This window comes from Eubalaena glacialis, chromosome 4, assembly GCF_028564815.1.
Source record: "Eubalaena glacialis isolate mEubGla1 chromosome 4, mEubGla1.1.hap2.+ XY, whole genome shotgun sequence".
In the NCBI taxonomy this organism is placed as follows: domain Eukaryota; kingdom Metazoa; phylum Chordata; class Mammalia; order Artiodactyla; family Balaenidae; genus Eubalaena; species Eubalaena glacialis.
The window spans coordinates 25,507,531-25,579,619 of NC_083719.1; positions in this window are offsets into that span (position 1 = coordinate 25,507,531).

Consider the following 72,089-nt stretch of genomic DNA (forward strand, 5'->3'; position numbering starts at 1 on the left):
CACCTGTCAGAAAGGTTATCATCAAAAAGACCACAAATAGCAAATGTTGGCAAGGATATGGAGAAAAGGGAACCCTCGTATGCTGTTAGTGGGAATGAAAATTGGTGCAGCCACTGTGGAAGACTGTATGGGGGTTTCTCAAAAAACTAAAAATAGAACGACCATATGACCCAGCAATTCCACTCCTGGGTGTATATCCATAAAAACCCCAAAACACTAATTTGAAAAGATACTTGCACCCCAGTGTTCATAGAAGCATTATTTACAATTGCCAAGATGTGGAAACAACCTGTGCCCATCAATAGATGAATGAATAAAGAAGATGTGGTATACACACCACACACACACACACAATGGAATAGTACTCAGCCATAAAAAGGACGAAATTTTGCCATTTGCAGCAACATGTGTGGACTTGGAGGGCATTATGCTAAGTGAAATAAGTCAGAGAAAGATAAATACTGTATGATATCACCTATATGTGGAATCTAAAAGATATGTGGAATCTAAAAATACAACAAAGTAGTGAACATGACATTAAAGAACCAGAATCACAGATATAGAGAAGAAACTAGTGCTTATCAGTGGGGAGAGGAAGGGGGCAATATAGGGGTGGCAGAGGGAGAGGTACAGGTACAAACTATTGGGTGTAAGATAGGCTCAAGGATGTATTGTACAACACAGGTAATATAGCCAATATTTTGTAATAACTGTAAATGAAAAGTAACCTTTAAAGTTGTATATAAAAAACTAAAAATCGAGCTACCATATGATCCTGCAATCCCACTCCTGGGCATATATCCAGAGAAAAACATGGTCTGAAAGGATACATGCATCCCAGTGTTCATTGCAGCACTGTTTACAATAGGCAAGACATGGAAGCAACCTAAATATCCATCAACAGAGGAATGGATAAAGAAGATGTGGTACGTATATACAATGGAATATTGTTCAGCCATTAAAAAGAATAATGAGGGACTTCCCTGGTGGCGCAGTGGTTAAGACTCACGCTCCCAATGCAGAGGGCCCAGGTTCCATCCCTTGTCGGGGAACTGGATCCCACATGCGTGCCACAACCAAGATTTGGCATGCCACAGCTAGGGAGCCCACGAGCCGCAACTAAAGGAGTCCACCTGCTACAACTAAGGAGCCCGCATGCTGCAACTAAGACCCAGCGCAACCAAATAAATAAATAAATATTAAAAAAAAAAAAGAATAATGCCATTTGCAGCAACATGGATGGACCTAGAGATTGTCATACTGAGTGAAGTAAGTCAGACAGAGAAAGAGAAATATCATATGATATAGCTTATACACGGAATCGAAAAAGAAATGATACGAATGAACTTATTTACAAAACAGAAACAGGCTCACAGACTTAGAGAACGAACTTATGGTTACCGGGGGGAAGGGTGGAGGGAAGGGATAGTTAGGGAGTTTGGGATTAACATGTACACGCTGCTATATTTAAAACGGATAACCAACAAGGACCTACTGTATAGCACAGGGAACTCTGCTCAATATTATGTAACAACTTAAATGGGAAAAGAATTTGAAAAAGAATAGATACATGTATATGTATAACTGAACCACTTTGCTGTACACCTGAAACTACCACAACATTGTTAATCAACTATACTCCAATATAAAATAAAAAGTTAAAAATTAAAAAAATAACATTGTAGAAAAAAAAAAAATCTAGTGCTGTACCAGGTCTTAGCACTCAATAAAAACTCTTTCCACTTCCATTTTTATTGGAATAAATAAATAAATAAATAGTAAAAAGGGGGGAAAGTGTCAGATTGGTTGGTTGGCTTGTCCTTTGTTCCTACAGCTAGCAAATGACAGAACTAAAATAAGAGCCTCTGAATCTCACCCAAGTGCTTTATCCACATCACCAAAATGGCCTGGTTTCCTCGTGTTGGAATGGAATTTTACAAGTATTAACCACGTGCTTGCCTAGAAAAACCACTATGTTCATCTCAATCTGCCATTTCCTTATCAGGACAGAAACAGAAGAGACAATAGAAAGAGTAATGATTTCTTTTCCTCTCCAATACATAGTGCATCTGGAGGTGGATGTGCCATGAAGCTAATAGAGCTGAAGCTTTCAGTTCTCTCACTTTCCAAGGCCCTGGCAGTGTTCACTTGGCCATATGTTTTATAAAATTTATAAAATTGAATATTTGTGCATATGTCTTCTTATATGTCTTCCAAAACTACATAAGCTCTCGGTTCCACAAAACCCTGATCTAGATACACAAAAGCCCCCATGTGTAGCCAATTCTATGAAAATTCCGCTCCAATTTCAAAGAAAACATGATCTTAGCCAAACAACAAAGTCGTTCTTTGATCCTTTTTTATCAATTATTTTGTAAAGTTTAAAAAGATTGTGATCCCTAATAGATATCATGATCTCCTTAAGAACAGAGGATTCAACTTAGTTCAACAGTTACTTACTCTTCATCTGGAATTTCTTCCCCCAGGTACCCAAGTATCTACCCATCTTGCTCCATCATTTCATGCTATTCTCTGTCTACATGTCATTTCATGGAGATTCCACCCTAAACACTGTATCTAAAGTAGCATCCTCCCACCCTGTCCTCTCACACTGTTTTAGTTTTTGTCATAGCACTTGTGACCATGGACATATTTCATATTATTTGTTACATGTGTATTATTTGTGTCCCACCCCTCTCCTATGGAAACTTCGTGAGAAGTCATCATGTTTTATTTTATTGATGTCCCATCAATGTCTAGAATAGTGGCTTTTACACTGTAGGCAATCAATAGAAAATTGTGGAGTGAATAAATATTTACAGAGCACCCATGCTGTGTCAGGACTGAGCAAAGCCCTGGGAATTCAGCAGTGAATGAGGCAGATAACTTATTATAGATGTTAATAAGTAATTACCCGTGCAATAAGTACTTCCAACACAGAGTTACAGGTGCTAATGGAGTGTGCTACAAGAGCACTGGCATAGCCTATCAGGTTAAGGAAGACCTCTCTGAGGTAGCGATGTTTATTTTATATGACTTCAGAGGCCTTTGTGCGGTCATTACATGTAAGGGAAAGAAGACAAGGATGTTTTACTCCTTTTTCAACTCATTATAAACAGAAACCTTCCTAGTATTGGAAAATGCCACCACACCAAACGAAATGTGCTACTTCTGTATAAACTGATTTTTCATATGACAAGATATAGTCAGACAAGCTGTCAGATCAGTTAATACAACAAATAAAGGGTTAGATTAGTTGAACTTGAATTTATCTACTAACTCAAGAAGACTATAATTAATTACTTTATTCTTTCATTACATAAATATTTATTAAGCACCTACTTAATGTCAGGCATTGAAAAGCTGAAACTCAGAGTGCTGTCTCTGAGAATTAAGAGTATCCTAATTGGCTCATCTCTTGCTTTCCTGCTATATTTCAGTTCACAGACAACTGCTAGCTAATCTTCACAAATGTCAGTGCTCAAAATATTCACTAATTCTCCAGCCCAAAAAGCAATCCAAACTCCATACCTGCCATTAAAGGCCTGCTATTCCTGGCCCTAAACTTATTTCCCAGTGCTAGTCAACTCTAGCCTATGCTGTGATTCTCTGTTTATTGCTCAGAAGTACACGGACAGGAATATGCCTCCTCATTTTTGCTTGTAAACCCTCAGCCTCTGCTTCTCCCAGGCCTTTTCAGTTGTACGGAAAAGTGTCTCCATCTGAGAGCTCACCCCTTCCTAATGCCTGAACTAAAAACGGATAATCACCTTATATGATGCAGATGTTGCAAGTGGACTGGGAATAAAATTCCTCCTTGTAAAATGAGAATCTACTGCTGGCTCCGAACGTGCAACCATCCTGGGCCATTTGTCATGATGACCCAGGGGCAGAGCTACCACTTCAATTTTTTATTTGAATTTAACGTCCTTGTTAATCCTGGAGTTCTGCTCTGAGCTCTGGCTTTCTTGGCTGGGGCTCTGATCCCCTGCCTGGCTCTTGTCAGGTTCCATCCAAAATAGGTGGGGCTCCTGGGTCCAGATTCTCCTGCCCACAGTGGCTGCATTTGGACTCAGTCCAAAGGGTGGCCTGTGTGGTGGAGATGTAAAGGCCAGAGCTCAGAGTTGTCACCTAGAATGAGTAAACATAAGTCATGCCCAATAGAGTGGTAAGGACAGAGAGGGAAGCCAGGAAGGTGGTAATAAATGGAGCCAAAAACTGCGAGCAAAATGGAGGCATCCAGGAGCTACTTAGGTACCACAAAATGAGCTGACAGGTAAAGTCTTGGGGAAAAGAGCAAGAGGGAACAGGACCTTTGCCATAATAGGGGCTGGCGTGCCCAGTTTGTCTGTTGGTGGGTGCCAGCTTCACAGCTCATTGGTAATGCAGGAGAGGGCGTGCAGCAAACAGCTGCTAGAGGTCTTGTTCCAAAATGGATTGATCATCCGGAAACAAAAAACTGACATCTGCAATCAGCGAACATCACAACTGCCTGGAAAACCCAATTACCTTTCCCTTTAGATATCAAAACACTAAATATGTCCCTGTTCACCATGTCACGCCCTTTAGCCATTTGAGTTGAATGGTGGTTATTCCACTCAATACGCTAATCTTGTTGCTAGGCCAGTTTGTGCAGTTTCAATCCCATCATCCTCACCTTCCTTATATGTTTGTTGCTGAAAACTCATTTGCCTTGGGACCAAGCCTGCACCCACAGGACAACATGTTCCACCATATCCACCTGAAAAGTCCTCTTCTCTCTTTTTGCTACTCTTCTGCCTTGGAGATCTAACTCAAGTTTTGTCTCCTTCGTATATCATATATCACTGGAACCATCTCCACGTGGTCTCTGCAGCTACTGAAAACTATAATCCTATTTAAAGATATTTGTTAAGCATTTTATTTATTTAACATTTATATAGTACTTACTCTGTGCTAGGCATTAAGTGTATTACAAATATTAACTCGTTTAATCTTCTTAACAGCACTATGAAGTAAGCATTATTACAGTCTTCATTTTGCAGATAAAGGAACTGAGTCATAGAAAGCTTAAATAATTTGCCCAAAGACCCTCAGCTAGTAAGAGCCTGAGCTGAGATTAGAACTGAAGCAATCTAGCTCCAGAGTCTGTGCCCTGAACTACCTACCTTTCTAGGCTGCTTCTCAGATTATGCTGAACTTGCTTTGTAGGCTATATTATAAGTAAATACATAAAAAAGCTAATCCTAGATCCATGGCTTCTTGAAGGTAGAGATTGTGCATGTAGTTTTTCAGTGCCAAGGTTTTGTATATATTATACATATGTCTATCTCTACATGCATATGCTCTTTATATACACATATACATGCTTTGCATATATAAGACATCAAGAAATGTTTATTGACTATGATACTGAAAATAATATCAATAAAATTAAAGATCGTTTAGCTATTACCAATGAATTAGCTCTTATCACTGTATGCAATCAAAAGTAGGATGTACATGAATAATTCAGCCAACCTATTTATTTTTTCCTTGAAACATCCAAATGATTTGCACAAATCACGTATTTGTACAGGATCTTATAATTCAATTTACTAAAACTTTGAGATGACTTATCCTTGAAAAGCACTATAGAGAATAAAATTCAATATCGTTCCCACTTGACAGGTAAACTTATAAATAAACCATTATTCTTTCTAAAGGACAAAAGGCCTATCTTTTGTCACCCCATGAATTACGGGATATGTATTTTACTTCCTCTGTCAGCTGCCACTCTTGTGATTTCCAGAAGCTCTTCCATTCCTCTGGATAGCAAGGTTATTCTAAAGCAAATGGCGAAAAAGTAAAAAATGTAAAATAACTTGACACTAAAGGGTAAAATCTCTCCTAGCAAAGTGCCAAAGAATAGATTAGCAGCTTTTCTTCTGGAAAATTTTAAGACGAAATTATAAGCAATAGGCAATTTTCAGGTTGTCAAATATCTATAATCACTATGATTTCTGAATTTAATACAATGTAGCTATGATTATTGTACATTTTGCTAAAATATACATTTTACATTTATGAAAACCCACTAAAAATGACGCAAACTTCAAAATTAAGCTTTTTTTTTAAACTTCTAATATGTGATTTCCATTCCATTCAACAAGGCTACTATAAGGCTATTGTAAGGATTTTTTTCCTATTACCAATGCTGAAATATTTAAACATCTGAAAGAAATACCCAAGTGTTTCTATGTAAAAAGAAACAGCGTTCTTTTGAAAACATGAATTATATAAACTATAATTAGAGCTTCAAATTGAAAGTGTTTAAACTAAGATTACAAATTTCTGTGTTAAAAAGATACTGAGACATTCAGGGGAAAAAAGTAAATGCCGACTAACTAAATTAATTCTCCCACATTCCAAGCTGTTCTATCTCCTTCTTGACTTTCCCTCTACCATTATTTGATGATACTTGAACATTAGTTCTGCTACAATGAATTCAGGTGAATTTTGCTTCTTTTACCATGAGAGTTGGCAGCTTCTTCACTTGAAAGTATAAATTTTTATTAATCTTCAACTAAACATGGTCTGTTGAATAAAGTAAACTGATACAGGTAAAAATACAAATTGAATGCTACGTTTTTGAACTAAACTGGAAATAATTTGTTAATTTTTTTAATAAAATGAGTTTTGTGCAGTTTTTAGGAACACACAGTAGAGATCTAGAAATTAACTGAATAACAGATCAAGGCACCACAAGGTAAAATGTGGGAGAACTGGACAGGAACCAGTGAGTGCTGAACTGACTGAGAATAAGAAGCACTAGATTAAAAGAAGTTGTTTTAATAAGCTGTTTATGAAATTTAAAAAAGATGACTCCAAATCCCACATGCTAAAATTTTTAATGTCACTATTTTTGTCATCAGGGTAGCTCTTTATCCATCACAATTCTAAGTTCATAAAGGAGAGGACTCATATCCTTCTTTACACTCTCCTGAGCATCTACTATAGTTCAGCTATAGCACATAACCAATTAGAAATGCTCTCTCTCTCTGGTATTATTTGCCAAAGGGGAACGGTAGGGTTCTTCCATTTCTAAATCATTTTGTTGTGTTTCCTATGAACATAAAACTGGGTATTGTAAAATACTAGGAACAGGACAGTAGGAAGAGAGTAGATTGATACCCATATTAATAAAATTTGGCTTGTTTCTGAAGACATAAAATAAGAAAAACTCATTAAACCAAAAAAATTCTGGCAAATAATACCTTTATTAAAGTAAAACATATATACCCTAGCACATTAAATATCCTGATGATTTGTAATACTAATATTTGTTTAAAGGGTACTCTTCCTTCAGCATTGCAGCACAGATTTACAAGATTTTTCTGTGAAGTATTACCATCTCAAACCAATCAAAGTTAAATAGCACCAGTCAAGAATCAATTTTCCAGGCTTAACAAATGTCCAAAATGTTTGCTGTCATTGAATTTATATTCACTATTTGGAAGTGTTAGCAAAAGAATCTAGTACTTTGAGCACTGCACCAAAATATAACAGGGTGGTCAGATGACAATTTTATGAAATTCCAGTTACTTGATTTATTAAAAGTGCACATGCAGAAAAAAGGTTATAACGATTAAAGAAAAATCTTAATCCATTTGTGTTAATAATTAGTTTTAGATAGCATTTCAGCAATCCAGTGAGGTGAACTATTTTAATAAAATATTTTGAAAGTCTACATTTAAAGATAACTGAGAATATTCTATATTAAATGTAATTTGTTTCAAGATAGAGGGGGGAAAATATGTGGAGAGATGCCTCTTGCTTCATTTCATCATCAACTGATCTTTGACATTCATTTTTTCACTTAAATCTCTCTGGGCTAAAAGATAATCTGAGCTCTTTTCCCACTTTCCCTCCAAGGTGTGCAGAAACTCACAGCACTGATAGCACATTATCGAATTTGCTTTCCCCTTCACCTAAATAGTCCTTGTGCCTATTTTTGTGAACATCCAGAGAATTGCTACCATCTAGTGTGCATGATTTGGTTAGCTGACTCACATAGCTATCCTCCTAACCTACTGAACTAGCTTTCAAGATACTTTTTTTTTTCTTTTTAATGTCTATATTCTTGAGGCAATGACTTTTTAAATTTATTTTCTAACCTTTTTTCCAAGTCTTAATCTTATCATATCAAAGAAAAGGGATGAGACTGTCTTTTTTTTTCCCCACTGGAGGCTTTCTTAATAGATGCCCAGAAGTGTATGATTCCTTAATCAATTAATCAGGCTCAACTGCATAGTGCCAAGAGCTAATAAAATAATGGTACCTAAATTTACATAGTGTTTGATAGTTTGCGAAGCATCTTCACAAACTTTATTTGATCATCACAAAAAACTGTGAGGTGAGCAGGTCAGATATGATCACCATTTTATAAATGAGTAGAGTAAAATCACTGTGTTAGCACAGCTGATGCAATAGCAGAGTTGGAACTAGAAGCCAGTTCTCTAATCGTGTCTCCAGTCCGCTCTTCCCTAACACACATAGTTCCTGTGATATGTGGAGAACTCTGTAAATATCTCTCATCTTACTTTTATATGTTTATATATTCTAGTACTAAGATAGAAGGATTCTGTTACTCAAATAAATTGGTAAATAAAGATTTTACGTCTTCTGAAGTTAAGTGATATATAAGGAATGAAAACTAATTTATCTTTCCCCAATATAATTAATGTTTCAAACAGCAAAACTAATGAGAATATTTATTTTCAAACTATAAATATTTAGTGTAAGGTCTTGTTCTCTAAGTTCCAGTTTTGCATTTACTTTCAATACAATAAATCATTGTTATAAAAGCTTCACATTATTGAGGAAATATATTCAGTGAGTAATTTCAGTGAAGGAAGATTTCCACACAACTTTTTAGTTTTTGACACTTTAAATATTTAAACATCATACACAAGTATATTACATATGTTACTCATCCCTGATACCTTATCATGAAAGCTGGGTATTAATATTATAGGAAAAAATGATGCTTGAGTATAAATATTGTTGGAAAATTGAAGACTGAGCACAAATGGGCAATCACTACTGGAACACTGTACAAGTTTTTCAAATAAGGAGCAGTCAGAAATCATGCATAATGCAGTGGTGCACCAGCTAACAACAGACCAATGAAGATCATTTCAACCAGAGTTGGACAAGACTCAGAAAAATCCACCTGGTGAACAAAACCCAATAGTTTCCAGTCATCCTTTAAGTCCAGACAGGTGTTAGTCGAAGTCAAGGATTCATATTTAAATCTGAGACCAAGGAACAAACAGCCACCAGAAAAAAAAACAAACAGCAACAACGTGCAATTTGGCCCTTCCTCTCCTAACTCAATGGGAGTTTATTAGGCCAAAAGGATGGAGAAGCGAACAGTTATCCAGCGAATTGGTCTTCATTAAGAGAGTCAATCTGGATAACTGAGGCTTTGTGATCCACTTCTACTTGAATTGTCCTGAGCTCATTCAATATAATATGTAATTATGCAACTCACTGCTTTAATTCTTAGTCATGAATTCATTGCTAAACGTGCATTAGGGATGCGGGATTATATTAATATAAAATGATTATAGAGATCCTGAAAGTTAACTTCTTTTGTGATCTTTTTTTCTTTCCCAGTTTATGGTTTCACACTGTGGCTTGTCTGTCTCTATATTAAGGAAGAAACTCAGATGTTAACCAAGGACTTAAAATTGAATTAAACCAGTTTTCTCCCTACCAAATATATCCAGATTGATTTTACATTGCTTTGAAGCATCTAATTAGCCGTATTTTAAATATGGAAATGAAAAGATATTTTAGTCCAATAGACATCACAGACCCCGCAAATATTGAGTTCAGAAATGATTTACTGATCTTGTATATATCTGGCCTTTATCACATTTACTTGGTATGTTCTTAAAAATTATCCCCAAAATAGCTTAGCATTTTTCCTCAGGAAAAGAAGAAGCAGAGCAAAGGAGGAATAAAAGTCTACTCTATTCATTTTGGGCGAGTCATAAGTCAGCATTCCACTACAAAGACTACTTTACGTTATTTCTCACGGCATAGAAAGAAGTGTTCAGAAGCTATCCCAATGAGAATCTGTCTTTGTAGGTTTCATGACAATGCTCTGTAAATTTTATTATTTCTTCAGGCTTTCTTCTATATACAAGTATTAAATATCTCAAAACTTGGACTTGAACCATTTAATTATTAAGGTCAGAAAATGTTAGTTTTTATTATTACCGAAATAGATTCTTCAAGGCTGCAATAAATTTTTTGGAGCAGAATTTTAATTAATTTAATTGAATAAATTACTTGTTTATAATTCATTTTCTTGTTCTGGTTCAATAAACATTGAGTACATGACATGTATTAGGCCCAGTAAAAGGTATTCTAGATGTGAAAATGAGAAAGATGTGGTCCCTAACCTTAAGGAACAAGAACACAAGACAACACAGACACACAGACACACACACACCTTTTCAGTACAATACAACAGTGGATTTTTTGCAAAAGATGCAAGTAGGAGACACATGAGGGATAATAACCCAGTTTGGAGTAGGCATGGGGAGAGGCTACAAAGTTTAGGAAGCATCCTTAGAGTAGATAAAGCCTGAGATTTGTCTTGAAGCAGAAGTCAATATTTTTCAACAAATGTAAGTGTGCCGTCTGCACCTGCATGAAGAGACTGAGTGCCTTAAATTTTGCACCCTGGCCACCTCCCTTGCCTCACCCTACTTTAGAGGCTCAAAAAGAAGATAACACTTTACATCACCATCTCAGATATTCTGCTTAAAATAGATTTCATAGGAATTACAGAAATTGGCTAATTCCTGACTGCACATTCCTAAATAATTTGGATTGTTTTATATGTGATATGGTAGTCAAATTCAGAAAATACAGACATGTAATGCTGGATATATTTTTGCTCCATTTATGGTCTTAAATAAATATGCATGCCAGAGGGTCTCTTCTCAGTTAGGTTTTGTAGGAACCCAATCATTCATCTGAGTGTTAAAAAAGGGACTTGAATATATTGGTTGCTGTTCTCACAAGTGGAATTTCTAAAATCTCAAAATTGGTAATTCCTAGAGAGACCATATAATTTACCATGTAAACCAGAACACTGTTTAGAATGAAAGAAAGCACTATTTATAATTTTGCTGCAACAGCGGGCATACACCAAGACTGTCACAGGCAAAGATAGGACATTCAACTACCCTAATTATTCCCATAATTCTCATAAATTTGAGAATTATGAGAAACACAGCAGCACCTTTAAAAATGAAGGAAGCTTCCTCCTCAAATCACCACTCTAGGAGACCTAGAACCAAGCAGAGACTTTCTTTTGCCTTGGCCCCAAACAGCATGGATGCTCTGTAGTGTCTGTCTACGCACTGTATTCCCTGATAAGAGAGGCATGACCACAAACTTAGATGTGTTTTGATTGTCCGTCTTCAGCCACTCACGCAAATCACAAAAGGTAGTCAGAGGGAGTTAACCTCACTGAACAGACATATCTGAGTAGGTCATGTAAGACCATGCTGTGGAGGGCAGCTTTCACTCAGCCTATTGGAGAATATTGACTCTGAGCTACTCACTCCTTCACGAAAAGTTTTATTTTATTTGTCACTCTGACCCATCTCAGCTGGGTCATTTTTTTAAAAGATGTCCAAGTTAAAAAGAAAGTCCTGTTGCTTATATAAGAAAGAAAACAAAGTGGGGAAAAAAGAAAAACAAACTCAAAACTAAAAATGGATTATTTGAAGTATCTCTTCCTTCTTTTCCTTCAGTATCTTGAGATATTTAAAGGGCAAAGTGGGGTCAAAGATGAGGACAGTATAAAGAAAAGAAGCAATTTAGATTGTACTTTGAGACTACTTCTTGCTACTTCTTTCTTTTTTTCCCATTGACTACCTCTTTGATATTTGTCTTCAACCTTCAGCCAATAACTCGCTTTTGATATCAAGGCAGTAACTCCATCTGATACAGAGAGCTCTAATATTGACTATGAGGCATTTTCTCCCTTTATTTCTAGAAGAACATGGAAGTAATATGCCTAAAGGTCCTCATAAGTCATTAGGATTTCTCTACTGCCTCCCAAAGGTCTCACTGTGCTGGCTTTACCCTGTGGTTGAATTAATGCCTGCAGGATACCACATTTCACCACAGTTCTTCAGCCTAAATTCAGAACCTCAGATTGTTCACATACTGGGGAAATAAGAATGAATTAGGCATACTTTATGCCATCAAAGAAACTTAATATAATCACTTCAGGGAATAAAATATCAAGATCAGGGGTTTCTATTTTCTGGACTTTCACTGCTACAAAGCAGGAAAATCCCATCACATAAACTGTTATCTAGATATGAAAGTAGGAGTCTAATAGTTCTCAGCATTGCCCTAGGGAGATAATCCACCAAATGCCAGAATGTGGAAGCACAGTCACCGTTTGCTGTGCCAAATTTCATCAGCTACCATAACTTCACTCTGTGAAGATCATCTCTGCTTACGTGTTTTTATGCGAGGTGTCTTACAGCTAAAATATCTATGGTATTTATTATAATAGTGTATCATTAGCTGATTGTTTTGCAGCGCCCCTAGTTAAAAAGCATTTTCTCCTCCTCAAAATCTGTTAACATAAGTAACCCTGGAACTCAAGTTTACAAATTCAATTTTGCTTAACTTATAATTTTTCCTTTATTTCCCTTTAGTTTATATATTTTTAAATAAGTGGTATGTTAACACAGTTCAAAAATGAAAATAATATAAAAGTATGTACAAGAGGAAGATCCTCTTACCTTGCCCTTTCACCCAATCCCCATCCCTTCAAATACACACAGTAACCACTGTCATTAGTTTTGTATCTATCCTTCAAGCATTGCTTTATGCTTATACACACAATTCAAACATATACACTTAATTACCCATTCTTTTTTAACTTAAAAGGTAGCAGATATTCAACTTTCCTTGCTTTAGGAGTTTACTAATTCTATAATTTTTCTCTTTTCAAATTCATTGATCCCTGATTTTCTTCTTTCTCTATTCTTTTTAATTTTTATTAGATTGTTTTGCTCTCCCCTTTCTTACTTTTTGAGTTGAAGGCTGTGGCAGAGACTATAAGATGTTCACCAATTTCTTCCTCCTCTTCTCCTGAGCACCTAACTCAACTCTACACTTCCAGCCTCCCTTGAAGTTGGATGTGCCCAAAGGAGTGATTCCAAAGCCAATGGAATGTGAAGGAAAGTAATGTGATCTTTCTCTGGGTCAGGTTTTCAAGCAGAATTTGCATCTCCTCTGCAATCTCCTGACTGGTGGCAAGTGATGATGAAGCCCTAGAAGATGACAGAACCATAAGATCAAAGGATCCTGGGTGCTTGAATTACTGCATTTAGGTGAGCCCTCGATGACCAGTAACATCTAACTCAGTGTATTAGTGTATTGCATGAGTATGAAATAAACTTCTTTGTTATTTGATTCATTTTATGTTTGTATTACATGTTACAGTATGTTTACCTCTTCTGATATTTAGAGAGTATAGTATTTTTGATGAATTTGTTATCATTATAATTAATTTATAATCTGTGCATACCCATAGTGCTCTATATTTTGTCATGTCTATTTGCTCTCTATTATGAGCAGTGATAAAATTAGCATTTTTCTTCTACTTTCTCTTCTATCACATAATACTTTTCAATAGTATTACATATTTTTCTTTGGCTATAACATACGCTTTAGACTTCTCTTACCACGTTTTACTGAATGGAAGAATCCCACTTTTTCACATATAAGTATCTCTAAAATTGAAATGTGTCTTACAATCAAAGGTAAGTTACAATTGTCATTGGAGGTGTGTTTTTTTGGCAGAGCTTGAAATAGAGCATTTCACAGTTGAGAGTGCCTTAGACATGATTTGAACTCTATGAGATTTCTAATATTCAACTGTTTGAGGATTATAAAATTTCAATTCCATATAGTTCAACCTAATATGTTTTCCAACTTTAAATAAAAATTTGAGAATTGGTTATTACAAATGAAGCCATTATCAAACACAGTTCTTCCCACCTTCTTTCACCCTTCCTCTCCCAATGCTTCTAAGTGAAATCATTCTTCCTGTTACAAGAAATGAGATTTACATTTTATACCATCATTCTAATTCCCACTTTATTTTGATCTTTGTTCTAGAGTTAGATATATTCAGTGTTCACTTCCAGTCTTTTTGCTGAAGTTTCCCCAGATGACTCTTGGTTGACCTACCAGACAGTTCTGTAGCTGTTCCCTCCTCTATTATCACAAACACAGACACACTGCTTTCTGAAAGCATTGTGCCTCTCTGTGTAGGCCCACCGCCTCTCCTCAGGGAAAAAACTGAGTCCAGAAAGGCTTCCGCCTCTAGCCCTGCTCACCTTAAGTTCAGGAACACTGTTAAAGGATAAAGCTGTTGCCACTTCAGGAAGTGTTTACTTGCTTCCATTTTCTGAAACCTCCTTTTCCTGGGCCCTCTCATCCTGTTTTGTGCTTCTTCCCTTTTATTCCTCCCTTTAACTAGTCTTCTTCCCTTTAATTCTTCCTTCATGGTTTCCACCAGAACTCAGATGCTCATGGCAGTTCCCTCCTTATTTTGGAGTATGTGTGATTTCTGTCTCCCAGTTTAATGGCAAATAAAATTTGCAGGCTTTTGTTTGTTTGTTTGTTTGTTTTCCATCCTTCTTATTGCTCTTTTTATGATTTGCAGGAGAAGAGTGAGAATGCTGACTTCTACAGCCATGTTCACACTGGTAGTCAACTTTATTTCAGAGCAGTTCTCCATATACAGATGTGATGAACCAAATGTAAAAGAAAGCTTTATGATTTAGAAGTAAACTGAATTTGCTTGATCATAATTAATGTAGTTTGGAAAAGCGATTCACTTCTAATCAATCAAATCTTCATGTGTTAAAAGACAATTCTGTGTGATATGCACATATATAACTTAATACAACATTTGTAAATAAAAATTGTTGGTTATTTTCCTTAGAATTATTTAGTGCTTAAGTAAGCAAATCCATGATACTGTTACTTTAAAGAAAAAACAGTAGTATTAAAAAAAGGCACATGTATCTACTCAAATGCTCAGTATGTCTCTAAATTGAAATGCCATATTAGCTTTTTAACTGATTTCTTTCTTCAATCCATCATTTAACATCTGAAACAATACACTTGCAGTTGATGTAAAGAATGTTATTTGTATATTTGTTTTTTAAATTGCTAATACACAACATCAGATATTCTGAGAAAGAATATACCCACTTCTCTATTAAATATGGATCAATATCATTCAAGGTTAAGAATATATCAGTCAATGCAGAAAAAAAGAACCCTTAAAAACTCCTCACAACATTAATCTTTCCATCACTTAATATATTCCTGGGAAATGAGCCATGAACAGCAAAATCAAAATAAAACACACAAATTTGAGAGATCCTGATTGCAAAAATTAGTTTTACACAATTCTATATTCATAGGATGATTTTGCCCAGTAGAATGTAGAAATATTGGCTCATTCTCCAAATCCACAGTCTAAACTATTAAAATGTTCCATGTGGTTATTTTCATAATTTACTGCCATTACTTAAATATGTGCTATTTACATTGGTAATACACTGTAGTTTCTAAGAGAAATTCCCGACACTCTTGAAAACAGATTAAAATAAATATATTAGTGTGTGGGCATTTCTTCTCAGAAACTAATTTTTGTTGCTTTTGGCAGAATAGTGCAGCTACTTGACCAAAGAAGAGTTATTTTAAGAGAGCATACATCTTCAGGAGGAGTACATAAAGATTAGTAGGGAAGGAAGGCCCACCTGAGCAGCAAGCAGGATTTGTAAAATTAATTCACAGATGATAAAAGTCACATCCAAACTGACTGCATATTCTGTTACTGCTTCTAGCCCAGAAATGACAAAGAAGTGGTTTGCATGATACCAATTTCCCATTCCATAGCTCTGGCAGACATTACTAATTGATGACAGCAGTCCCTCTGTCTCTGAATGCAGCCTCAGCGCCTTTTTCAACATGGCATTACAAGTAGCCACCTCCAAGCAATCACACTTGACCTCACTTGGAACCTGTTCCCCAATCCCATCTGGAGCAGCGTTATCCACAGTTTTCTTGAACCAACCAAGTCACACCCTGCTATTTTCTGCCAAACATACTTTAGAGCTGCGTAAGACTTATTTAGGTCTAAGAGCTTTAAAATGGATAATGAGCCTTTGGATACACTAGTCCTTGAGCTCTAAAGTCTGAGTTGACTTCAGGTTATCAAAACCACAGTCAGGTGCAAGACAGACTGTAGGACACTGCTGCCTTAGAGTTTTGCCAAGAGTTTACATGGGGTTTGGGACCTTAAAAGGGAGTAAGTAGAAAAGGAAGCACCTCCTTTTAAATCACATCTATCAATTTCATCCCTGAGTTGTCTTTGGATTATCACAGCCTAGGGCTATCCTGCTGGAATAGCTCTGTGACTGGAAGAGCACTTCTGGAGAGACTTGACATTACAAGACTCAAGTGTATTATGGAGCCACGAAGAGTGGAAAGTGTGCTTGGGTAATGAAGTGGAAAGAACTTGGCTCAGCATATTTGGGTTCAAACCTTTCTGCTACTATGTGTGAATATTAATAACTTTAAACTCTTCTCACTTTGGGTCTTCTCAGTTCTAAATGACAAAATCTCCCTCAGAGCCTTAATATGAGGATTAATTGAAATAACACATGTCAAAACATCTGGTGAATAGCAAGCCCTCAACATACCTTAGTTTTCTTTTATATTTTCATTTTGGTTCATTTTGGTTCTTTTATATTTTCATTTGGTTTTCATTTTGGTTCATTTGGTGAAAAGGGGTCACAATGTCCCATTATGTTTCCATCCAGGAATTTCCAAACTAGCCCTCTTCAAAATGTCTGAACTATGACCCAATGACATGATATAACAACGGCAAATAATAATAGTTGGCACCAATTGAGCACTTACTATGTGCCAGGAAAAAATGTATTTAATCCTCACGATAACCCTAGAAGTTTATTTGGTAGAATTATTATCCTCATTTTACAGACGAGGTCAATACAGAGACAGAAAAGAGAAATACATTTCCCATGATCTTATGACTTTTATAAGTTGCAAAGTCATTATTTGAATCCAGAAAATCTGTCTCTTCAACTTTAATCACTATAATTATTAATAAGTACACACATCCAGTTTTACTCCTTACTTCCCAAACTAAATTTTTTTTCATTTTATTGTTTCTATGGATGTCCTGACTTTTCGTGGAGGAACAAATAATGTGAAAATTTGTAGTTTCTGCAAAGGAAAGGAATCCCCCAGTGACTATGACTATGACAGCTAATATTACTCTTGCTATTATTCCTACTAGTGGAATGTAACCAAGGCCAATAGAAAGATCTGGACCAGAATGTATCACCAGAGACCAGGGTCATTTCTGCCTCCAGAACTAAGGCAGGTGTTCTAGAGGCCAAGAAGTTTGAGCTGAACCTCAGAATAATTTACTTCACTTTATCTCTGATGACTAATAATATTCATTTGAAAATGGAAAAAGTGGGAAATAGTTGATTCTAAAAATCTGCTTTTCTGTATTTGGGTCAAGTATTGGTAAATCTCATGCTTACAAAAAAATGAACTCTCTGTCATAGTTTAGTAGCTTGTACATTACTTATTTCTGCTTTTGCTCCAATTATAGCTAGTAAAAACCAAAGACAAAACTCCCCTAAGAATCATTGAAAATAAAACATCACAATCGCATGAGCATTTTTTCCTATCCTTCTTTCTCTACAATAGTAATGAGGATATGGTCCTCAATGCCCAAACAGTTGTATTCTCTCTTTTTTTTATTCTTAGTGAAAAGAAAAGTAAAAACTTATAAACTCCACGAATATTTTAAGACTTCTTCCATAAATCTACCCCTGTGGTAGATTCCCATATGGAATACTACCCAAGCTTCTTTACCCTCAGTACCTTAAATTATTGTAAAAATTGTTCATAATTCCATTTTTCCATTTCCTAAGATAGAGGACTTGTATTTTGCTTGTTTGCTTATGGATTTTGTTTTAAAGCTAGAGTTACAGCTTGCTTATAGTACAGCACCAGAAAAAAAAGAGACATGTTTCTCTGTTACTATACAGATAATATGGCACAGCTGAGTTCACCTCTGTGAACAGGTTCTACATTTAATAGTCTTAATGTGAATGTGAGCCTTACAATAGCTACATATTATCACTCCCATTTCATGCAGGATTTGTACCCTACCCAGCCTCTCCAGCATGAAAGATCTCCTGGCCCACTGTACATGAACCTATTGTTCATTTGTTTTTAGTTTTTCTTGAAAGGCAAAAAATGTTGAACATCACAGTGCATTCAGATGTTGAGACACCTGTTATATTCTGATGTTTTGACATGAACAATCTGTAGAAATCTGTTTTTTTCCATTGCACAGGGAATAAATCAGCCTTGTCAGAAAATTATTGTTCTAGCTGTTCTAGCCCCTTCATATCAGATATCTACTCACTTTACACAGTAGTTAAGTTCTTTTAATAATTCTACTCAGGCTTTCACTGCTGCTTTTGATATTGCTACCACGGCGGCCCCAGCACTATAAGTATAATCAGTAGCTGAATGGACCAAAAATTAAATCATTTAATGGATTTCTGTTGAGTTCATTTAGGTCACTAGGTTTCCACTCCTGCTGGCAGCCAGCATGATTTTATATCCCTCTATTGTTGTAACAATACACGTTTCCACTTGGCTGCTATCCTATGGCATGTCGTGCCAAGATGCAGCTTAGCTCTGTTTTCTAGAACTATACAGAGAAATGTGAATTAGCTGTGGTCAAAGACACCAGGAGAGATGCTGGTGAAGAGCACACTGTTTCCTTCCTCCAGACAGAGCTATTCTAAGAAACCACCCTTAACCTATAAGCATATACTTTGTCTCCTTCAGTGTAAGACTTAGAGTAAGAATGCATATATAAAGCAGAGGCACTATGAAGACTCGCAGCCTCAACTGAGTACTGTATAACCAACCCTTAATTTTGTACAGCAGATAGCTGCTGATCTATTCAGCATATAGGACTAGCAAGAATAGAAATATGTCAGATGATATTACTAGTCACATATATAAGTAAATTCAAACTGAAGGTTTGTAAGTACTCCTTTTTTGGTCATTAAATTCTATGTTTTCAAAGGAAACTTCATGTTCATGAAATGGCAGTTTCACTCCCTTATTTTTCAGACTGTTCTTTGTAAGTAATTTGACCTAAAAAGAAAGGAGTCAATTAAATGGTAACTTTTAACCTCTAGAGTTGATCTCTGACCTATCTGCTAAGATATCTCACAAGGGTTCCACTGTCATCTGGTGAAAACCTTCTTTCATAAAGCCTAGAAGACAAAATAGGCATGCCTGTGTGCTCCAGATGAACCCTGGCTGCCTAAGAGACAATTCACAGCTTCAAATCCTGTCTCGCTACCCCTCACTACATGAGCCGTCAGCACCTGACTTGACCTGTGACCTATGCCTCTGACCACAGGGTGGCCAAGATGCTCTCCCTCTCATACTGTCCAGAGACTAAGACACTTTCACCCTCCGGGACACAGGTGGGGAGGACAAAAAGGACACAGAATAGCCAATATCTTTCAGAAAGGAAATGTTTGCTCATTCAATAAATCAGTGGTTCTCGAGTGAAAACTGCCCCCTCCAAACCACATCACCTCCCAGACATTTGGCAATATCTGTAGATATTTTTGTTGTCATAACTAGGGTAGGGGTGCCACTGGCTTCTAGTGGGATGTTAGTTAGCAATGTGCAGGACACCACATAAGAAAGAATTTTCCAGCCAAAATGTCAATAGTGCCAAGGTTCAGAAAACTGCAGTTATTACCCAATGGGTAGAATACTTTGTGCCAGGCACTGGATGGTACAGGATTAACTTTAGGCAAAACCGTGAAGTAGTATAATGTTTATTTTTTTAGCAGCTGCAGAGTCATTGTGGTAACTTCATCCTACAGATGCCTGGCCATCAGTGTTCTGAACTTCTTCTTCTATGATTACCCCCGCAAAATAGCATATTTTATCCTATAGCCCATTGTCCCAGGACTCCTTTCCCTAGTTCTGGGGACAGCTAGAAAGTCTAATCTGGTAAATATTTCAGTATCATTGCATTAAACAATATTTATAAAATTGTGAGATTTTGATGGAGAAAGGCTAAAGACAAAGTAGTGTAGATAAATACATTCAGATATTTAATACCCAGCTTAATTCACATATGCATATGCATCTTCCTACAGAAATAATCCATACTTAACCATAATCACTTGAGGGTGTCAAACTGTGGTGTGGTTTTAAGAAAGGTAGAAGACATTTCTTTTTCATAATGGTTTGGATAAAATATACTCTCAAAGTTGCCATTTCTTCATTTCTTAATGGAAAGTCTAAGAACTCTGCTTAGGCCTTCTAGCCCACTAAACAATCTTGATAAATTATCAGTGACCAAGACAACTACTATACTATATATTTTCTCTCAAGTGAAAGTATATTTAATTAGCTGATTTCAAACAGAGCCAGTCTGAATCAGGAAAAATAAAGACCACTCTCTTAATACATATCCTGCAGGGCCTTCCTTGACAGTCTCTTCCATGCCTAGCCTTAAATGTCATCTAAGTTCCTCTGACTTTCAAATGTACAGCTTCTGACCAGACTATTTCCCTGTCTTCAGAACAATCTACATATTGTCAACTCAATTTCACTGTGTAGATGCCTTAAAATCAGTTCAAACTCAACAAATCCAAAACTAAATGCATGATCACTGTACATTGTCCATCCAAAAGGAAAAAAAAAAAAAAAAGAAACTTGTCCATTTTTCATGGCTTACAGTTATTCCCATCTCAGTTGTTTAATCCAAAACCTAGAAATAGTTCTTGAGACCTCCCTTCTCTTCTTCCCATAAAGCAAATCTTTATCACCAAATCCTATAAGTTCTCCCCTCATCAATTCCTTTCATATCCCACCACTTCTCATTGTCTCTCCTGATCTGACCCAAAGCCAAGCACCATCTTGACTGTGCTGGCCTCCCCAGTCCACTGTGGCTTCCCAGTGCTCTTCAAGAAATGCCTCAATCCTGTCTGCCTCTCTAACCTTGCTGGACACTGCACCTCCCTTGCTTTACATGCACGAACAGCTCAGACTGGCTATTTCCTTCTCAAATTGACCATGCTTTTGCCTACCTTGTGGACATCGTACCTGATGCTGCTTCTTTCTGAAATTTTCTCTACCCACCCACCCTCTCTAGTAATTCATATTTAGGATTCAGACTGCAACTAAAAGTTCCTTTCTTCCGCAAGACCGCCCTGATTCTTGTCCACCACCACCACCAACAACAACCCCTAATATCCACAACTTAGTTTAGGTTACGCAAAACATGCTTTTAGAACAACTTCTGCTTTTTTCATATCATTTTATTGCAAAAGATAAGTTACTGTTTGATTTAACTTTGGTTTCTCACACTAGCCACCAAACTCAGCATTCTTTCCTTTGTTTTAGTTGTATAGTACATAATAAATAACAACTTGTTGAAAAAAAATGAATGTAATTAATTTAGGTATGACACACACCACAAATTTAAATGTTCTGTGAAAAAATACAAATACAAGCTCAAAAATTGTTCACTGCCTCCATTCTTTTCTCCCTAAAGATTACAATTTAATTCTCATGTTATATAGTCAAGTAGCATCATTTATTCATGGGATATTATAAATCAGGGGTTCATAAATCAGAACACATAGGCTGTAAGATGTTCACTAACAACTTTAAAACTGTATTCAAAACTTCTCGTGTAATGTGCATTTTCCTATGAATAGAGTTCAAAGCTTCCATCAGATTGTCACTTTGATACAAGAAAGGTTAAAAAAAAAAACATGTTATTAGTGTTAAACATTTTAACATTTACTATTAAAATATCAGTTACTGTGGTACTAAATGTGGCTGACAATGTTAATGATAGATATTGTCTCTTTAAAATACATTTCTGACATTATTTGAACTATATAAATACTGGGTTTGAGGAAAAGAAACACCATAGTTCACTGGAATAAGAATGGTCTTTTCAATAAATGGTGTCAAATAAATAAGATATATACATATCATAAAAAGTAAAAAGTAAATCTTATACCATATCCAAAAATTAATTCCATATGAATTAGATACCTAAATCTAAAATATTATAAAATTCTGTGATAACATGAAAGAACATCTTCATGACTTTGAGATAGTTATTTTAAATTAAAAAAATTTTAAATAGGACATAAGTATTAAGCAAAAATGGAAAGACTGATGAATCAGAGTACACTGAAAGAACTTCTTTTCATCAAGAGAACATTAAGAGTCAAAAAACAGAGAGTAAAAAATGTGTTTATAAGACACAGCTCACAAAGGATTTGTATGCAGAATATATAAAGAACTTCTAAAGCATCAACAAAAAAGACAGAAATCCCATTGGAAAAATGAACAAAAGACTTGAGGAAGCACTTCACAAAAGAGAATATCCAAATGGTCAATGAATATATGAAAAGAACTCAACCTTATTATTCATCAGGGAAATATTCATTAAAATCACAATAAGACTTCAATACACTCCTACTTGAATGGATAAAATTGCAGTGCCTGTGATATTCTATTTATTAATCTGGATGATAATTTCATGGATGTATTCACTTTGTGAAACTTTACTAAGAGGTACATTTAATATTTGTAAACTTTACTCTGCATACATTATACTTACATACATAAGTTTATTTTTTTAAAGGGAGCATATTTAACTGAAGCGAAAATATCTGTATTAATAAAATAAATATATGGTCTTATAAGGGGTTGGCTACCATTTTTTATTTGAATCAGAGAAAACAACAGTCAATTATCAGCCACTGCAGAAAGTGACTGAATTAGAAAACCCTTTCTCTTGTCCTAGGCACTTAGATGTAAAACTAGAGTATCTGTTAAAAACAAAACAAAACAAAAACAAAAAACAAACAAAAAAACACACAGGGAAATTTTCAGGAAATGGACTTTCTTCACTTGATTTATTTTAACTGCTCCATATACAACTCTTCTCATTGGATAATCAGCAAGTTAAAAAAAATATGATTTAATTATATTTATTTAATTTAAAAGGGAATAATTATCTCCAATGAAAGTAAGAGCTAATTATATAATGAAAATATATACTCACATACAGGAGAATTATAAAGCTACATGAAAGTTATATAAATTTATGTATGTATGTACATACATACATAAATAAATGAAGAAGTATGTAAAGTTCTTCATTCTATTGATATGGCACTAAAGTATATCCATTTCTAGATAGAAATCAAAAGGGTTCTTTAGTCACAAGTTCTGTCAATTTGAAATGCTTAGAGAACTTTTCTCTCTTTTCTCATCTCTACCCTGATGTTGGATCTGTCACCAATAGAAGGTGACAAATATATATGAGTGACTACCATTATGTCTGGGAAGTGTATCTGAATTCTCAGCTGCTAGAACGTCATTCACTGATTCACTCAAAAAGTACTTATAGGGCTTCCCTGGTGGCTCAGTGGTTGAGAATCTGCCTGCTAATGCAGGGGACACGGGTTCGAGCCCTGGTCTGGGAAGATCCCACATGTCGCAGAGCGACAAGGCCCGTGAGTCACAACTGCTGAGCCTGCGCGTCTGGAGCCTGTGCTCCGCAACAAGAGAGGCCGCGATTGTGAGAGGCCCGCGCACCGCGATGAGGAGTGGCCCCCACTTGCCGCAACTGGAGAGAGCCCTTGCACAGAAACGAAGACCAAACGCAGCCAAAAATAAAAAAAAAAAAAAAAAAAAAAGTTTAAACGAATAGAACTGATATTAAAAAAAAAAAAAAAAAGTACTTATAAAGCACCTACCATATGCAGGCACCTACCATGAGTCAGGGGCAGGATCATTGTCTTCTAGGAGCTTGCATTCTAGCAACCAAAAGGAAAAAAAAAGAGAAAGAGACACAGAGTCAGAGAAGAAAGAAACTAAGCAAATAAACTATTTACACATTGTGCTAAGTCTTGTAATGGACATGAATGAGGAAATATAGAAAATTACAAGTAGGGCTAGTTTCAGCCAAGGTGTTCAAGAAAGGCCTTTTTTAGGTAGATGATGTTTAAAAGTGAGAGCTGAAGGATAAGAAGCAGGTGGAAGCGAGTGCTGGGCAATGCTACAGTAACTGGGAGTACTAAGAGCTGTCTCTTATTGAGCACTTAGGATTTACTGCGCACTGTTTGAAACATTTCACATTTAGACCTCAGAGAAACTCTGTGACATTGAAACTATTATTTTCAGCATTTTCCATACAGATGAAGAAAATGAATTTAGGCACAGAGAGCTTAAGTGATTCTTTTTCATGGCTGAGTAATATTCCATTGTATGTGTGGATATATATATAAATACATATATATGACATCTTCTTTATCCATTCATCTATTGATGGGCACTTAGGCTGCTTCCATACCCTGGCTATGGCAAATAATGCTTCAGTGAATGTTGGGGTGCATGTATCTTTTTGAATCATTGTTTCCTTTTTCTTCTGATATATACCCAGGAGTGGAATTGCTGGATCATATGGTAGTTCTAGTTTTAGTTTTTTGAGAAACTTCCATACTGTTTTCCATAGTGGCTGTACCAATTTATTTCCTACCAACAGTGTATAAGAGTTCCCTTTTCTCCACATCCTTGTCAACATTTGCTATTTGTGGTCTTTTTGATGGCAGCCATTCTGACAGGTGTGAGGTGTTATCTCATTGTGGTTTTGATTTGCATTTCTCTGATGATTAGCAATGTTCAGCATCTTTTTATGTGCCTGTTGTCCATCTGTATGAATTCTTTGGGAAAATGTCTATTCAGGTCTTGTCCCCATTTTTTTGATTGGTTTGTTTGTTTTTTGATATTGAGCTGTATGAGCTGTTTATATATTTTGGATATTAACTCCTATTGGTCATATCATTTGCAAATATTTTCTCCCATTCAGTAGGCTGTCTTTTCCTTTTGTTGTTGCTGATAGTTTTCTTTGCTGTGCAAAAGCTTTTAAGTTTAATTAGGTCCCATTTGTTTATGTTTGCTTTTGTTTCCTTTGCCTTAGGAGACAGATCCAAAAAATATTGCTGATTTTAGGAGGAACAGAAGTCCAGTTGCTGTAGTCCAGGAGATAGATGATGGTAGCCCTAACAAGGCAGAAACAGATGAAAAATGGAAAGAAGCAGATGATTTCAAGGTATATTTTGAAAGTAGAATTGACAGAATTTGTTGAAAAATTGGAAAATTGATATGAAATAAGAGTCCCTAATGCCTCGCAGGAGGTTTCTAGCTTGAACGAGAGGGTAGATAGAGTTTCCATTTACTGGAGTAGACTGGTAAAGGACACTTTGGCTAACAAGAATCAAGACTTCTCTTTTTCAATCTTTGTTTAGTTCGAGATGTCTGTGAGACATCTAAAAACAGACGTCAAGTTGCAATTGCGTTATGAAAGTACAGAGCTCAGGAGAGCTCTGGACTGGAGCTGCAAAGTCAGACGTCATCAGTCTATGTAAGGAATGTAAAGCCATGGAGGTTGCTGCAGGCTTCTACGGACAGAGGAGAGAAAGAAGAAAAGGCCCAGGTGGGTTGCAGGAAGATTTTGATGTGGACTGAGAAGAAGGGACCAAAAAGAAGACAGAAAAAGTCCTACAGGTACACAGAAAACCAGGCTAGTGCCAGGAAAGGAGAATGTTTAAGGAAGGAGGACCTGAACAGTTGTGTCAATATTATGCCAGTTTGAGGAAAATGCGAAGAGATGAGTGTCTATTGGATTCGGCAACATTTTGTGGATTGTTATAGTCAGAAGCAGATTAGAGGGTTGGAGAATGAGTGGGTGTAGAGACAAGAGGTATAGACAATCCTTCCAGCTGAGGAAAATCATCAGTGCCCCTGGTGTAGATTTTTCCACAGCCTCTCAGTTCTAGAAACCATTTTTCCTAGTAATAAATGTAGAAAGTTGTTTCACACTGGAAAATGAAAAGCATTAGCCAAATAGCAAATGACATCAATGATGTCAAATGATGTCAGTGATGTCAAATGACATCTGGTTTCTATATAGTAAGAACTGAGTCAGGAAAATTATTTAAGATAAATTACCAAAAATCAAGAAAAATGTGTTCTTTTGTTCATTTTGACTGGGATGGTATCTGATGCAGTACAAAACAGGACACATATCAGTCAAGCCTAGTCATGGTATACATAGACATTCAATCATACCACCAAAGCTTATTTCCTACTGTGTTCTGGGCATTGGGGTGGACAACAGGATTCAAAGATACAGAGGTGAACAAAAAATAAACCCTCCTCACAATGAGCTAACAGTTTGGAGGGGGAAAGGAAAAAAATCATCCATTATAGGAAATTTAAGTTCATATCAGAATCAAAATGTAAAATCAGATGCAGCAAAATAACAAGCTAAAAAATATGTTATGACATGCCTTTAATTTGATATTTGGGCCCATCCCTTGAGACTTTCAAGCAGTTGTCATCATCTGAATTAGGACCATTTCTATAGCTATTTCGAACAATGAGGTAAGTTATGCTGACAGTATGCCTACTGTATTCTAAATAATTATAGTCTTTGGACAGAGGTGTTGCTCTATACATGATTATGGCATTTTAGAACATGCATTTTCTTGATAGCTAAAAATATATGCGCACAAATCTGTATCTTTGCATACCCTGATTTACTTAAACTTCTAGAACAAAGAGAAATTAAAGCACATGGATAAATGAAAAAATTTTAACGCTATTAAGTAGAATACAGTAGGTATTTTAAAAATATTATCCAAATACCTATCACCTGTATAAACTACAACATCTTATACATTATCTTTATAATTTTTCAAATATGCATGTATTTATGATCTAGATAAGAATTCTAATGAATTATGTTTCTTTTTAGAAAAGCACAACTATCCCAAAGCATTAGCAGCCACAGCTAAATTCTTCATCAGTTACAAACATGTTTTTTCCATCATTCATTTAAAATTATCCACCCTCTTCAGAAAAACGAAGAAACAGCTTTAGCTGCCCAGACGGGAGGAAAACAGGGTAAAGAGTTCGTGCATTTCTATGAAGTGAAATTTCAGAGAGCAATTTCTGAAAGTGTAAGACAACTGGAAACAACACAAATGTCCATCAACACAAAAACAGAAAAACAAATTATGTTATATTCACACAACGGAATAATAAGCAATAAAAAGCAATAAAAAGAAGCAGGCTACTGATACAGACCATATTTCTACTGCTACATGGAAGAATCTCAAGAACACTGTGTGAATACATATTGTATGATCCATTTGCATAAAGTTCTAGATCAGCTACACCTAATCCACTGAGAAAGAAGTAAGAGGTTGCACCTGGTGGTAGTGAGCGACCCAATAGAAAGGATCATGAGGAAATTTCCTGGGATGGTGAAATGCTATCTTTTATAACAGTGTGTGCAATTGTCATAACTCATCAAATTGGAAAACTTAAGATCTGTACACTTTATTGTATATAAATTATTCATTGATTTTTTAAATAATAAAAAGTTACCTTTTTAGCAATCTAAAAAAAGTGTTTGGGTTAGATTGATAAAAGGTAAAGTAACCCATACTTATAAAAATTCCTCTTTAGAATTTGTACATAATTATATCTTCTGAAATTCTCTTCTTGAATTTATTACTATTAGTCTTATAAAATAAAAAAGAGCAAAAATTACTGAGGACTTAATAAATATCACATCAAGTTTTAGTCTTTCTGTTGATGGAGGTATTTAATATTCTTTTTCAGAGAGATCAACTGACACTTTGATATTTCTTTTAGGGATGCAAAATTCCCTTACTTGAAAAAAAATCCTGCATTAACAATTTTGGAAATAATGAAGAACCCTGTTTCTAATTTTTACTTTTTCAATTCTTTTCATGGATCACTTAACTCAGTTAAAGTTGTTGACATGCCACAGTCCCATTTTTAATGTCAGGATGCAGTGATTGACCTCTTTCACTCCAGGGTGTTCTTTTATTAATCATGTTTATATGGTGCACGTTGGCGCAAGACTCTGAATGACAGGGCCCTCGTGATGGACTGTTAATTAATTGATTTCACCAGAAACATCCCCTCAATACAGCAGGACATTGAATGTTGAAACAAACATCAGGATTTAATGTTTTGAAATTCAGATGTGCTGTTCTCATTACAAATTCAATAACAGTGGGCAGTTCTTATTAAATTATCACCTATTGGACATGGGATTAATAAATGAAAGAGATGGAGGAAGCTGGACGCCTCTGTCTGACCAGCATCCTGTCTGAAGGGAGAGTTCCAGGACAACATTCTTTCCCATGAAAATACCTCTTAAATTGGAGGCAGAAGCCCATTAGTAAGTAGTACCATGATAAAATAGCCAGTTCAATTTCATGTAAAGTATCTTCAAAGAATTTACACATGTGTTCTACTTTTTTAAAAAATAAGACATGCATACAGTATGGTATATCCAGGAGGGTTATTATAATTTTTTTCATCTACAAAGACATCAGCACACCATGAATGCAGCTTGACCTTTTGCCCCATACCAATTTGCTCATCTTCTCACCAGGACAGCAAGTCAATTGCACAAGTCCCCTGATGGGAAGAGCAGACTTTAGCATGCCTGATATATGCTGCTTAAGTTATAGGTTGTAGAGCTCTGAGAAAGAGCTGGAAAATGGAGTTTGAGCCCCATAAGAGATAAAAAGAAGGATCACTGTTATAGCCCAATTGACTTTGTAAATAATGCTGAACTCCCTGGGGGGGGGTATTTCTTGTTACCACTGAATTTACATTTTAAAAATCTCTAGAATCTGATTGCTTGTGAAGTTTTAACCTGAATCATAAATCCTATCCAATTATAACATGTGAAAAAGTGGTTGTTAGCTAAACAGTAGATCTTGTTACACAGAACATGGTACTTTATCTTTGTATTACTATCATTGTTTTTTCCAACTTTGTTCTATTTAAAAGTTGCTTTACTTCTTTGAGGGGGAGGCAAAGACCTAGTCTCCATGATATAGGCACTCATTAGTTCTACATAATATTGACAATGTGTATGAAAACAAAAAGAAATCCACACTAGACAACCAAAGGAAAGTAAACCTGTAAACTAACATCCTTTTTTTCCAAATAGTATGTTTCTATCACCTTACCGAGCTGGATTAAAAAACAAACACAGCTCAACCTATCCTATATTTCAGGTCTAGTTTATTAGATCAGTGTCATATCAGGACAATATATTATGTTACAGATTATCATCTGTGCATGGAACAGCAGTCGTACTAGTTGCAGAGCAATATCTCATTTCTGTGGACTGGGTCAATCAATGATATGATGCAGAAAAAATAGTTTTTCTAAATATTTGAAGGACTTTCTAAAAATACTACAAGAATACTGCAAGAAAAGAAACTTAAAGATGCACTAACTATCTTCCAGGGATGAATTTAAATATGAGGAGAAAATAAATTTATTTCACAAAAGAAGAAAATCTTAGTAGATGCCACCCACAAAGAGAATCTCTTCTCTTCCAAGGACCATAGATGAATTACATATATATATAGAGAGAGAAGTTTTGGCTTTACCTTTGATAAACTCTGAAGTTACTTGGAAAGATGAAATATGCAGCTCTAAAAATTAGGAAAACTTGGGGGAGATATTTAGAGTGGGAGAAATAGTATGGTAAAAAGCAAGGCTATGTGTCTTTATTAGAAAAATATAAGTGGAGTAAAAGACTGCTGTCTTTTCTTATAGTAGATATCATAGAAGTGATAATGGTGACTTGAACCTTCAAGAAAATAGGAATTACAATTAGGACACAGGAGGCAAAATACTCAGGCAGGAAGGAGAGCAAAATTAGTTGATGAGGGAATAAGCATGCATTGTGAAAGTCTTTTGTAAATGTTAAAAGGCTTACGTAAAATTGAAAGTCTACGATTACTGACCTACAAGTGATGATGGCAAAGGAGAGCAGTGTGAGTTGAGAAGAGATCTGAGTTGAGGAGAAGCCGTTGATGTATCTGAATAGGACCAGACACACAAGGAAAGACAGATACATTTGATCATAAATCTTCATAAAGCATTAGGAAGCTTTTGTAGATCCTAAGCGGGAAGAAAAATCATAAAAACAATGCTCTATTTATATTCACCTATCAGCTGTGTACAAGACAGATTGTAGTGAGAGTGCCTTGGAGGCAGGGAAGTCAGTTATGAAGCTATTGCAGCATTTGTTTGTGATCATAAGCACCTGGAATATTCTGGCTCAGTTCAAATTTGTTGAGCACTAAGTGTGGTCTAGGCACTGCACTGGGCACTGGGAGTGGAAGGATGGAAGGAACAGTGCAATGGAGGGCCTCATAGAATGAACACAATTCTCCTGCAACTTCACAAGTGCTGTGAGAACGCTGTGAATTTGCTGCTATGGAGGTAAGAGAAGAGGCACTTAGCTCAACCTAAGTGGGAAAAGGACGGTCTCTAGAGTAGGTTATGCTTGAACGTAGTCATGAGGGTTGAGTGAGAGTTACTAAGGGCTGGAAGGAGGGGTCAATTTGGAGGAGAAAGACTGCAATATAATAAGAGAACCAAGGCAAGCTTTTGAGTCATATTATGGGGCTTGGTATCGATTTTATAGATGAAACAATATCATTCTAATTCTAAGAATGATACGGTCAGCTTTGTGTTTTAGAAATATCCATCTAAGGCATAAATGAGGCAAGGTGAGACTGGAAAGAAGGAACCTAGGATGCTGTTAGAATAATCCCGATGAGAAAAGAGCTTTGACCTGTGCAGCAACAGCAGTGATGAAAAGATAAGGAAGACTCTAGAAATATTTGAGAGATGAAATGGAAAGGATTGTGGGGTTGACTGGACAGGAAAGGGGAAGAAGGAAATATCTAGAATGATTACTAACTCTCTGTCTCTATCAGCTGGCTCAAGGGGTGGTGTGTCAGTAATTGTCATTCAGAATTTGAAAGGATGATTCAAGAGGGAGAAGCACAGTGAATTCAGCTTTGAACACGGTTCATCTGAGGTGCCTGTGACATTCAAATGGATAAACAGCAGACTGTATAAATCTGAACATCAGCAAAGTGGTCAAGACAAGATATATAAGTTTGGGAATCATAAGCACTTAAGCGATTATAAAATGATGAGCGAGAATGAAATTTCTAAGGAAAAGAACATAACCTGAGGAGAGCAGTGGGAAGAAGGCAACATCAGCAGTTAACAGATAAGAGAAAGAAGAGGAAAACAGGAAGAAGACAGAGGAGAAACTGGCAAAGTTGCAGGAAGAAGATTGGTAGGAAGGGATTAGATAGAAGCCAAAGAAGTAGAGAACATCCAGGAGACTAGCAGAGAGAAAACTTGCGGACACGTGATATAAGAAAGTGGTGACTAACAAATAACTCAATATCGTTTCTTTTTACGGCTGAGTAATATTCCATTGCATATATGTGCCACATCTTCTTTATCCATTCATTTGTTGATGGACATTTAGGTTGCTTCCATGTCCTGGCTATTGTAAATAGAGCTGCAATGAACATTGTGGTACATGACTCTTTTTGAATTATGGTTTTCTCAGGGTATATGCCCAGTAGTGGGATTGTTGGGTCGTATAAGTTATTTGTAGTGAGGTGGATGGACCTAGAGTCTGTCATACAAAGTTAAGTAAGTCAGAAAGAGAAAAACAAATACCGTATGCTAACACATATATATGGAATCCAAAAAAAAAAAAAAAATGGTCTTGAAGAACCTAGGGGCAGGACAGGAATAAAGACGCAGACCTACTAGAGAATGGACTTGAGGACACAGGGAGGGGGAAGGGTAAGCTGGGACAAAGTGAGAGAGCGGCAGGGACATATATACACTACCAAATGTAAAACCGATAGCTAGTGGGAAGCAGCCGCATAGCACAGGGAGATCAGCTTGGTGCTTTGTGACCACCTAGAGGGGTGGGGGAGGGAGACGCAAGAGGGAAGAGATATGGGGATATATGTATATGTATAGCTGATTCACTCTGTTATAAAGCAGAAACTAACACACCATTGTAAAGCAATTATACTCCAATAAAGATGTTAAAAAAAATTTTTTTTTAAATAAAAACCTGGTCACTAAAAAAAAAAAAAAAAAAAAAAAAGAAAGTGGTGACTGATGTGATTCAGAGGTGATCTTGAAAAATTCAGTTATAATTCCTCAGAAGGACTTGAGTCCAGGGAGCTGGGACAAATATGCCAACATTGGTAGAAAAAGCATTTGAGGTAGATGAGCGTAAGAGACATTTTATCGGTGTAAGTTTTTTGCCAGTCCTCATTTGCCAGCCTGCCAATCGATGTGGGTCTACAAAATACTGTATAGTTTTCGACTCAGTTGCATTAAAACTCAACTCCATCCTTATGTTCAAGGGCTGTTAGCCTCAATCAAGGAACTCTTAACAGTTGGTAGACTTCACAAATCAGAAGGAACAAGATAATTTCCACGAAGGACTGTGATTCTTATAGCTGTTTCCTTTCCTCACTTTATAATGGTACCATTAGTTAGACTTCCACACACTGCGTAAAGGGAAACCATTCACTCAGGTTTACATTTATAAGGCTAACCAAATGGCTGTGAGGTATAGCAAATAACTAACTGTAGTACCTAAAACAAGTTGAAAAAAATCATAAAATACACCCACAGTGCATCCTAAAAAGCCAACAAGGAAGGTTTTTCTCAATAATGAGACAGATTTGGAGAAAGGTAATTATGCAGACAATTCAATGCCTACTGAAGTGTGAGTTCTGATACCTCTCCTCCCTCCCTGACATGTGTAAGACATTCTAAAGCGAAAGGGAGCTTAAATCAGTGACAGTTTCAACACCTTCCTTCCGCTCTGCTGTGTGAAAGCCACTCGGCCACACTTTCTCACATTTTGCAAAGTTGAGAGGATGAGGATATCTTTGAAAGAGTCCTCTTGAAGGGGAACATGGGAGGCAGGAGAGTGCTGTACCACTGAAGATGTTGCCCTCAGCATCACCTTTCTCTTCATGTTTCAAATGTAAGGGAAAGAAATTGGCACATGTGCATGATTCATTTGGGAACTTCCTGTTGGCCTTATGTGGCTCATAAATTATTCTGAGGATATCTCTAGGGTATTTTTTTCCTTTAAATCACAGCTAGATCTCAAGATCCGTAAAACTAAACAGATTCATGGAAAGTGAAGAAACACTGAATAACACAAAAAAGAATACCCTCAAAATCGGTATGAAATTTGCTACGTGTCATGATGTTCTTAAAACAAAAGAATAAAACAACTTTATTTGGATCTTCTCTATTTCTTTCATGAGTAGCAATCAGGAAAAACAAACACAAGAAGTATTAAGTAAACTACACAAACCACTTTATTCTGCAGAGTTCAGGGGTGCAAGATGTTCAGTCACTTGAAAATAATACTTTGTACCTCAATAGCATCTTTAGGTCAAGGGTCTTGGAGTATTTACAAACATGAAATACCTCTACAAAACTCTGTGAATCTGCCCACGTTGTAGACTGGCAATCTTCAGAGAGATTTAGCTGCAGCATGCCCCACTGCATTGCAAGTCACTTGTGGAGGCAGAAATAAATCCCAAAACCTTCTGCTGCCTGCTCTCCGCTCAAAACATGATTTGACATTTCTGCCCTCATTTTGAGTCACTGGTTCTTCAAATATTAGGAGAAGATATAACCTCAAAGATAAGAAATTTGTGAAAGTAATATGTTGAAGCTGAAGACAAAAAAAAAAAAAAAAAAAAAAACTCTAACTATTTAAGGTTGCCCAAACTCTTCCCATTCAAAATATTACTTCAGGGTTAGTGTGGTCTCAAATCCAACGTGTGAGCCTTTTTTCCTAATTGATGCAGGAAACCCACTTTCTATTTTCCTCTCAATTTCTCTGTCACCCTGTCTCTCTGTCTCTCTTACATTTCAAGTTAAAAAAAAATCAAATTAATGATCCCCTGAATAGTACTTTTCCAGAAACACCGGAAACTTCCAGGAAATAAAATGGCACCTACATGCCAAAATAAATGTCAAGACGTCCATGTACCAAACTGTGTGCCCTCCTTCTTCCCAAAGAGTTCTTTAGACCCTCACAACTCACCGCTTACTTAATTCTAATGCTAAAGAGTCTAGCTATGGATGTCTGTTTTACAGCAGATTGGAAGCAACAAATTAGAAGGAAAGGAGGTAGGTGACTAGTGTCAAGTAAACAAATTATGAGCAAACTTTTTTTTTGCAAAATATAAGACAATACACACAAAAAAGTCAAGCTCTTTCCCAGATGTTCTCATTTTGCTAGAAAATGTTTTTTTAAACTGTATTGGTTATTTATTATTGCATAACAACTTATCCCAAAACTTAGCATCTTAAAACAGCACGCATTTATTTTCTTACAGTTTCTGTGGATGAAAAATCCAGGCACAGGTCAAGGGGCTCTCAGAAGGCTGCAGTCAAGATTCAATGGGGCAAGATCTGATTCCAAGCTCACACAGTGGCTTTGGGGAGGATTCAGTACCTCTCAGTCTGATGAATTGAGGGATTCACTTTCTCAGTGGTTGTTGGACTTAGGCTCTCCTCAGGGCCTTGCCATGTGGACATTTCTGTATTGGTCAGGGTTCCCCAGAGAAACAGAACACATATGATTTATATATATAGAGAGAGACAGTTTTACTTAAAGGAATTGGTTCATGTCATTGTGAGGGCTGGCAAGTCCAAAACCTGCAGGGCAGGCTGGCAGGCAGGAGACCCTGAGAAGAGTTAATGTTTCAGCTCCAGTCCGAACGCTGTCTGCTGGTAGAATTCCCTTTTCCTCTGGGGACCTCAGTGTTTTCTCTTAAGGCCTTCAACCAACTGGAGAGGGCCCACTCACATTAAAGAGGGCAATCTGCTTTATTCAAATTCTACTGATTTTAGATGTTAATCATATCTATAAATACTTTCACAGCAACATCTAGACTGGTGTTTGACCAAAGAGCTGGGCACCATAGCCTAGCCAAGTTGACACATAAAATTAACCATCACACTTTCCAACATGACAGCTTGCTTCACCAAAGCCTGAAAACCATGAAGTCCACAGAGAATCTGTTGGAAAATTGGGAGTCAGGGTCTTAATAATCTAACCATAGGAATTTTGCCATATTCTGTTGGTTAGAAGCAAGTCACTAGGTCTATTCAAGGGTAAGGGATTATACGAAGGCATGAATACCAGGAGACAGGGATTCTAGGAGGCCATCTTAGAAGTCTGCCAACCAACTAACCCCATTTTAAAATTCTTATTTATAAACTTTGCGTTAATAGCTTTTATCTTATTTTAAAAGTATGCATTTATTTAAAACAGAAAACACAGAAAGCTACCAACATTCCACAGCTTACAGAAAGCACTTTTAATATTCCTTCTTCATTATTTTTTCTTGGAATTGGGATTATACTTGTAAATATAATATTAATCATAGACATTATCATCAGTGAGCAGTAGTTCTTGATCTTTAAATATAATCTGATATAGGCAAAAACCTTTGGCATATCATTAAACAGAGGCAGGTGAATAATGAAATACTAGAAGGACATAAAAACTGAGAAGCCATATGGCTCAGTAGTTTTCAGCTTCTCTTACATATATTTTGTACATATGGTAAAATATACATAAGATTGTATTTGTCATTTTAACCATTTGTAAGAGAAGAATTCAGTGGTGTTAAATAAATTCACAATACTGTGCAACTTTCACTACTATTTATACCTACAACTTTTCATGATCCCCAACAAAAACTCTGTACCCATTAAACAATTACTGCCCCTTCCCCCTCCCCCTAGCCCCAGGTAACCACTATTCTACTTTCTGTCTCTCTGAATTTGACTACTCTAGGTACCTCATACAAGTCAAATCATACAATATTTACTCCTCTGGGTCTGACTTATTTCACCTAAGTAGTCCATCCATATCATAGTATATATCAATTTTATTCCTTTTTATGGCTGAATAATATTCCACTGTAGCTGTTCACCACATTTTGTTTATCCACTCATTTGTTGATGGATACTTGGGTTGTTTTCAACTTTTTGCTATTGTGAATAACGCTACTATGAAATGGGTGTACAAATATCTGTTTGCGTCCCTGCTTTCAATTCTTGTGTGTGTGTATATATATATATATATATATATATATATATATATATATATATCTAGGATTGGAATTGCTAGGTCATATGATAGTTCTATGTTTAACCTTCTGAGAAACTGCCAAACTATTTTCCACAGAGTTCCCAGACTTTTGAATTCAGTAAATCAGGAAATACACACACACACACACACATTAGGATCAACATAGGGTTGTTTTTAATTCTGCCAAAAGTAAAGACCTTAAAAGAAAATCTATAAATAAAACTTTTCTCTCCCATTACCATATAAAGCAAAGAAGAAAGTGTTACCACCAAAGAGGCAGGTAAATATAATCTCAGAATAAAGAATTATAGTTTAAACTTTCTCTTAACTGGTCTTATATATATTTTTTTAAATTTTATTATTTTCTGTATTTTGGTTTTGTTTTAGATCACTGAATATTTTGTTAGGGCCTGGCATTAGGCTATGGGGTGACATTTCTAAACCACTGATCTAATTGAACACAACTCATGTTTTAGATCAGGAAGCAAGGACCAGGAGAGATTGAAACTGGGACTGTAACTTGTTGCAGCTTAAATTTGTATAGTTCCCCCCATTTCAACCAAACAGCCAGAGACATAGAGTAAAAGTAACCAAAATAATAATACTAACAATAGGACCTGGATACCCAGTGGCTCCTAAAAGTGATTAAATTAGTTGAGAATTAGAATGTAGAACTGTCCTCTATTTAATCCTCTGAAACCTGGCACTCATTTTCAAAACTTTGCCAAAATACTAAATTTCCGTTCAGTCTTCCTCTTGTTTCTTTTGCACAGTTAGTGCCTTCCATCCACACCCTCAGCATGACCTCCAGCCACCCTGGCCAGAGAGGTGCTGTAATGGTGCCTGCTCCCTCTGTCACTGTGCTTGTACCACTGTCCCTGTGCTTGTACCACTGTCCTCTCCACTCCCACAGCCCCAATCCAGCCTTAGAAATTCACCAGCTCTTTCACACCTTTTGATTTGTTCCAACAATTCTTGGACCAGAAGCTTTTGCTCAAAGTATCAAAGGTGCTCAAAGTGTAAAATAATTTATTCCCAAACCTTTTTCAGAAGATGTATTGTTTTCCCAGTTAAAATTACGCAGAGGTTGTACAGCGGAAAGTAGTACAACATTGTAAATCAACTATACTCCAATAAAAATTTTTAAAAGAGAAATGCACAGGCCATCTAAAAAAATTACACAGATGTGATTAGAATATTCCTCTGTTCCTTACGTTTTCGATTTTAAAAGTTATCCTCTTAAGTCATAAACAGCAAAAGAAATCTTAATAACTGTGAAATCATAGTTCAAATCTGCAAGTGCTTACCCTAAACTGCCCCTCAAAATCACCCAGGAAGTTTTCTAAATTAAGTATTCCAAGAATACACACCAGACCTCCTGAGTAAGAATCTCTGAAGGAGTGGCTGGGGAACATGAATATTGTAAAAGGTCTCCAAGGGATTTGATATACAAGAAGATTTGGGAATTCATAGTCTAACAAAGTGACCAAAAAAGGTAAATACAGAAATCTGCATGAAATGACAGATGTAACTTATTATTAAATTGCTTCTCTTAGCTGGAAATACAATAAAGTATCCCCCTGCAATTCCTAGCATATACATAAATAGATTAAATTGGTTAACGAATTTATCTGATATGCCACCTTTGCAAAGTTTCCCGTTGAGTGATTGATGGCTGAGCAGAACTGAATTCCTGAGGGGTTAATAGTGACTTACATAGGCTTCAGAAAATGAGACCTTTGGTTAACTGTTTAAAGTCATTTATTAAAAAAATTATGTCAGGTGAGGTACTTTACTAAAATACAGATATATATAAAAGCATAACTAGTGGAGAGGTGTTGCTCCCGAGAAAGGGTGGAATATTGACAACTGAGGACGTTGGAGAGCCAGCTCAACACCTCATGCAACTTTTGGGAGGCAACTCTGCACAGGTCTTTCACATTTTTGCGTGTCTTCTGAGCAGAGGCATCAATGGCTTTTGTTCTGGACTATATTTTCAAGGATGTCTGTACAGTGAGCAGCCTTGGAAGACTGAGAAAAGATCTCCATCTGGGGCATAGGATAGGTTTGTTTCCTGAACAAAATAATAAAGATAATATTTCTCCCTGAGGCAAGAGTTGGGCAGCTTTGCTTGCCCCACTTCATAATACTAAGGTTTTGTTAAACTCAGGGTTCCTCAGCTGTGACACACACCCACTGTGTTCAGAGCATTCCCAGGCCTCACCCCTGTGGGACTGATGTACAAGGAAGCCAATGAAAAGATGAAGCTCGGGCCACCTGCTGCTCTGTTCTGTGAGTAGTAAAGACCTGTGTCTCTAATCCAGGAGTCTGTATCTTCTGCCAGCATCCATGAAGCTGTGGCAGGCTAACTTTTTAACTTGCAATTAGAGTAAAATCTCTGACTCTTCACAGTTCTTGACAGATTCTTGCATATCTAAGTTTTGCTTTATAACATATCATATTTCTATGCCCTTCCTGCCATTTCTGGTTTCTGTTGCTGCCTTCCGGTAAAGAATTCTTATTCTACCTCCACTTTAAAACCAGCACTTTTCTATACAATGTGAAAGCAGAAACTTCAAACAAAACGACTGAGCCAGTTTTTGACTGAATACAGGCATGTCCTATGGCAGTGGACTCTGCATCAGTAACTCTAAGAAAAACCCTAGTGTTGTCCTTTACTGCATAAAAGTGAGATGCTTGGCTTTTCTGGCTTTTTGTATGACATTTATGGTTCTCTGCTGAAGGTAGAGAGCCAAAGCTGCTTCATATAGGTTACAGAATTCTCTGTCCCCAGATACAGAGTGGTCATTTTAAATATAAAAGCTTTGACCAGTGCTTTACACTGGCAGTAGAACCAGGGTGGCTTTTTAAAGTGTAAAGGGCATTAGGTAGCTAAGGGCTGGGTCAAAGTATTTCAAGCTTAAAATAGCTCCACATGGGAGCTAAATCATCCCGGCAGCTTTGCTTCACAGAGATGAAATCCTCAACCAGTGTTTCCCCCTTATTCACCACGTCATCTCTATGAAAAGCAAAGAAGCAAATATTATTTTCATGCTATAGAAACTGATTGACAAAGTGGTAATCTACTTGCTGTTTTATCATTGGCTAAGCTGAAGTTTCCTTCAATTGTTTGAAACTATTGTTCCAATAGTTTGAAAGCTACTGATTTTAATGCTAAAGGAAAAAAAGTATATATATAGATTCCAAATCTTTAGTCTAGAGACCAGACTTGCAAAAACTGACAGGTGGGAGTTCTACCTGCCATAGAGAAATAAAGATTGTTTTCTCTTTACAAATCTATGGGGCATATTATTTTCAGAGCTAGAAGTGGAAAATCCATAAAGAATAGATTGATCAAAAGTTAATTTTGATCCCTTGGGGAATTGTTTAATTAACAGAACAATTCACCATTCAATCTACAAGTATTTGCAAAGTGTCTGCACTGAGCCCAGCACTGTTAGATGCTGGGAAATCAGTGTACAATCGGGGCTGCCTGGTAGAGAGGTGATGAAGTTTACTAAAGGAGTTAGCCAGGCACATGATGGATATGCAGTGCATCTTCCATAGGAGGAAATAGCAGTTTTCAAAAGTTATAAGCCTGAGAATCTAAATAGATGATAATGTTTGTTTTGAAAATGATAGAGAAATTTGACTTCAGGATTTACTTTATCAAGAGGAAGTCTTATATACTTAAAGTCTTACATATTTAGCTTATCAAGTTAGAGACTTGACTATGCATAATGCATATCCAAAGATTGATTTTGATGCAATCACAATGCCAGTGATGGGAGTATTAACAAACATGTTTCACTGTTTTTAAAAAAGACAGGTCATCCTGTGCTGATAAGCAGAAAATGTCAAAGATACTAACTGTATCTTATACTATACACATTCATTAGGTCTTGCGTGGATAAAAATGTGTTTTTAACAGACTCTTAGCATGTTTTATATATAGGATTGTATAAAAATTGTGTCTGTGATTCTTTAGTAAATCAATCAAACCTACAGCTCCAGGAAGGTACCACACCAACACATCAAATTATTGTTATTAAGTATACAAATCAGGAATTTAATTGGATATAATTTATTTATACAGATTATTTTGTGAAGAAAAATAGTCCTAAAATGACTTTTCTTTCGTTCTAAAATATTTTGCTTGAACTAGAGAAGAACACCATGGACTATCCAATTGACTTATTCTGTGGGTGATAAATCTCTATTCAGAGCTATATAAAGCCTTGATTCAGAGAGAATCTCTGACTATAGCTCATGTCTGGGAATAATTGTGAAGAAGGTAAGATGTGAAAGCTGACTTCCAACCTTCCTTCTCTTTGTCCATCTGCTTCTTTGTACCCTTGTCAACTCAGGAACTAAAAATTCAAAGACAGGCCCTCCCCATGATACCATCACACACTGTGCCCAGGGACCTAGGCATGCCATCCAGCCAGTACCCTTCATTCTGAACATACCTACCCTCAGCCTCACTCACATAACATTGATTATTCCTATGAAATGTAAATCATGCCTCATGGCTTTGTCCTGGCATAAGACCTCGGGACGTGAGACTTCAAACTCTGGCACGACTCAGTCATTGGCTAAAGGCCGCCCCAAGGGATATGAACTCTAAGGCACTTCTACCTCCACGCTGGTTATGGGCAGAAATGTGTGTTCCACCCCCCACCCCCCAAAATTCATATTCTTATTGAAGCCCTAACCCCCAATGTGAAGGTATTTGGTGATGGGGCCTTTGGGACATAATTAGGTTTGGATGAAGCCATATGGGATCTTCATTACAGGATAAATACCCTTATAAAAAGAGACCAGAGAACTTGCTCTCCCCCAGCCCCACCTGGCGCCACGTGAGGATACAGCAAGAAGACACATCTAAAAGCCAGGAAGAAAGTTCTCACCAGAAAACAACCATGCTAAGCCTTGATTTTGAACTTCTAGCCTCCAGAAATGTGAGAAAATAAATTTCTGTTGTTTCAGCCAACCAGTCTATGGTATTCTGTTACGGCAGCATGAGTTGAGTAAAAGAGTACTGCACGTGGCAAAGTGGTGCCAGTACCTAAAGACAGTCATCCAAATGGAATTACAGATACAGATCATGAGAAGCAAAAGACATGGAATCCAAGGGGTGCACAAGAAGAATCAGGAAAAGGAATCCAAGGGGATCTGAGCAGAACTCTGATAGAGTCCTCCTACACGAGTTAAGAAGCAAGAGGAACTGCGTGGGAAGCAATGATTCTGATTGATTACCCAGGACACCTTGTTTACTGTTTGCTTTCCAATGCAGGAGGGAGACAGAGTAGCCACTACCTTTATTTTTAAGAATAAAATAAAAGTCTCCACACGGTGGGGTGGAGACCCCACTGTACAGTGGTAAAAAAAATCTAAAATATAATGTAGTATAATGATTTCATAGTTAACACAAAGTTGTAGGAGACTCTTTGTGGCATGGGCCTTAACCTAAATATCACGATAATCAAAGCTCAGTCATGTTAATACTTACTGCAGTTGGGCTGGTTTTATTGAAGGCTGAGAACACTCTTGCTTAATAAAGGATGGAAATAGATAAAATGATTCTCATCTTTCTATCATGGAGAACATAAAAATGATCTTGTGCTAAATATAGTCTATTTTCCTCTCCAAAATCAATTTATTCAATTTAATCAGTATCACTTTCTTTGCCTCTTCCTGACCTCAAGGGCTGGCCTATATGCAAGTCATCAATAGACCCCTTTGCCCTTTTTCTTCTAGCTCTTTTTAGGCATTAGGAGGCACAGTAGGCAATTTGAGGGCAGGAGAAGTATAAGCCAGGCTATTTATCCTTCCAGTTCTTTCTGCCAGGTGTTTATGAGTTGGGGGATGCCCTGTGGTGAAGGGCACCGATCATCTAATGCAGCTCTCTCCATAAAGCTATCCACTTGGGTTTAGGACTAGGGATGGTAAGAACCCTCTTCTTGCTCTCCTCGGGGTGTTTCAATCTCCTGTTGATTCCTTTAAACCCTGCTGACACCTCTGCAAATTATCTTGAAATATCAAGTATATACGTGTGTACCAACTGACTAATGAAGACTTTCTATGCTTGACACTTCCAAGAACCAAAAGAAAAGAATTTCATGGACTGCGCTTATTTGTAACATATCACTAATACACAGTATCCTTATAATAGTCCTAGAGTAGCCAAAGCAAAAACAAAACTTTTTTCCCATTTTTATGAGATTAGCATTGTATACATTAAAATCCCTTATAACTTGAACTACATACTATTCCAAAATCATTTCCAGTAGGAAATCATTTCTGAGGATCATTGGACAATGACAGCCATCACCAAAGAGTGATGATCTCCAAACTTTCCATAACTATTATTTTCATTCACAAAATACAGTGGTTCATCTGATGCTGCCAAACCTCATGATATTTATGTACCTTTATCTCTTTGATATTCAAATTCATTGCATAGTAAAGCACTTACTAAATTGGGATCAGAATCCAAGGTAAAAAATATTTTTGAAATCTAAGATTAAGCAGATTTGTATATTTTTTTTTTATTCCTGTCAGACTTCTCAGAGCCTATGCTGCACTGTGCTGTGCATGGTGAATTTCCAAGAGGAGCTACATTGCGGTGCAGAGCTCTCTAGATATATACAACCACAGAACTTTTCATTGTTTTCATAAAATACCTATTAACATCTGTCTTGCAAAATAAGGATTTGGCAGAATCCTATGTGAGAAATAGCACGCTAGTGAGTAATGGCTCTCAGTGAACACATCTCAGCCACCCCAGGGCCATCAGCAATGAGGGCAGAGACTGCTTCTCCGCTATCACCCTACACCCTGCAGTTCCTTCTACGTAAAAGAAGTCCCCCTGTGATTCTCTATCACAGCCTCCACTTATTCATTCTTAGCACTCGTCACGCTCCACAGTATTATTTGTATGTATCTATTTCTCTTGTCCTATGTCCCCCTGCTAGGCATATGAAAACACCAAGTAGGAAGAGACTTCATCTGTCTTGTACTCTGCTATACAGTGCCTGGCATTCAGTAAATATTCAGAAGAATGAATGACTCATGCAGAAGACATGGTAAACATTTTGTCAGTTGGGTACAATTCAACACATGTGTATATGTAAGCTGACTCACTCAAACCACTAGACAGCCTACTAGAACCAGGATGAAAATGCTCTGCTTAATGTAGGGAAGGCTGCAGGTTGCACAATCATATTGATGAAGTTTTGCTTTTTGGCTTTGACTATATTTATAAACATAAATATTTTAATTATGTAAAATAACCACTATATCACATATGATCTTTTTAAAGAAAGCAGAGTAATGAATACTTCTATAAGCTGAATGCAATCACTGTTACTGTTTCCTCTGTAACATGGATCATTATAGGTTGTTCATGCATGCCTCACATATATTGGTGACAGGGTTGATTAAAAGATGCTACATCCAAAGATATGAGGATTAGGAACAGAGAAGTGTATATTAATATTAGTTTTTCTTTTTAATAGGCCTCTACTGGATAATTCTTTGTAAAGACATTCACAGTAACAACTGATTATATTGGAAGATGTAGCAGAAATAAGGGATGCTAGGTATATCACATATAATACAGCATGCACACTGCAATATTTCACAACAGATGGCAGTCCTAGAGGCAAGTAAGTACGGATTCAACTGAGCAATATAGTGGATCTCACATGTTAGCTACCAACCATCTAACAAATCCATACCTGCCAAGAAACCTGGATTAAAAACATGGCCCTGTTACTAAACCAATTACTCTAATCAAGGTTTTGATTTGGTGTACTCAAAACAGAGAAGATTGGCCAGTGCAATTCCCATTCAAAGGGAAATGTAGATCAGTGTTAATCTGATGTTTATCTGTAAAGATAGGCTTATACATTGGACTTACAATGACACCATAAAATCTATTCTACCCTAAGGGACATCAATATATGAATGAAGTTTCTGAGAGATTTTTTAAAATTCTACTGAATCATGATGTATCTTTTCTCTTTTGCCTCAGCTTCTCACATCTTGAAAATGGGATATTTAACGTTTAATTCTATGAAAACAACAGCAGAAAACTATACTTGTAAACCCTAAGATGTTGTTTCTATGTAATTACTTCAGTGAAAATTGTCAATGTTACTATGTCAAGCATTTCACATAGGTATTGAAACTCTAAAAGATCAAATATCTCCATTGACCAAGTTAGTATTTTTAATTTTACTGGTTGAATGGTAATCCTCAGAACTTCTTAGAACTACTCTTTGACAGCAGCAGGCAAACTCTGAGGAGTAGTGAGTCGCTTCTCATGGAATGCCAGCCAAACCAGGGGGGCAATCTAGGAGCTCATGGCATCAATTACCTCTTTATGGGCAGCTGCTCTGGAGTATGGGCATGGCCTTCTTTTTTGGTCTCATCAAGGTCACCAGGGACAGTCCTTGAGTACCTTAATGCTGTGTGTCCATTTGAAACTGATGGGGACCACTATTAGCCAGGATTCCCAGCAGGTCTCCCCTGCAATCAATGCTTTTACAGAAAGGTAAGACCAGGAAACTGGTCCTGGGGAAGGGAACACCTCATTCTGCTGGCCACAGAATGAATCAACCATTAGAGGAGAAGGAGAACGTACAAAAGAGGAATGTAATAGTTTCTTTCCTGCTGGCTTCCACTTCTTGGACTTCTGCCACATTGAAAACACAAGCCAGGCTTAATGTATTTCCTCTGCCCAGACCGACTTGGTCATGGTTGAGACCCTCTGGACGTTTTCCTCTCTAAATTTGCTGATCAGAGATAGGTCCACTTGGTGCTAACACTATGCCCCCCAAAGCCATATCTCTCCTACATCACTGAAGTTGACCTCCAACATAATTACGCGTTGCTTAAACTTAAAAATCAAGATTATCAATAAATTTGTACTATTAAAAAGGTGTAACTTATGAAAAATAAGATTCATTATTAATTTTCAAAAACAATATCACTAAAATATAATTGTATACCTTATAAACTAAACTACAGATGAATAAGCCCTTGGAAAAATGTGGTATAAAGAAACTTTTCACATCCTAATCAATGGCTCAATGGCCCTTTTGAGTTTCACCTTGGCTGATGCAGATTTTACGAATTCTGTTTGAATGAGAAATTCTGTATGTCAGATGCTATCATGTGTCCCCATCCATTTAAAATCCAATTTAATGAGGCTGTCATCCATATGTATAGTTACTATTTGAATTACCTGTACAGGGTTATATATTCCTAATAAATTTTGACATCTAAAAATGGATTTCTTGATTACTTTAAGACATTTCAAAATAAAATAAAATATTGTAGTCTGCTTCCTTTTCATATCACTGAAACAATGTGAATTATTTTACACAGAGAGAAAAAAAAGTGGGTCAAGTAGGAATAGGCATCTCTGGTACTTACATTAGGATTCCAGATGCCCTGATTTTTGACAGATTGTACTTGTTGTCTAGGATTTAGTTATTCTTGACCCCAAATATTTTCTTTACAGGCACTTACAGGCAATGGGTTTGAAAGTACATTGTCCCAAGTGAAAATTCTCTTCTAAGAGCAATATTTCAAAGATCCGTGTATAGCTTTGCAAATGGCCAGATTAATGGTTTCGCTTATAAGGAATACAGTAATTTACAAGCCACTGGCATCATCTCACCATTTTTCTAAAACTAAATATGATCCAAACCCTTATAGAAACCAATAATGATTTACTGCTTCACTGAAAAAAAAGGTTGTAGTACAATCATCTGCTGGGATCAATACATTTTGAGAAATTATGACCAATTTTTTAAAGAATCTGTTCGAAAATATTTTAGCCTTGTAATAATATAAATACTAAATACAGACATGACAGACATGACATTTATGATTTAGACCTACAATTTCACAACCCCTGTACCAGGCTACTATTATTTGTTAATATATGTATGCCCTGAAAACTTACAGTGGCTCTTAGTAGCCACTCCAGAGTGACAGCCTATGCTTATTTGGGTATTCACGGAATAGATTTTACTTTTTTTCCAAAACTAGGGGGCTATACTTTTCTGTAAAGTAGATGAGTTAAAATTTAGTTAAATTTAGTTAAAACTTGTGGTTTCACTGGAAACTTCCAAAGAACTGCAGAAAACCAAGTTGCCAACACTTAGTGTTGATACAGGGTTATTCCTGCTCAACAATAAGAGAGGAGAGAGGGATAGGGAAAACATGGCAGAAACAGTGCTCCATACATTTGAAACTTTCATATTGCCCTTCTCTCTACAACCTTCCAACACACAGACGCTTATTCTTACCTTCCTTGGTATCATCTTTACACATTTATGCTGCAGTAAGTGCACAATCCATCCCTTTGTCCTTTTTTGCCTGTTTATTGTTTCTAAGGGCCCCATAAACATTTTTTGGCTCTAAGGATAACCTTTAAGATGAAAGAACTTACTGAACACAATCAGAAGGATCCTTGCTATTCAGAAATATTGTCTGTAAAGCAAAGGGACACTCAGCTTTGCTTTCAGCAATAATAATAATTAACATTCGCTTAGAGCTTCTTATGGGTCCAGTGTGCTAAGATTCTCTTTGAAACCTCACAACAATATAAGAGATATTCATTCATTCATTCATTCAAATAAATGAAGTCAAGTACCCCTGACTTAACAGTATCATGCTAGATGCAGGGGATACTATGATCACCAAAAGATATATGACCACTGCCTTCACGGAGCTCATAGAGCAAAAACAGTTTCACACGGGAGGCAGCAGAGGTGTGATTTAACCCTACATCCTCTCAACTACTAGGATGTATGGACTTAACCATGTATCCCATTACAACATATACAAAGCCTTTTTACCTAAATAATTGATCAGATGTTGAGGCCTCAAGCCAAAGACCCTCATTCAAAGCCCTCCATTGGGCAGGTATGAATTTGCTCCTCTGGGTAACCTTGGTGAAACATTTATTCTTGCAGAGACCCAATTTCCCAATTCTAAAATGACCTAGTATGATTAGGTGATCTTTGAGTCCCTTCCAGCTGTAGAATTTTAGATTTCTTATTGGAAATTGGTTGTACATAGCAGATGGACCCAGCAAGATTTTTAGCTTAAGCAACCTATGAAATATGGCCTGTCCATTTATAGCTCAGGATATGGATAGAGCAAAGTAGTTTACAGGGTAATGGGGTCACCGAAAAAAGGAACTCATTCCGTGACACGATTTTCTTTTATAATACAATTCTGCCCTTAACACTGGGCATGCACTTTGATAACCATTGCCTGCTACCATCTCAGGTGGTCAGAATCCTCTGATATTTTAAAGGTAGGGAAAGAGGGAGGGAGAATTAGGAAAGAGAGTGGTAAACGATGTGATGAAAATAGAGGTGGGCCAAGGGATCCATTTATTGAACTATAAAATAAACAGAGAAATGGATAAAGGGAAAAGTAGGAACTGAAGAAAGTGTCACCAACATAAAAAACTTCTTCCTTGATCCTTTATACTTTTGTATGATTTCTGGGCTTAAGGGTATGTGGAAGATTAGTAAGTGTTATGGAAAATGCATAGACTGAATTCAGATAGACCTAGGTTTAGGACCAAGCTATTTGAATTTGTAATTGTGTTTTAACAGAGCCTCCATTTTTTATCTAGAAAATGGGAACGATAATATACATTTGAAGTTTAAATATTCAACATATAAAAAGTTAATGACATTGAGGCATTCACAAATTAGGTTCCTAGCTAACTTTAGCTTAGAAAAAATGAATTAGTGAGATTAAGTCATCTTCTCCAAATCCCCGGCTAGTTAGTGATAGAGTCAACCCACTGGAAGAAAAAGAATTTCTTCCCCACTCCACACTGACCCACTTCTTCCTTTCTGTTTCCTCTCATATTGAAAACCTAACCCCATTGCAGAATACCCAGAATGTTAAAGGTACTAATCTAAACCATGTACTGATACAGATTTTTCTAAATAATAGGATTATTCAGAACTTTATGCACTACCATTGCTATCTCACATACTTGCATTTCTGTCTCTTGCATCTGTTTTGTGTTCTTCATGAAGGCTGAAAAAAGACATGTAAGATCAAAAAACATACAATCCAACTTACTATGTGTTGGCACTGCCATTTTTTTGGAGATGTTTTAGGACATTACTAGGGGTCAAGTGCTTTAATCAAACACCTTTATGAACTTGTTTACATCCACGAGTGCCAAGTTCTCTTACATAATAACTCAGTTATTCAGATAGTAATTTCCTATAACACAGTGTTTAGAAATCTCAGCCAAATACAATAGACTATGGGATTAAGTAGACTCATGGATATGTTCAAAGGCTAACCCCTGATAAAAAGATTTTTCTGCATTTGAATTTATTACTGGAGCCCCTCTGCACCACAGCGCTGCCCCCTCCAACAAACATGGGAGCCACTAGAAATAAATATCATTAACTCCCAACCTCCAAACTGATGAACATGCTTACATCTACCTTTTCCTTCTTACCATGAAATTAATATTACATCTTGATATAATGTGGATCCTTCCACCCATGATCTATATACCATAACCCTTCGTTGCCTTAGGCCCATGGCTTGGCCATTTATAGCTTCTCTCTCCAGTAGAGTCAACTTCTTCCCCTCCACTGTCTCCCTCCTGTCAGTCTCTCAACATGCACAGCCTTTTCCCATCTTGAAAAAATCTTTCCCCATCCCCTCACCCAGCTATCTGCAGGTACTGCCTTGTCTCTTTCCTTTCCTTGAGAGCCAAACATCTTGAAATATCTTCTTTTATATTTCTATTTCATTTTACTTACTTAATATTTACTCTTCAACTCATTTACTCTTACTTCTCCCCTCAACACTTCTAAAACATTTGCCCATGTCTCCCTTTTACTAAATCTGTTGGAGGCTTTTTAGTCTTGATCTTATATGACTTAATTGCAAAAGTTGTCACTAATGGTTACTTCCACTATCTTGAAATATTCTCCTTTCTACTACTTTTAGGCCATCACAGTCTATAATTGCTACTGCTGTTATCTGTAACAATATCAGTAGAAATAGCAGTGGCATTTGATGACTTCCAAACCACTCTTTCTGGCCCAAATTTTTCTCTTGAGCATGAGCTCGGAATTTGGTTTCCACATCGATCTTAAATGAATCCAGTCTGGAAGTTTACACATCTTCTCCTCTTCCACACTTCCATTTTCCTCTTCTTATGCCTCTTAGCTCAATGAGTGGTATAATAGTCCACCGCTTTGCACAAGGTATAAATTTTGGATCACCCTATGTTTTTCCTTCACTTTCCATATCCAATTAACAAAATTCTGTTGATTGCATTTCCTATTTGCATTTGGAATTTATTTATTTCTCTTCATGCCCACCATCACCCTTCTAGGTCAATGCACTACCATCTATTGCTGTGACATATTCAACAGTCCTTTAACTGGACCCTGCCTTCAGCCTTATCCCTTCTAAACCATAAATCTGACTATGTCGCTCTCCTACTTAAAATTATCAATGTTCATAGGCTCAAGTCCAAACTTCACAACATGTCCATCTCCCCATAACTTCTTAGCCTGCTGTCCCCTTTTCATTCTTTTGATCTTAGTTTAGATGTCACTTTCCAAAGTCTGAATCAGGTTCTATCCTATATCCATCCATAGCATCCCAGGTACAATGTTTGTTATGTGTCATGGCACATGACACTGCAATTGTCAATTTACTTGTCTATAATGGTTATGAGAAAACAAAATCCAGAAGGTCGGGGCTCCTGCTATATTGCCCCTTATCTCAGGGAGTCAACTTTGTATTTGTTAAAAATGCCCAAGCTTATCACCCAAACCATACTTGCCCCTGATCCACTGCTTGCTTGCTTTGCTGACACTGAATCCCTTTACCCACGTCTGGGGCTCTTTGCAGCTATGAACTCACTCTTCTGGACATAAATATCGGGACACAAATATAGAACTGAGGCATGAGAGAAACACACAGGCACTCACTCTTACTGTGTTCTTTTCCTTTAGCTTTCAACTCTTCTTTTTCTTTCTCCCTCTAATTTTACCATGTTTTCAGTCCTTAGAAAAGCTATCCTATTTTATCCAGATGTACTTACGATGGACTCTTTCTCTAGACTTAAATGACCACATCTTCATGCATGACCCCATATCCATATATCAAGCTTGAACTCATTTCTATGTTCCAGATCTGCATCTCCATCTGCCTTTTGAATATGTTCACTCAGATTCCACTACCACCTCAAACTCAAAATATCTCGAATAAACTCACATTTCTCTATCCAAACCAGTACTCTGCATCATGGCCTTCTGACTCCCTGCCTTCTATATGCAACAAGCCAAGATGTTCTTTCTCAGCTTTCTTCAATATTTCCTACTTTTTATTTGTTTTCACACCTGGTAAATTCCTCTTTTTATAAACACAGTTTACATTTCTCAAATGTCATCATTTTTGGCTATATTAGTGTCCAGTACCTGTGAACATTTGTATTAGTTTGCTAGGGCTGCCATAACAAAGTACCAAAACCTGGGTGGCTGAAACCACAGAAATTTATTTTTTCATAATTATGGAGGCTAGAAGTCCTAGATCAAGGTGGTAGCACTGTTCGTTTCTTTTGAGGCCTCTCTCTTTGGCTTGTAGATGGTTGTCTTCTCCCTGTGTCTTCACATGGTCTCTCCTCTGTGCATGTCTATGTCCCAATCTCCTCTCCTTATAAGGACACTAGTCATGTTGGACTACAACCCATTCCCAATGACTTCCTCTCACCTTAATAGTCTTTTAAAGACTCCTACCACAGTCACATTCTGAGGTACTGGGCATCAGGACTTCACTGTATAAATTTTAAGGGCACACAATTCAACCCATGACAACACTCTTTGTTTTTAGATTTGGGGAATCTCCTACATTATGAATCTTTTCCTACCACTATTGAAGCCAGGTTCCCAGATTTCCCTGCATGTAACTTAAGCTCACAACCTAGTAACGCATAGAATGAGGCATCTGAGCAATGCACTCTGAGAAAGAAAAGGTAGATACATCTTGTTTCCAGGGGCAGCAGTACCAAGATTCTAGCTTTACACCTGGTGCCCAGCCACGGTATCTGTGCTTTCTCTCCTGGAAAGGGTCTATGGTACAATCTGGGGCATTGTTTCTGGAGAGGAAGCCTCCACTGCTGGTTTTCTAAACCTCTCAGAGAATATGTGAGTTACTGTATACCTTTTTAAAAATTTTTCACCTAAATTAAGAATCTGTTTCTATTGTTTGCAATTAAGAACTCAGTTGATACCCTGAATTTCAGAGTGACTTATATAAGCCTCATCCTGGTTGAGGTATTATTACAAAAGAGATTGATCAGAACCTATCAATTACTAACATTAACTTCTCAAAACTATCTTCTTTATTCCTGCTTTCAGTAATTCGAAAAAAATGCAACTATAAGCATCCTAATTTGGACCTTATCAAGTGAGTCTTTCAGACTCATTCTCACTCACTGGTAGCAAATCTAGCATGTTATCACCAGGTGGATTTATTTTAAATACATTCTTTGTAACCAACTCACTACCCACCTCAAAACTTTCAAATCTATCCATTGCCTATAGGATTACATTCAAATGCCTCTTGTGTGTCATTTAAGCCTTCAAAAACAACTTAAATGTATTCCATCTTTCATTATAAATCCTCTCCTTTCTCTAGAAAAATAAAATGGAGCAATCAAAATTCATTGAGCACACAGCATTTTGAAAAACCTGTTAATAAACACTGTTTCTGACCACACATACAACTCTTTGGGCTTATTACCCCCACTTGATGCATATGAGAAATCTGAAACTAAGAAAATTAATTAAGTTGCCTAAGGTCACACAAGTAATGAATAATAGGACTGGGTTTTGATATCAAGTCTCCGTAGCCTCTTCTCTCCCCATGTGATTCTCTCCATTGCTTCCCATACACTTTCCAGCCTCTCAGATTTTGCTTATGTGGTGCTGTGGCCTGCAGTATCCAACCAATCTCTCCTTTATCTGCCCAAATCTTACTAATTCAGAGTCCAGCCCAAAACCTTCAGTCTCAGTGAAGTTTCTTTGATGTCTCCAGTTGATTTTTCTCCTCAGAACTAGTGTAGTATTCATTATCTATACCACTCTTTCTGATGTTTTAATACATTATCTCATATTAACCACTTTATACGCATTTGTTTTTCTTCCTGTTTGTGAAAATCTAAACTTTTAAGTATGAGATTGTCATATTCTACATGTCCCTAAGTATTCTGCATGGTTTTATGCACAGAGGAAGTGCTATTACACAAATCAAATAGTCCCCATTTTTGAGCCATGGAAAAGGATATTAAAATCATGTTTTACATTAATGTTGATCTTCAGGTGAGAGTATGCCCCAATTGCTTGAGTGACTGAGCATCTCCTTGATATTAATTTCTTTGGAAAAGGGAAACAATTCTCATACACTTTTATCACTTATTTTTAATTTGTAGGGGCAATTATATTTTCAAAAGTATTTTCAGTAATTCCAATCGAATAGATAACAAACCCTAATTTCACTGGTAAGCTCAGAGATTTTGGGTTGACTGAAAAAAGCAGCCTGTGATCAAGTGGTGGAAGGTAATGTACCACAGTTTACAGCAGATCATTTTTAAATTTTTTGGAAAGTAAATCTTATTGCCCTTGCATCATAACTTGCTGAAAGCAATGGACTTGCACAAAAATTTGAGGTGGATTTTTCAAATGGCTTTTAAGGCCAAACAAATAAAAGTATAGGCTCACTAGAAATATTTTTTGTTTCATCCTAATCTATACAATGCAACTCTATGCAACAAGGCACACAAGTTCTGTAATTAGTACACATCAGAAGACATCAGAAATAAGATGTACAGAGATGCATTAGTGCATGACCACATCAAATTTGCTTTTTTAAATTTAAATGACCATATTAAATAGTCCAATTACTATCCTCATTTGTGTATAATTCCAAGCTCCATTTTATCCTTTGTGTGTGAATAAAGTATAAAAGAATGACTATGGCAACTATAATTGTGTGTTTTTATCCTCAGTAATCTGAGCATCCTTCCCATTGTTGAAATAAAATTCTAAGTTTTAGTTTTGTAAATATCAGCAAAAATTTAAAATTATTTTAAATCTCCATATAAGGCTGTTGAAACTAAATATCTTAATGGCACTAAAGTTTAATTTATATTTTAACTGTACATCACAGAACCCCTTAAAAAGAGAGTCAATAATATTCACTCTGACTGCCCCGTGATTGTAGGATTGTTGCCTAGAAATAGAGGCTGGGAAATTTCAACACATCTTCTCCTTTATTTATAATGTAGCCTATGTCCACTTAAATATTTGTCTGGTGTGTTTCTGTGTCTAATTGATGTGAGTAGATTGTCTGTGAGAGTCAAGTCATACATTCTGGAGAGTCTTTGTAAATAATTTGGCCCACAACCAACCATAGTATGATAGGACATGAAAATGAAAAAACTGAAACGGCTAAATTAATTATGACCCAATTAGATTATACTACTATATAGATCTAGCCATTATTAGAAGTCTAGGGTTTCAGAAGAAATCATATAGTAATCTAAATAAGTACTCTTAGAATAATGATCATTCAAGTTATATTTTTATTGCTTATGTTCTATCACAGGACTAGACTAATATAAGTTGGTAAAGCTGTAAATATGTACAAATGACAGGGTTAAGTAATTAGGAAATGCTCCTCAAAGGACCCTAGCATATTCTCCAGCATTCCTTTCCTTCAACCTGGACATGCAAAATCCAGGGTCTAAACTACAGGAACAAAAGAAGAGAAAGGATGAAGGAGATAAGTTTTGATGACATGTATAGGATGTTTAAGTCTTCCCTCACCTGGTGTATCTTTGAAGGTTACATGTAGTAATTTCACATATTAGAAAGACTGAGTCTTGTAACTATTCATTTTGCAACAAAAATCAGTTGAGGGCCACTATGTGCCAGACTGTTCTAAGCGCTTAGAATTCAGTGCTTTGCCTGTAAACGGCTGATGAGAGGTTACAGCCCAGTAGAGAAAGCATTCAATAAGCAGATTTTTTCACAGACTGCCAATTAATAATACTTGTGTTAAGTGCTGCAAAGGATAAGTACACAGTTTTACATAGCCATACACCGGTAGTCAGAAAAATTTTCTAAGCAGGTAATATTTAAGATGAGGTCTGACAAATAACTAAAATTTAGCTTGTCAAGGTATATATATTTACGTATTTGAGTCACAATAAAACACTTCATTGTTTTATTTTAAACATGAGAGCACAGGGAGATCAGCTCGGTGCTTTGCGACCACCTAGACGGGTGGGATAAGGAGGGTGGGAGGGAGATGCAAGAGGGAGGGGATACGGGGATATACGTATGCATATAGCTGATTCACTTTGTTATACAGCAGAAACTAACACAACACTGTAAAGCAATTACACTCCAATAAAGATGTAAAAAAAAATAAAAAATAAAATTAAAAAAAAACATGAGAGAGCCTCGAGTATATCTAAAAGCTGTTTGGAAGGACCTCGTAAACAATAAAGGTTAAAGATAAGAGAAAGAGAAGGGCTAATGGATGGTGTAAGTTTTCTGTGAAGTTTGGAGGGAGGTGAAGGGACTGACCTTAGCTTGGAGAAGAGGCAGCTCCTCTTACAGTTTGTGCCCAATAATTTAGAATTTGAACTTAACTATTGTGTTTTATTCATATGTTAATTACTTGATATGATTTTTAAATGATGTTAAGGCATCATCTCTCATGTTTCACATGTGAGAACCATACATATATGAATGCATCTATGAACATCTCTGGATATCTATGCTGTTGTAAAAGGCTGAATACACCCTTCTTGGTACTATTCTTCCACATCAAATCCATCTGCAAAGTTTAAAAAATTATTCTTTATGTGTAATAAGCATTCCACTGAGTTGTTTCTGCTAATATGTACAAACTTTTGCCCTGACTGTGGCCCTCTATCATCTGCATGAGCTGAAACTTTGCTAGTTTCCACATATTAAGATTATTTTTTGTTTTAGCTCTATTGGGATATAACTGATATACTAAAAATTGTACACATTTAATGTATAAATCTTAATGAGTTGGACATATGCATACACCCGTGATACTATCATTACAATCAAGGGCCTAAACATGTCTATCACCTCCAAAAATTTCCTTCTGCTCTTTTGGGGGGTTTTGTTTTGTTTTACTTTATGTTTTTTTGTGTGTTTTTTAAAGAACACTTAACATGAGAACTATCCGCTTAACATATTTTAAAGTGCACAATACCGTATCCACTTTTTTAGGAGTGTCCGTGTGTAGTATAATATTTTGGGGTTCTCTTTGTTGACGTCTAAACAGCTAGCTTTCATTCGTATTACACATGTAGCTAATCCAACCAAGATAAATCAAAACTTCTCTCCTTAATACCATTCCAATAAAGTATCTTTTTAATGCATAGCCCAAGACCTACTTTATTCATAAAGCTCAGGTACTGCAATTCACACCAGAGTCCCTTCTTGTGAATTTCTTTAACTCTTTACATTTTGTTCAGAAAATTTTAAATTCGACTGTGAATTGTCTTATGTGGTTCACTACTTCTTCATGCATGCAAATGTCAACTCTAAAATAACTTAGCTTGTTCTTCCTTTTTTTAAATGGCTTTGATTTTTCCCATAATGCCTAGCACAATTTGGGGCACAAAATAGATGCTACATAGATATATTTTGTTTTAACTTCATGACATTCTACTAATGCTGATGGACTGGTCAAAATCCTGTATGTTATTGCTGCTATCTAGATATTAAATGAGATTTATAAGTGAAGTTAATAAAACCTCTCAAGGAAATAAGGGTAACTTTTGTTGTGGAGCCAGTTTCCGAGTTTCACAATCATATTGAGGTTGACCATCACTGAGAAGGTCTTTAGGTTGTCTGCATGTGATTTGAAGTCACATATAATGCCACTGTGGATGCGTCCCCTGCAAGCATATACTGGATTTATAGATTTGTTTTCATCTTTTATCAGAGCATTGTTTTATACCATACTACTGAAATGGCAGAATGGTAATGGTTTTCTCTTCTGTATAGTTAATGGAAATTTTTTACTGCTTTTAGATTCCTTATATAACTACATTTTCTTCAGGCCTAAGTCCATTTGACTGTCCCTAGTCTGAAAATGATCTGTAACCTCTTGTGAGCCTTTGTGTGGGAGAATTTCTAGCTTACTGACTCCGGATCTTTTCAATGATACCAATAGCATATTGAGTCATAAGAGGTTTGCCAAGGCTTTGAAGCGTAGCAGAACAAGAGTTGCTCTTGTCCATTGTTGCATTCTTATCTAAGCTAAGGAATATGTATATAATCAATCTAAACTTACTACACAATTTATTTCACTTGATTTTAATAAAAAATGGATCAGTAGAAAAAAATCAAATCTAACACAGCCTGCTACAAATTAAGGAAGTTTCCTTAGAAACTCGGTGATATTCTTAAGACAACCAAATCTACCTCTCAATAATACTTCCAGGTGAAGTGTTTTTATGAAGCTGATTAAACTATATCATTATCACTGAGAAAGATATACTGAGAACCCATAACATTAGATTATACTCAAAATTTTGAAATCGGTCTGGTTCTCATACTAATTACAGACTACTTGTAGAATAAAGTCCTTGAAACCTTATTTCTCATTACTATTTCTGTTAAAGAAAACATTATCCAAATGAGAAAAAGGCTGAATGTGGAGACTGCACAGCTAATAGCATCATCTACTAGGATCTTTGATTAACAGAGCAATGGAATCTAGACAGAGCACCACAATTTGAGTCGCTGCCTTTCTTTCCAAAAATGATAGTGTAACCTTGGTATTTACCAAAAAAAGTTTAAAACTCACGTTCAGACAAAAATCTGCACACAGATGTTTATAGCAGCTTTATCCACAATTTCTAAAACTTAAAGCAACCAAGATGTCCTTCAGTAAGCAAATGGATAAATAAACTGTGGTGCATCCAGACAATGGAATATTATTCAGTGCTATAAAGAAGCAAACTATCAACTCATGAAAATACATGGAGGAAACGTAAATGCATATTACTAAGTGAAAAAAGCCAATCTGAATGGCTACATACTGTATAAATCTAGCTATATGACATTCTAGAAAAGACAGAAAGACCAGAGACAGTCAAAAGATCAGGTTTCCAGGGGTAACGGGGAGAAGGTGGAGCACAGAGAATTTTTAGGACAGTAAAAATATTCTGTATGATGCTCGAATGGTGGATACATGTCATTAAATATTTGTCCAAATCCATAGAATGTACAACACCAAGAATAAACTCTAAGGTAAACTATGGACTTTGGGTAATTATGATGTGTCAATATAGGTTCATCAATTGTAACAAGTGTGCCATTCTAGTGGGGAATGTTGATAATGGGGAGGCTATGCATATGTGGGGATAGGGTGTATATGAGAAATCTCTGGACCTTCTTCTCAGTTTTCTTGTGAACTTAAAACAGTTCAAAAATTTTAAAATTTAATTTCATTTAAAAATAAAATAAAAGTGATCCTGAAATGCTAAGCCTTTTCATTGTACGTGTTGAAAACAAGCTTTCACAGGCATGGCAACAATCTCTACCTTGCCTTCTTAAAAGTCTCAGCAAGAAAGTTTTATGTTATTCTTCCACAGCCCCTCAAAAAGAAGTAAAACAGAGCTTAATAAAAAGAAACAACAGTAGTAATCTTCAGAAGGATCAACATATAATTTTCAAAGAGATTTTATTGGAGCTCTGAACACCAATAGCAAAAAGGATGCTCTTTATAAGGTGAGTTCTACTGTATCAAAACTTAAATTCATTGTTTTCTTGTAAAGTATGACGACAAGATAAAATCAACTTCTAAACCAATTATGAAATGCAATTATTAAAATCAATAAATATAATTGATTAAAATCAATAAAATCAAGTCTACAATAGGAATATAGACTCGATATTCTTTGATGCTCTTGAAGCTCATGTTATGTCAATAGTAGAAAATTCAGTGAAGAAAAAGGGTATTCATTCTTAGCTAACAAAAGAACTATTCTAACAAGTATAACTAGAACATGTCTTATCCTAGTCAGCAGCAAACAAGTGTTTACCTAGAACTACTATGCTTTTGTTATTTGCAAGTAACTGTTCTAAGATAATACCAGTACTTCAGAGAAAAATTTGTTTACCAGAGTCTAGACAGATCAAAACAATGGTATTACAAAATATTTTCTCAAACAACTACCCAATAAAGGTCTTCTACTTAAAGAAGAAAAATGTTAAAGAATGTCCTGTGCAGCATTTGGGTTTCCTCAATTACGGAGGACCAGCATTATCTCCAAAAACATTTTTGCAGTCAGTTTTTTTACAGTGGTAGAGTTGTCTATACCTGTATGTGTATGTTGCTATTGATGTTTAGTCTGTGGTAATGAACAGGAACATTGAAACGGCAGTCCTTGACATTCTGTTTCATTAACCTTGCAGAGTGCTGTGCCATGCCATGCTCAGATGGACTGTTTAAAAACTGCTGCTTGATGCTGTTGATGATGATGATAATGATAATGATGATGACAATGACCACTGGTAGGTTAGTTGGGGACTTTCCGCTGTCCCCTAAATACAATTTCCTCCAGTTGGTCAATAATTTGCCTTGCTCTACTAATGGTAAAGGACAATTAAAGTGTATACTGAAGATTTTAATACCTTTTAAAAATATTAGCCTTTGCAAAGCTGATAAAGTTAAATTATTACTACAGTTAGAGAAGCTCCCATAGGCTACTATTTACAAAAGAAAAAAGCATTTGTATTCAGGAAAATATTTTTTAAAAAACAGGAATAGCATTTTTGTTGTAAAAGAACATTTAAAAAATATAAAATATATAAAGCAAAAATTCATTTTTATTCCTGCTCAATTCCTCCTCCCCTCTCCAGATGCTTTTTTCCATAAACAGAGTAATTAATAGTATAAGTACCCCTGCAAACATTTTCCTGTACACTTAAACTGTGTGTGGATGCTTGTGTAAACTCTAGTTGGTTGTCACATACTTAGTTCCATCTGGAGCTGGTAAAGATTTCTTGAGCTATCATGTCCTTCTTGTTTTGAAATGCTGTGAGTTAGCTCTAAGGGTAAAATGACACACAAGAGAACAGCCTCTCACATCTTCCTTCGAATCCCTCATCCAATAAAAGACACTATGTAACTCAAAGCACCTGTCCTGTTGCTTAGACCTGAAATTAGGGAATGAGCCTTCCTGGTTATCAAATCCCTTCTCTTGTCAGTTTACAAGGTTTTTACCAATAAAAGTCTTACTGCCAGAGCGTTCAGTCAAGGTGGCCTGACTCTCAGCAAGACAGAATGGCAGCCTATGGGGAGCAATTGAGCCGTTCATAAGATGCCCAGGCTGCAGCTGAAGGGCCACCTGGTGTTTGACAGCCTCAGGGAGGCTCAATCCCCTGCTCGTTCTTGAAATAATGTAGAGCAAGGACACATTAGCACTTGGCACTTTAGCCAATGGAAATAATTTAAGACTATCAAAGTACTGAGAAAGGTTTTTTCTGCCTTGTAAAATTGTGGGTGGCTCTAAAACATGTGTCCATAAAACTGTCCTTTTGTCTCTCTCTTTATTAAATCCTCCATTTCTTTTAGAAGCACAAACCTGAAAGATGAGCGTTTTGTTCTTTGCATCATGTAACCAAGGTCTTTGATATTTCATTATCCTTATTTAAAAGGAAATGTTGGCTGAATTTTTCCAGTTCATCATCAGATGAGTATCAGGTGTTGAACACTGAATAAATGGCAATAAGAGGTGACATGACTAAAAACGCTCAACTCTGAGCAGCTATACCTGAGACGGACTGGTTTGCACCCCATGATCCACTGGATGGTCAGGAGGGCTCAGGGTCTGGCACTGAGTTCTCATCAATCAGTAAAAGAAGAAACACACTGATGTTATAACATGATGTTATACAGAATTTCTTCTCATTATAATCAGAAGCAAAAATGTTTGGTTTTTATTTCTAACATCTTGGAAAATAGAAACAGAATTTATGATTACTCCAAAAAATAAAATGGATGTTCTACTGCAAGGAGCGAAGGATTCATCATGCATTTTTATCATAGGAAAAAATCAGTAAATAATGAAGACCCACCAATTAATAAATATGGAAGATAAAGATTTAAAGTGATAATGGATACGAAACTGAACAAAGGGTTGAAAAACAATTCTCTGATTTTAAAACCTTACAATAAGCTGATATATTCAGAATTATGACCACCAAAATCTAGGGAATGCTATTTCTGCATAGATGATTCACTCTAGTTTGAATAAATTAATTTTAAGAAAAATGCAAAAAATAAAAAGGTAAATGTTCAGAGGAAACAATAAAATAACTTATAATAAAATTATCAAAAAATATTGATTTGTAGATATTAGCTTTATAAAGACAAGTCTATAAAATTATTCATTATTAATAAACTTTATAATATTAGAACGAAATTGGGATGCTAGAGTCCAATTTCTCTCATTCACACCGGAAGCACTGGAAAACCTGGGCTAAGCCTTCAACATAGTAATTTGGGACTCACCTTCATTCATTCATTCCACATTCAAGAACTGCCTAACATGTGCCAGGCACTGTGTTAGGGACCCAGCAACCTACATGATAAGAATGCAACCCCTGTTCTTCAGGATTAGCAATGTTAAGGGAAAAACTGTCCTGTTTCTGTGATCAGGTAATCAATCAGATGAATGATTATAGAAATCTCTTTAGTGCTATAATAGAGGCATGCATATAATAAAGTTCTTTCGTCTTTCTGGAAGGATAAAAAAAAATGACTAAATATTCAAAATTCCAGCCAAATCTTGAAGTTTGAGTTGGAATTTGCCTAGTGAACAAAAGCTAAAAAGGGGGAATGGGGAAAACAGCTTTCTAGAAAGCAGATACTGTAGGTGCAAAGGCATGACAACAAATGAAAAAAAAAATTTAAAAACACCATGAACTTTTGGGAACTGTAGATAGGTCTTAAACATCAAATGCAGGACTCTTGTCTTAGCTGTAGCCTGAAAGAACAGGCAGATCATGAGGGCTTTGCATATCATTCCAAAGTTTTTGGATTTTATGTTATATACAGTGAAGAGCCAGGTCAGGGTTTCAGTAAAAAATGTGTGGGATCATATTTATGTTTTAGCGATTAATCCCCTGGTATGAATGGATGACTGAAAGTCCAAAACTCAGTGTGTGTTTTAAGAAACTTTCTTGCAATTCCTGTCTGTGTGCATAAAGCATGGTTTTCAGATAAAATCTCCTTCAGGACTGTCTTTGAATGGAAATGAAACAATGAATTCACCTCAGTATCATAGACTGCTCCAGATGGATAAAATCTTGTAGATCATTTATCCTACCCCAAATCTTATTACTAATTTATTTATCTATTAGTTTCTCGGATATTTACTGAGCATCTACATTGTACTAGACAAACTCTCTGCTTTAATGAAGCATATAACCTACCCTATCTAGACAATAAAGAAACAATAATTAAAATAAATTTACATTTAAAAATAGTAATACACACAGGCAGTAATGAAATAATTCTATGACAATGCTATACAGGAGCCCCATATAGATGGTGGGCTTGGAGAAGGCCTGTTTGAGAAACTGATTACTAATTGATATCTAAGAATGATTAGGAGATGATTAAATAAAATGTGAAGAAGGGAAATAATGTGCAAAGGCGATGATGCAGGAAAGGTCTTGGTACATTCCAGACATGAAAGAAGCTGGGCATGTTTAGGGATAGTGAGCAAGTGAGATGTTGGCAAGGGAGATACTAGGGAGTTTGGTGGCAGCGATCAGGGAACTGTAGCAGGTTAAGAAATGCAGTCAAGAAAAATCTGTATAAGTTCAGGTCTCATGATTCCTAGTCAATGTTCTTTAGAGCCTGGAAACAAAAAGATGTGGGGGGGGGAAAAATATATATATATATATAATTTTCCTGTATAATTCAGTATCTTCTCATGTCATCTACATTGGGGAAAAAAATCTTGCTTCTAGCATGCTGCATTACATTTTTAGTACTTTTTTTCCTTAATAGATATATTAGGGACTTCCCTGGTGGCACAGTGGTTAAGAATCGCCTGCCAATGCAGGGGACACAGGTTAGAGCCCTGGTCCTGGAAGATCCCACATGCCGCAGAGCAACTAAGCCCATGCGCCACAACTACTGAGCCTGCAAGCCACAACTACTGAGCCCACATGCCACAACTACTGAAACCCATGCGCCTAGAGCCCGTGCTCCACAGCAAGAGAAGCCACCTCAATGAGAAGCCCGGGCACCGCAATGAAGAGTAGCCCCTGCTCACGGCAACTAGAGAAAGCCCGTGCGCGCAACAACAGAGACCCAACGCAGCCAAAAATAGATAGATAGATAGATAGATAATACAATCTCATGGTCAGTTGTCACAAAAACTGGATCTACTCTGGCTGGCCATATCATTTCCCAGACCACCCTAGTAAGACTTTAAATAAAGAAGCATTGAAGGCTATGATCTAAATATCAGACGCTCACCAGGATTATGAACAAGAAACAAACAAAAAAAAACAGAATATGAGCGACTAATAAGTCATTCATGAATTCAGACTAGAATTACGATAGTTTGTTAATCCACATTTATCTAGAATAATTAAAATTCCCACTTTCAGCAAATAAGCCATTAAATGCAATTTTGCTATTTTTTCATGATCTGATTGACAAGGTTGTGGGAAGTTTCACTTAATATATGTATATGATTATATAGATCAATGTTTACATTTTTGCATTCTTATAGACATGTGCTGAAAATACAGTACATCAATAACTTATTCCCTGGTTACCAGAAAATGTTTATATATGCATTGTAATAGCATAGATGAAGGCTTGGCAGAGGAGGTACACAGGCCAAAGGATCCTTATTCCCAATGTTCTTCTTCGTTATTTGTGGTTGTGGTAGAACTAATACCCCAAATATGCTTCCCTTTAGAATGAATTTTCTAAGCTTCTTCTCAAATAAGTACAATGTTGTAAAAAAGTGTTAAGTTTCCATTATGTGAAGAGAAAAATGTGATTTTTTTTCTGGAGAGCTTTTTACTCAAGCAACTCAGAGAAGGAATTTATTTTTTGCCACTTCAATCTTGTCATTTATTTAGTCGTCAGTGGGGAATAGTGTCCTTGCTTTGGTGGAACTGAGCAATTTGTAGAGGAAAGGATGAAGTCCCTGTAGTAAGTTCTGAGGCCAATCTTTTATAGATCTCTGGCACATGTGATTATTAATTACCTCCAAAGATAAATATACTCAGTTTGTAATTCTTATCCTAAGTTAACTCAATTTTTATATCTGTCATTACCCTTTTTTCTAAAACAATAATGTTACTCTATTCTTGAAGAATATGAATTCTGATGGTAAGCACTGTAGACTATTTTGATAGCATGTACAAATTTCTACATGTCTTCGAGCTTTAGATTTGGGGCATTTAATGGAAAAAGGAAGGTAAGTTAGATTTAGGTGTTTTGATCGTGTCTCATATCTGTGGCCATGAATACTGCATGCTGTACTATACCTAAAAACAAAATAGAATAGAAATATGCTAATGGTGAGCTTTTGAGATATGTTTTCTATTTAACAAACATTTGAAGTCCAAATATTTGCCTGAAATCATCCTGCTTTTCTTTGGGGTGGGGGATAGGGTCCTGGAAATAAAGAAATATAAAATATATTTCTTAGTGCCACCATAGACATGTACAGATAAATGGATAGATGATATCTATATCATGCATAGAGAGATTATATAGAGAGATAAATAATATTCCAATTACAGAATATTTCTAACACATGAATTCAAAACTGGCTCTATCATTTATCAGTTGTCCTAAGGCTGTTATTTACATACTCAGGGCCTCAGTTTACCTATTTTGTAGGGGATGTGGATTAATGAACTATCATAATTATAAATGCCAACATCAGTGAAAATTCTTTCCCTTTTCTCCTTGCTTTCCCCACGGCATGCAGAAAGAAGAAAAAAGGGGAATGTTACAAAACATAAGGAAAATATAAGGTCTTAGAATCAGGAAGAAGGAAAAGAAAATCAAAGGAAGAAGTAGGAATATAAAAAGGAGGAGAAGCAAAAGCATTGAACTGTGTGGTAAATACTTTAACACTACCACAAGTTTCTCACGAAGAATTTCTCCAAAATCTGTGGCATGAATTGCTTACCCCAGACACATCAAGGGTAGTTAAGCATAGGTGAATCCACAGTACAGTAGCAACTCGAGCTGTTGCAATCAGAACTTTGAGTCTATTCACATGAACCCTTCATCAAAGAAACTGTTGTGTCTGGTTTCTAGTAACAGATTTATTACATTGACTAATGGGCTTTATTGAAGGTGACAACCACTAGAATCTACAGAGCCTTTAGCTTATTTTTTTTTTCAGGAATTCAAATGATATCCTAAACTCAGGAGGATAGATTAAGCTCAATGGTGTATATCCATTTAAGGAGAAAGGAAAACATATTTCTTGGATCTATATAGCTTGAGATTCTTAAATCAATATCTCAGAATCCTCTAAACCTAGTCTGTATATAAGCAATCAATCCACAAACTCCGAAAAAGAAAAAGTAAGCTACTTTGTGATTCTGTGACAAAAAACCACTACAAACAATTTTAATCTCTTGCATTAGGGGAATGCATTTTATTTTTCACTACTGGGAATCAGAGCCATTTGATATTTTTTCTATAAGGGACAAGTTAATGGACAAAAATGATCTCCTTTAATTCAAATTCAGGGAATAACTGATATAAGGAACTTGATTTTAATCTGACCACCCCATCCAATTGGCAGGATTTAAACATTCATTTGCCTCAAATCAGTAGTCATCCAGATAATAATTATCCAAGTACAATCTGTTTCCATTACCCTTTGCTAGAAATAAATTCTTTCATCTCTTTTTGCACTTTAAATTTTTAAGAAACCTGATTTGTAGAGTGAGATGATAGTGTCTGGCCTTTTTTTTTTTTTTAAGGATCGCATTATTAATAAGCCAGTGACAATTAAAGTAATTGATGCTAAAAAGAACCAAAACACAAATTCAGGCTTTAAATTAGAAGAGAGTACTGAGTGGGGGTGGGGTGGGATGAACTGGGAGATTGGGATTGACATATATACACTAATACGTATAAAATAGATAACTAATAAGAAAAAAAAAAAAGAAAGAGGAAAGACAAAAAAAAGAGTACTGATTTACAATGTAGTCATTCAAGTGATCCAGAATATGCATATATTATTATTGCATTATTAAAATTGAATTCTTCTAGAGAATCCCCAAACATTGAAATTATATCTGCAGCTATTTAATGATATCCATTTGATAAACACTGGCCTAATGCATTAACTATCCCAGGTACATCTGTATTCTAAGAATAAATTTTTAAAACAGAAAAGATTTTAAGACTCTAAGAAATTTGTCTCAAAGGTTAAATACCAGACAGATGGTGAGAAAAGTATTTGAGGCATATATGGCTTTCCTAAGGCTTTCTGAATCTCATCCTGGAGGCAGCCATTGATGGTGTTTTCTTGCTATAAAACATGTTCTGAGAATAGGCCCTCCATATTAAGAGTTCTTAACATAGTAAACAAAATCCGTACTGCAAAATATAAATATAGAGCCCCATTATTAAGATCTCACTAAATCTTAATTGGATAATGTTCCCAAGAATGTCATCTTTCACATACCTCTGTTCAAAAGTGTAAATTTCATTTTCTTTTGAAAAGTAATGTGGTATCTATGGCTTTGAGATGTACAGAGGGATTTCCTCCATTCAACCCAAAATTCATTTCCAGATAAGAGAAGTAAGATTGCCATCTGAAAGTCTAACTAAACATCAACATCAAATGGATTGAAACACATATTGAGAAGTCATGTTAAGTTCTAGAAGTTCTCCCTGGAATCAACAAGATCTGAGTAATGAGTCAATCAGAAGGTGAATTGCTAGAAACCTAACCACATACTAGACAAGGTAAAAATAAATAAATATATAAAGAGTAACAGCATTGACAGTGCCCACCCAAATTCTTTAATGCCCAAGGACTTGACTCAATCTATCAGTGTATTACGTGTGTATTTTGGATATGGATGCTCTATGCTAATTTACCAGATGCCATCAAACCTCATTGAATTACTAATTCTTTCTGTTCCAGTGACTTAGTAATCACAGCAATTTTGTAATTATAATGTGGCTTCTTAGGACATGGCTACAGAGAATGAAAGTATTGACCACAGGATGTGAGTGTTCAGGACCTTAGCCAGTTTGCTTCTTATTGTGAATGAAATCAATGGATGTTCTCATTTTATGTATCAACATGTATGAATTTTGTTAACATAAGCCCAGCATGAGAAACAGAGTCACTCTCATTACTCCTGAAATTCAGGTTTCTGAACCTGTAAGAGTGAGAGTAAGATTAAGCAGTGCAGTGAATGCATCCTGGCAGAGGCACCCTGGGGTCTCCTCTAGACAACCAACAGACCTGACTTGATCAGTGACATTCTGATTCTGGCACTCTTCCTTGAAAACCTGGCTTGTAGAGGAAAGTGAGAGAATGGGCAGAAAAAGAGAGTACAGTCCAAGTAGTCTGAGACTACAAGTAATGTCAACCATCAGGAGGAGGAGCACACAAGGCAGATCCTAAGACAAGGTTTGATATAGGGGAAAGAAAGCAGACCTTTTTTTTTTTTTTAAAGAAGCTTTTTTTTTTTTTTAATTTATTTATTTAATTTTGGCTGTGTTGGGTCTTCGTTTTTGTGCGAGGGCTTTCTCTAGTTGTGGCAAGCGTGGCCACTCTTCATCGCGGTGCGCGGGCCTCTCACTATCGCGGCCTCTCTTGTTGCGGAGTACAGGCTCCAGACGCGCAGGCTCAGTAGTTGTGGCTCACGGGCCCAGTTGCTCCGTGGCATGTGGGATCTTCCCAGACCAGGGCTCGAACCCAGTCCCCTGCATTAGCAGGCAGATTCTCAACCACTGCGCCACCAGGGAAGCCCCGAAAGAAAGCAGAATTTGAGTGACCTTATAATTACTCAGTTGCTCTAAGCCTGCTCTATCCCTTAGCTACAAAATAAGAATAATAACACCTAATTCACAGGGTTCGTTTCTTTTGGGGAGGAAGAAGGGAAGTAAATGAATCTCAGAGCCTGACGTAGGTGCTTGATATATAGTTTACTTTTTCCCCGTATCGTAATTTTATTCATGTATATTGATAATAGAGCAGCCTGCCCCAGTCTTATAGAGAATTTGAAAACAGGCAGCTCTAGTTTCCATATAGTCCTTTTCTGACAAAGTGCCTGTTTTTCTCATCATGTTTTCCTTCCACCATGAATGGTGGAAAGCAAAACAGATATAGTAATTTGTTCTCAGGTGTTGGACTTTCTTTTGTTGTTAGTTAGCTTTTCATAGAATTGAAGGCCCTGTGAAATCTTTTTGTCCAACCTATTACTCAGCTTGATAATCAGACTTAATCCATTGATAGTATAGTTGATTCACTATTTTACAGTCATTTTAAAATTGTCAGCTGGAAGAGAGCAATGTTTAACCCCAGACAATGAATGACTGCTTTGGAAATCCAAGCATTTAAGAAAGGACACATCAACCTAGAGATCCCGCTCTTAAAGCAAACTTCCACACAGCACTTATCCAGTTTTCCCATAGATTCTCAGGAATACAAACACTGCTAGAGGTAGCAAACGGCTTTTGTTCTTGTGCTAGTCTTTGGTTTTATCAGCCTTTTCCTAAGGAAAAAGAAAAGTGTACTTTAATTCTATATCACTTAATTTTGGACATGTGTTTCCCAGTTTTAGCTGTGTTTATGATAGATCATTTTATTGATATTACATCTTGTTTCTATTACACTGTATCAATTTCACATATAAGGGAAGTGGCATAACAGGTCATAATTTATCGAGAAAAATAGTGAGAGAAAATGTCAAATAAGAGCAGTAAGTATGTGATGACTCTCCTGTATAGAGCACAAGTAACTGGAGGAAATCAGTTTTAAAGTTATAATTTAATTTAAGTCACAGTCTAGTGACTCTAGCCAGAGGAAATTTAAAAAACAGGTTGTAGCAATAGTGAATACAAATTCAAAAAAGGACTGGCTCCTAAAATTTCTACAAAGAACTATGAGTCAAGTCTTAAGGGAACTTCTATATTAAGGTACCAGTTCTGAAACCATGCCATGTTTCCATATAGCAGGGTGAACTCTCTCTTACATGGCTTAGCTGGGGAAAGAGATGCTTTATTTCATAACAATAATTAGCATTAGTGGAATGCATACTGTGTGCCTGGCACTTGCCTAAGCTCTTTATTGCATCAACTCATGTACTACACAATAGTCCAATGAGGAAGATACTATTATTTCTCCTTTTTACCACTGTGAATACGAAGGCACAGAATATTAAGTGCCATGCCCAAGTATAGTCATCTTGGAAATGGCAAAGCTAAAACTTTAATCCAAGCAATTTGACTTACAGCTGAATTCCTAACCAAGTAACTATACTGCTTTTCTTTTATAATTTTTAAAAATAAATCTATTTATTTATTTATTTGACTGTGTTGGGTCTTCATTGCTGCACGTGGGCTTTCTCTAGTTGCAGCGAGCAGGAGCTACTCTTCGTTGCGGTGGCTTCTCTTGTTGCAGAGCACGGGCTCTAGGTGCGCGGGCTTCAGTAGCTGTGGCTCGCAGGCTACAGAGCACAGGGTCAATAGCTGTGGCACATGGGCCCAGCTGCTCCGCGGCATGTGGGATCTTCCCAGACCGGGGCTTGAACCCGCGTCCCCGGCATTGGCAGGTGGATTCTCAACCACTGCACCACCAGGGAAGTCCCTACTGATTTTCTTTTAAATGCAAGTATTCTTGCTATCATGCCACATATGTGTTTTGGGGTGGGGAGAACATGCTTTCTGTAAAATCACATGGTGAAAATAACATTGGCTCTGGAAAAAAGAGTTGGAGCAGATCCCTGAAAGCCTACTATATCCAGAGAACTAACAAAAACAATATCAATCCTAATAAAAACATAAATGCATCTAAAATATGTTTGGTATTGGCTTCCAGTATCACAGTTAATTCTTTCCAACTTGAATTCTGGCAGTTGTACATTTTCCTTCGCTATGTACTTCTCAGAGGGCATTTGCTTCCAATACAGACATGTTCATCAACATCAAAAATCTTCTCCAGACCATAGCCTCTTTTGTTAATCATTGTTTAATAAGGGAGGAAATGTCAGCACCATCCCCTTCACATGCACTTGCATTTCACTGTAGCTTAACACAGTGGAGTACAAGCACGGCTTGCACTAAAAGAAGACACTTTTGTAGAGTTTTAGGTCTTTTCATAAAGGATTTATACGTTGATAAGGCATTTAATTATGATAGTCCACCTCAATCCCTTAAAAAAAATTAACTCCCTGAGAAAAATCATGTGTGAATCAACACCCTTCACATTATACCAACATCACTCCCCTATTTACCAATCACCTAAGAAGTAATCAGTGTTAAAGAAACACAGATCATAGAATAGAAACGATTGTTAACTAGTTGTGATTAATTGATTATTCTACCTATAAAAATGGTTGAAGTATAGAGGCACATTTACTCACAATTAAAACTATCCTGATTATAATGTCCTTCATTTTTTTTTCAACAAATATCTTTGAACATCTACCCTGTATGACACACTGTACAGAAGGCTGAAGATGTAATAGGGCACAAGATGGCCCTGAACTCTCTCATCGTGGAGACCAGAATATCTCTTGGGTTTTTCAGAAGATGTGTACGAATCCTGCTGTGACTTTAAGCTATCAAGATTTTATCAGGGAATTGTCAGTTGTGGATTGTTGTACTAATGGATGAACTAACTTTTCATATTCTGGATTTTGCTCTCAGTCAATGACAAACCTCCCACAGCACACATCTACATACACCTAAAAACACAGAAAACACATGAGCTCAATCCAAATATGCATTCTTCAACCCATTGATTGTGTTTTTTTAATATTATAGTGAACCGCCTCATCCATCTGACATAATCTGCAAACATGGTATTCTGAGTAATTTAATTGTCCTAGAAACTGAAACACATTCCAATTTTGGAAAGACTATTTTTAAAGGAAAGAGTCCTTCTCATGTGATAATATACTGCTTGATTTCTTAAATAAAATGCAATGCCCAAAATGTAACCCTGCTTAGATCAAATTGAAGCATCTAAGTCTATGAATGCCATTCCCAATCTCCTCACTTCCCCAGCCTCTTCAAGCTGACTTCAGACACTGGGCATGCTCATTATAATAGCGTATAGCACAACTGCCACTTGCAATGGTGATCTCACACCTGGGCCTGTTCAGATCCTTCAACACATTGACACCAAGATGGCATTAGACAGGCTCAAGAGATTTAGTGGGTCAAATCATGTACAAACGGCAAAGGAGGAGGGATCAGAAATAGGTGGGAAGAGCTTTCAGGTAGCCATGCAAGTCTGATACTTGCAAAAGGAGATACAGAAGAAAGGATTGAGTAGGAAGAGCCTCATACCACAGCACAGTACTGAGAAAGTCTCAGCCAGGCTGAAGGGGAGTCCCTACCTATTAGAAGAGTCCAAAATTGGAGAAGAATAGCCCCTACTCTAGTACCTCTGCCAGGCTCAGCCACTGGCTGGTAGCAGCCTAGGGGAACAATGGCCTTAGCATGCTGGCTGTCAGTCAGCTATGCTCCCCATAGCAGGCCCTTGTGAGCAGTGCACATCTATCACCACCCCATCAACTAAATGTTTGCAAGAATTGACTATTCCTTCCTTGGGCTTAATGAGAACAAACAGCAGGACAGATGGGGCACCCATCACTTAGAAAAGTTATGTCTAATTCCACTTTTGGGGAAGTAGGAGGAGCTGGCATTTGGCTAAGGTTTCAGTAACTCTGTCCGTTGACAGAGACAGCGTAGCCAGCTCCCCTGTGGTTCCAAAGGCAGGGGAAAGCATCCTGTGAGGCAACCAGGAGACACCACCACTAACTTCTACCTGCTCTTATTGGAAGGTGTCATTGCTCAGAAAGTCAACCACCACATGTACATGCATTCATCTGTCAGATAAAGTCATTTACTGTCACCAATTACATTCTTATACTATTGCCATGAAAATAAAAATGAAGAGAGCTGCTGAAATCAACTGTGAATAACACTGATATTTAAAAGATGGACAGCAGTTATCTCACCTTATGTTCCTTACTCATGGTAACTCCCAATACTATCCTTCCACCTCCACATAGTCCCTCCCGACATCATTGTATATGCTGTCAGATTTTATGTGTAAAACAGAACTTGTCATCTTCTATCTGCCCATAGTCAAACTTATTGCCATCATATCATTTCAAATAATTATTTTATAAATAACCTGGTCCCTCAAACTAGAAAATTTTGAATGGACTTCTCTTCTATCAGCCCTCGTAATTGTTTAGTCACCAGAATCCTTTGAGCATTCTATAAGTTAGCACCTGGAAAAATGCCTAACACAATGCCTGGCACATAGACAAATACTTAGTACATCTCAGTTGATCCTAAGTAAAAGAGATATAAGTTAATATTAGGTAAGTGTATTAATAATTATTTTTGTAATAGAACATTTTTCTAATTT